The 70,705-nt window shown below is 39.4% G+C and overlaps 5 protein-coding genes across 7 annotated transcripts in view; 1 reads left to right on the top strand and 4 right to left on the bottom strand.

Annotated features, from left to right (window-relative positions):
- The window catches only part of LOC100702265 (alcohol dehydrogenase 1), a 3,632-nt gene extending 262 nt beyond the window's left edge, over positions 1 to 3,370 (bottom strand). Inside the window, exons 1-8 of the mRNA XM_013271507.3 lie at positions 3,224 to 3,370; positions 2,117 to 2,218; positions 1,860 to 2,001; positions 1,325 to 1,412; positions 851 to 1,064; positions 483 to 743; positions 188 to 320; positions 1 to 102 (exon numbers count right to left, since the gene is read on the bottom strand). The exon at positions 1 to 102 is cut by the window's left edge and continues 37 nt beyond it. Of these exons, the coding sequence (XP_013126961.1) occupies positions 1 to 102; positions 188 to 320; positions 483 to 743; positions 851 to 1,064; positions 1,325 to 1,412; positions 1,860 to 2,001; positions 2,117 to 2,218; positions 3,224 to 3,310 (1,129 nt within the window). The 5' untranslated portion in view covers positions 3,311 to 3,370. The remainder of the gene's footprint in view (positions 103 to 187; positions 321 to 482; positions 744 to 850; positions 1,065 to 1,324; positions 1,413 to 1,859; positions 2,002 to 2,116; positions 2,219 to 3,223) is intronic.
- Positions 3,371 to 4,561: 1,191 nt separating this feature from the next.
- On the bottom strand, positions 4,562 to 9,073 carry LOC100702534 (alcohol dehydrogenase 1). The gene is made up of 11 exons (XM_003445482.3): positions 8,959 to 9,073; positions 7,534 to 7,553; positions 7,283 to 7,384; positions 6,987 to 7,128; positions 6,637 to 6,724; positions 6,325 to 6,544; positions 5,970 to 6,230; positions 5,679 to 5,811; positions 4,950 to 5,088; positions 4,836 to 4,870; positions 4,562 to 4,752 (listed from the first exon to the last, which is right to left on the bottom strand). The coding sequence occupies exons 1-10, from the start codon at positions 9,056 to 9,058 to the stop codon at positions 4,837 to 4,839; spliced, it is 1,239 nt and encodes a 412-aa protein (XP_003445530.2). The 5' UTR covers positions 9,059 to 9,073; the 3' UTR covers positions 4,562 to 4,752; position 4,836.
- A 486-nt stretch (positions 9,074 to 9,559) lies between these two features.
- LOC100702802 (alcohol dehydrogenase 1) lies at positions 9,560 to 14,033 on the bottom strand. Its single transcript, XM_003445483.4, has 9 exons — positions 13,878 to 14,033; positions 12,841 to 12,942; positions 11,405 to 11,546; positions 11,226 to 11,313; positions 10,904 to 11,123; positions 10,539 to 10,799; positions 10,300 to 10,432; positions 9,831 to 9,969; positions 9,560 to 9,737 (listed from the first exon to the last, which is right to left on the bottom strand). The coding sequence occupies exons 1-9, from the start codon at positions 13,893 to 13,895 to the stop codon at positions 9,704 to 9,706; spliced, it is 1,137 nt and encodes a 378-aa protein (XP_003445531.1). The 5' UTR covers positions 13,896 to 14,033; the 3' UTR covers positions 9,560 to 9,703.
- A 4,299-nt stretch (positions 14,034 to 18,332) lies between these two features.
- Positions 18,333 to 39,182, bottom strand: LOC100703068 (serine palmitoyltransferase 2). Of its 3 annotated transcripts, XR_270161.4 has the most exons (13): positions 38,775 to 39,182; positions 34,955 to 35,149; positions 33,815 to 33,969; positions 31,557 to 31,705; positions 30,370 to 30,494; positions 29,732 to 29,825; positions 29,355 to 29,460; positions 28,433 to 28,652; positions 27,653 to 27,779; positions 25,919 to 26,054; positions 25,246 to 25,375; positions 22,184 to 22,261; positions 21,869 to 22,003 (listed from the first exon to the last, which is right to left on the bottom strand). XR_270161.4 is itself a non-coding variant. In XM_003445484.5 (12 exons), the coding sequence occupies exons 1-12, from the start codon at positions 38,931 to 38,933 to the stop codon at positions 21,884 to 21,886; spliced, it is 1,716 nt and encodes a 571-aa protein (XP_003445532.1). In that variant the 5' UTR covers positions 38,934 to 39,182; the 3' UTR covers positions 18,333 to 21,883. The 3 variants fall into 3 exon arrangements, 2 of the variants coding, with proteins under 2 accessions (XP_003445532.1, XP_025756793.1); XM_003445484.5 differs by lacking the exon at positions 22,184 to 22,261 and having other exon boundaries at positions 18,333 to 22,003; XM_025901008.1 differs by lacking the exons at positions 21,869 to 22,003; positions 22,184 to 22,261 and adding an exon at positions 22,268 to 24,245.
- On the top strand, positions 35,897 to 50,930 carry LOC100703339 (semaphorin-4E). Its single transcript, XM_005477572.3, has 15 exons — positions 35,897 to 36,002; positions 41,780 to 41,879; positions 43,910 to 44,055; positions 44,226 to 44,288; positions 44,400 to 44,495; positions 47,177 to 47,276; positions 47,374 to 47,484; positions 47,622 to 47,770; positions 47,883 to 48,058; positions 49,028 to 49,178; positions 49,271 to 49,493; positions 49,591 to 49,709; positions 49,874 to 50,040; positions 50,118 to 50,167; positions 50,302 to 50,930. Exons 1-15 carry the CDS (start codon positions 35,961 to 35,963, stop codon positions 50,802 to 50,804), a joined length of 2,196 nt encoding a protein of 731 aa, XP_005477629.1. The 5' UTR covers positions 35,897 to 35,960; the 3' UTR covers positions 50,805 to 50,930.
- The last annotated feature ends 19,775 nt before the right edge of the window (positions 50,931 to 70,705 follow it).

The following is a 70,705-nucleotide window of genomic DNA, read 5'->3' as shown; positions in this document are numbered from 1 at the left end:
CCTGGTCCAGAGTCATGTTGTGAGTAATGAACTCGTCCAGCTTCACCTTCTTGTCCAGATATGCTTTAACCATCCCAGGAATGCCATCCTTACCCTTAAATCCTGATCCCCAAAAGACAAAACAAGCTGTAAAGAAGCTCAACATAAGCTTAATAAAGACACCATAAGCTCCTCAAATTTATCTCACCTCCAAACAAGCACCCAGTCCATGTACGTCCTAACATGAGGTTAATAGGTCGGGTGGCTACGTCATGCAAGTCTGTCCATCCAACAATCACACTAACGCCCCAGCCTGGCACACAAGACTCCAAAGCACTGCGCTAGATGGAGAAACAGCAGAGCAGCAGAATTGTATGCAGAAGGATACAAGGATATGTTAATGAAGGACTTAATTAACCACTGCTGGAAAAGAGCAAGAAGGTTTAGTTGACTTTTACTAAACTAGGCATTCAATACTAATGAGTAGATTAAATCTTCCTCACCATGCATTCCACATTCCCAATACATTCCAGGGAGTAGTCAACACCTCCACCAGTCATCTCCATCAGCACTTGGCTGATGGGTTTATTGTGATCCTTGGGATTGACAAAGTCAGTAGCACCAAACACCTTGGCTTTCTCAAACTTGTCTGGATTTATGTCAACGGCAATAATCCTTTTGGCTCCTGCAGCCTTGCAGCCCATGACTGCAGCCAAACCCACAGCTCCCAGACCAAACACGGCACAGGTGGAGCCCGGCTCAACCTGGGGTGGGGGGACGGGGGGAGGTCAATTTGGATACTCTGGACTTGTTAAGGCTTCATACAGTAACAAACATCAATCTTCACCTGCTGTCAAACCTACATACACACCTTAGCGGTATTAACAGCTGCCCCATACCCAGTGCAGACCCCACACCCAAGGAGGCAGACTTTATCCAGAGGTGCAGCAGGGTCGATTTTAGCCACAGCCATCTGGTTCATCACAATGTACTCAGAAAAGGTGCCAGTTTCCATGAACTGCTGCAGCTTCTTGCCCTTACAGGTAAGTCTGCAATGTTCTGTGCTTTTCTGACCGTGCCTTTTCCTAAACAAGACATATATTTGATGTGTATAAAAAAAAAAAAAGAAAATCCAAAACAACTTTTTTTTAAAGTATTCCTCTTGTTCCTTTTAGACAGTGCAGTGAATAATATAGAAGGAATGAAATTAAAAGTTAATACCTAGTTGATAAAAAGAGCAGTAGTCAGAATACTTTCATAACATTTATATCTAGCCTGTTAAAATGTGTAATGTGTGTAAAAGCACATGAAAACTGAATGAAGATGGCATGAAATCAGCACTCACATTGCTACTTCACACCGGTTGGTCTTAGGACTCTTACAGAAGCGACATTCTCCACACTGGGGTAGGAAAAGAGGAACTACCTTGTCTCCTGGAAGACAAAGCATTGAGCCTCATTTACAGCATGTATACAAAAATCTGTACGTAAACTGTGTCAAACATTTGACATCCACAGAGGATGACAAACATTTCACGTAGAGCACCTAACTTTGTTTATGCTCCATGAACAAATTAAGAAGTGCTTCTGACCTTGCCTACGAACAAATTATGAAAGTCTGAACATTTTTAAACTCCATCCATTTCAGCATTAATTAGTTTTCAAAACACTACAAGCCAAAAATATCCTCAGAATTCTAAATAGATACATTTCTTGTACAGAAAAGAATACTAAAAAAAACGTTGTTACCTTTTTGTTTTATAATTGCTTGAATTTTTGTTGCAAATTTGTTACAAACTATAGACACAAGGTTGAGATGAGTCTTCTTATTTCTCTCTTGCACAAAATGCAAATAAGTATATATTTGGATGTTAAACAAACCTGGCTGAAATTCTGTGACTCCCGGCCCAACACTCTCTACAATGCCGGCTGCCTCATGACCGAAGACGGTTGGGAAGAGCGATTTGTCCAGACTCTCATAAAGGAAGTACAGGTCTGAATGGCACAGAGATGTTGCCACAATCTACAGCAAATATGATGATAAAAGAAACTCTGAATGAGATTATAGGAGTTGCAGAAAAGTGTAAAGAACATACATGCACATGCATACAAGAGCATCAAAGCTGGCTGCTTCTTACCTTAATGCGGACCTCATTGGCCTGGGGTGGGGCTACCTCTACTTCTTCAATCACCAGAGGCTTGCTGGATTCCCAGGCCACTGCTGCCTTGCACTTGATGACCTTAAAAGGGCAGAGTTACAATATTAAAATTATTCACCAAGGTCATTTCTGTAAACCAACTTAACAGAGCAGATGGAGAGATTTAAATAAAAATCTAAATATGCAATAAAGGAAATTATTAATAAGTGGCTGACCCCCTTAACACTACTGCCATTTCAAAAGTTTTCTAACTCTTATTATAACCACTTACAGCAGGGGTGTCCAACTCCAGGCCTCAAGGGCCGGTGTCCTGCAGGCTTTTGATATCACCCTGGGTCAACACACCTGAATCAAATGATTAGTTCATTACCAAACTTCTTGAGAACTTCAAGACATGTTGAGGAGGTAATTTAGCCATTTAAATCAGCTGTGTTGGATCAAGGACACATCTAAAACCTGCAGGACACCGACCCTTGAGGCCTGGAGTTGGAGACCCCTGATCTACTCAGCACCACCGAGGTGGTCATTTTCATCCCATAGAAATTAATATACAACCACATGCTGGTTGGCCTGGCAACACAATTGTTAAGACACATTTTGGCAGGTAGGCTGAAGGTTTGGTGATCGGAGGCAGATGTAGATGAGATGATAAACTTTGTTCTGTGTAATTATTTTACAATATTAGTTTGTGTTTTTGTAGTTGGCTTTCAGGTCAATTTTAAATGGTAGATAATCTGTTTCTGATGTCTGCATAGTTGCAATGCAGACTTTATTTCAGTGCAGCTAATACCACACATGACTCAAAGTGACCCCTCCTGGTGGTTCTATTCTTAATAAGTTAAGTAGTAAAAACAGTTCAATACTAATCTCTAAACAGGAAAATATGATTTCACTAAAATATATCAATGTGCAAAGCAAACTGCAAAGCCCAGCACATGTAAACAATTCAGAAGACTATATTCATTGGAAATAAGTGCTGAGTGTTATATTTTCTTTCCTTTAAAAAAAAAAAAAAAACAAACAAACAAAAAAAAAAAAAAATCAATCTGCAAAAGTAATTGAAACAAATTTAAATGATTTACTTACCTTACCAGCTGTGGCCATTTCTGCAACCAAATGAGAAAAACAGGACAGAAGAATGGACTTTAAATTCTGCTGCCAGAGATGACGCATAAACTTTTCGGTAGGCGGGGACTTAAGAGGTCAGTTGAACCCAGCACTAAGATCCTGCAGGGTTATGCAAGTAATTTACAGTCTAGTGAGACCATTTACAATCTGGAAATTACATGTACTTCCATAAAAAAAAAAAAAAAAAAGAAAAAAGAAAAGGAAGCCCTTTAGATGTCCAAGAAAATTATGCAAGATGTAGCTTTTTTTTAAAAAAATAAATAAAAATAAAATAAAATTTATAGGTAGCAATTATTAAGCTCGTCACAAGTAATCTCTTACTGCATCTCTAAGTGATCACACCTCCAACTGCAACTTCCTTTCTGTTCCAAGGAAGAGATCATGTTCATATTGCCTCAGGGAATACTGCTCACCTGTGGCGGTATTGTGAAATCAGCACTTCGTACATGTAATTGCAGAAAATAAAAAATACCCTAATGCCAAAACTGCACTATATTTTTAATTTTCAACGTGCCTCGGAATATCCAGAATACATAACATCCTATTTTTACAAAAAACAACCCACACACAGACCACTTCCAAATGCAGTATGCGGTCCTGTTATCACACTTCATTTTGCATGCAAGCCAGTGTGCGTTTCAGGACATTCCTAATAGTCGTGTAGTTGAAGGGGGTCAAAGGGCAATTTTACTGCAACATGTGACAACATCAGTAACCAATTTAGAATATTGGAACTTGAGCTGAATTTTCAGCTCTTCCTGTTTGGATGACAAACTGAACCCTGGCTGAAGAACACAGAAGCCAAGAGCCCAGATCTGCTCCTGATCAGCAGAAACCAAGTCTTCATACAGGAATCTAGAACCATTAGTGTAAGTGTAAAGTTGATACTGAATGGTCATGGCAGAAGATTGAATCAAGTGCATGTGAACCCAGGATCAAAAGGACAGAGCCGCTATTTGTATTCCTGTTTGGAATTCTGAAGTTGTGTTCACTGCCATAGGCAATTACATTAAAGTAGAAGTTAACAAGGGATAACTGACAAAACTAGCAGGATGACGACAGCACTCCCTGCTATGTTAAGCACATATTTATATTGGGCTGTGTGTAAATGTGAGCAGCAGTTAAATAGTCAAACTCTGCAATGCCTGAACTAATTGTTTTGTAAGTGTGTTAAACAAAAATAAGCTTTAAAAGGCAATATTTGCACGAGTCTTAATGAAATGCAAGTCACTACATCTGCCACTATTCAGTGCATTGCTTAATATATTGTACAACAAAAAACCAAAAACACACAGATTGGTTTAGACCATTTATTTTGCTCTTTAAACAGTGTTTAGTTTCTCTTATCAATAGAGATTTCAACCATCCATGAATGTCTGATTCCCTTTACGCACAGTGTACCGTTTGAAATCCAGTGCAGTGATGGGTTAATTTAGGGTTGTTGAAATCAGGACAGCAGTTTTGTTCGTGGAGAGACTCATGACCACCTGGATACAGAAAGAAAAAGAATGATTAATGTGTGTCATTTAGTCAGCCAGTGAGTGTAAGTCTACCATTTGCTGTGCTTTACCTCATTCTGGACAAACACTCATGACTGTCCGGATGCTTTGAAATAAACAACACAAATTAGGGCCTCGTTTTGGGCATCTAGTAATTAAGTTATATCAGCAGAGGACATACGTACCACTTGCCTTGCTTCATTAGGTCAATGGCATCATTGATTTCATCCATAGTCATAGTGTGACTGATAAATTCATCCAGCTTCAGTTTCTTTTCCAGGTAGTCTTTCACCATCTTAGGAACAGCATCCTTACCTTTAAATCCTGACCCCACCCATAGAAGAGTTAAATACACAAGTTAGAACTGCACTAACCAGTTTCTTACAACAGAAGACGCAAGAAATTACGCAAATCTCAGTCTCATTAATGACATGGCTCGCTGAAGTACCATGTAGTCTTAAGAATATCACATTTGAGTGTGATATAATGGCCAGCTGACTGGGACCTCTCCAGGGAGTGACCCGCTTCTTGCATTATAACAGGCGGGCTGCGTCTCAAGCCTACTTGAATCCTAATTTGGAGAAGCATGCCAGCTTAGACCACAAACAATGGCTAAAATTTTACCCCCCCCCAAAAAAAAAAAAAACCCAAAATCACTGCCATGTGTTTCATGTCGCTGCTGCTACCCAGGACTGAACCTTGAGCAACCATGGATATCTGCCCTGCACCGATGCAACATAGCTTGATGTAAATCTCACCACAATAAAATAATATTTAGTCTACCAAATTACCCAGCATGCTCAGAGATCAGCGTTTTGTTCAGAGCTGCTCATCAGATTTAATTACTCATGTGAAAAATGTTGTACGCTGGTCCAGCCCACTAGAACCACTGGTTATGGTCACATCTGTCTCACCTCCAAACAGGCAGCCAGTCCATGTACGTCCTGAGGTAAGCTGAAGAGGTCGGGTGGCTACGTCTTGCATGTCTGTCAATCCCACGATCACACTGACACCCCAGCCTTTTACACAGGACTCCAAAGCACTGCGCTAGATGGAGAAATGGTACCAAGTCAGCACAAGGATAGAAGTCACTGAAAAGACTAAACTGACTCAAGGTCTTTTTTTGAGTTTTAAAAATACACATCTAAAAATGGTTTCATTCAGTTCTCTCTATTGAGAACCTAAATTTGATAAGATTCCCCTACCATGCATTCCACATCACCAACACATTCCAAGGAGTAGTCCACACCTCCACCAGTCATCTCCATCAGCACTTGGCTGATGGGTTTATTGTGATCATTGGGATTGACGAAGTCAGTAGCGCCAAACTCCTTGGCTTTCTCAAACTTGTCTGGGTTGATGTCAACAACAATAATCCTTTTGGCTCCTGCAGCCTCGCAGCCCATGACTGCAGCCAAACCCACAGCTCCCAGACCAAACACGGCACAGGTGGAGCCCGGCTCAACCTGCAGGAGATGATTTCAGTAAATGGGACATATCTGAAGAGCGTTTACAGCTCTTTACAAAAAACCAAACTTGCAGTTCTAGCAGCATACACACCTTAGCAGTATTAACAGCTGCCCCATATCCTGTGCAGACCCCACACCCAAGGAGGCAGACTTTGTCCAGAGGAGCATCAGAGTCGATCTTAGCCACAGCCATTTGATGAGTCACAGTATACTCAGAGAAGGTGCTGATTCCCATAAACTGCCGCAGCTTCTGCCCATTACAGGTAAACCTGGACTTTGCAAGTGCCATCTCTTTTGAACCCAATCTAGTCCTGAACAAGATAGAGGGAAAACATGAACCTCCCCAAGAGTACGCATCAGCACATTGTGATGAGAGGTCAGAATAAAGCAACATTGCACTCACCAAATTATGTCACACTGGTTTGTTTTAGGGCTCTTACAGAAGCGACATTCTCCACACTGAGGAAGGTAGAGAGGAATCACCTTGTCTCCTGAGGAAAAATAAATGGTCACACATTCTGCTTTGGTGTATTGACCGAGTGCCCACTGATGGACCCCCATTTACTTGTACTTGCATTGAGAATCTTAAAATTTTAACACCACAATTTGCAGTTAAAACCACCCTTTGGACAAGGCAGTCAAGTCTCTTCCTAAAACCAAGCTGAACACCATGGGAACAGCTGTGGCTGATTTCAGGGTCAATCTACTCTGAACAAGTTAAACTTCTCTCTGTGAACAAAGTTAAAAACTGACCTGGCTGAAATTCTGTGACTCCAGGCCCAACACTCTCAACAATGCCGGCCGCCTCATGGCCGAGGACGACTGGGAAAAACTCCTTATCCACAACTTTGGACAGGCAGTACAGGTCTGAATGGCACAGCGATGTTGAAACAATCTGTAACCAAGGAAATAATCATCGAATCCAACAAAGTCAGGGTTGTTTCTGGTGCATCTTCTGGTAAAAACAGTCACTTTATAAGATGTTACATTGCTTAAGGATAATTTCAGAGGATGAGAGGGCCTGCAAGTCTTGAAAGTGGATGTCTCACCTTGATGCGGACCTCATTGGCCTGGGGTGGGTCTACCTCTATCTCCTCAATCACCACAGGCTGCTGGGGCTCCCAGGCTACTACTGCCTTGCACTTGATGACCTAAAGGGGAAGTTGGAGGAAGAAGAAAATTCCAAGTCCAATGCACATGATTAAATTACTACAATTTCCTTTCTGCACCATTAGCCTTAGGTGCCCTTCATTAAAAAACAAAAACATATCGATGGAAATAAAGGAAATGTTACACTTACATTACCAGCAGTGGTCATTTCTGCAACAAAAAGGTGGAGAGATGGACTTGAGCTTTAGTAGTTACAAGTAGTGTGACAGCAGTTCATGGGGACAAACTTAGTTTTCCTCTGTAGTAGCAAGTGTTAGTTCACAATTTAAGCGATCAATAACCCAGCAGGGTTCTCATATCACAGTGCTTGTGATGCTTTCAAATGTCGTGAAGGGTGTCATTTTGAATGAAACTAGAAACTGCAGGGGTGGGGCTTCTTTATAGATAGACTTTAACTCATTTACCCAACTACTACTATTAAGTATTACTATTAACCAGAGAACCATAGTTAGGATTGTGGTTAAACAGATGTGGCTTCAAGTACAAATATGTTCCCCATTTACCACACATGACATCCAAGCTTTAAAATTAACCTGCATGTTATTTTGTGTTTTGTAAAATAAACCATGCTGAAGTCGATAATTTGGTTCCAAACTTCAAAATGTTGATTGAAAAAAAAAAAAACAACCCCCCCCCCACACACACACACACACACACACCCCTCTTCAAACCATGGTTGCAACATTTGCAAACCAGTTGCATCTAAAAAGGTAATATATGGATGTTACACCTAAAAGCTGAATTTTAAATTTAAATCTAAACTCACTGGTCACAACATCTTTTCTGATAACGTGAATATTTGAGGGCCAGTCTGTAAATGAATTGCTTAATTTTAATCTTAAATTAAGTTCAAAGATGTTTTGAATCCAGGGTGCAGACAGGTTGATTTGGAGAGGTACAATAGTTTGTTATCAAATTAGTGTAAAGCTTTGGATTTTTCACTGAGGGGTTGGAGGAGGCCTGACTGGGTCTAAACACTACAGACGCATAAGTAAACTGTAGCTTTGACTCAACCTACAGTTGCTTTCATCCCAGTTAAGTTAAAGCTGATTACATTTAATTTGATTCAATTTCTTTAAACTCAAATGTAATCACCAATCATATGGTTCTTTTACTTGTTAAAGAATAACAAGAAGTTTTCCTTTGTCACCTCCTGTCCTTTAAGTTAAAATGCTACAGGGTTCACATTAAAAGGATACCATTTCACTTATGATGGATTTGTTTCACTTAACTCAGGAGGAACACAGAGGTGTTGAAACTCACTCTGATCAGCCTTTCTAAAACAAAGTTACTTATTTCAGAGTTACTCAACTCCTCTTACTAGTTTATAATGAAACATGAACTGGCGTGGGCTACCATGCTGAAACAATGATTCCGAGTTCCCACTGCTCAGAAAACCTCCAACCTTACTGGCAGCATTTCAGAAATGCACAACAACACAGCAATGAAGGAGAGATCAGTTAAACGAGTTCAGCCAGGTGAGTTTTGCTTTTTCAGGGCAGAAGCGCAGAACAAGACCGTAAACATAATCACAAGGAAAGCAACTTGCACATACCTGGAGGAAACAGCGGATCTGCAACAGGTGGGAAACAGCTGATGCTCCAAGCTGCAGGGTGGTAATTAAGGGCTGGCCAATATTCGCTTTGCAGCTGCATTTTCCTTATAAGGAAAGTGGCTAATGAGGCATGCCTAAATGAGCTGACCTGGAATGTTAAAATGGCTCAAAGTCCGACCGCAAATAATTTATAATAATAACAATAATAATAATCACCATCATCATCATTGATGGGAGTCTAGTCTAAGCTAAGCTATCTATCAAGTAAAAAAAACAAACAAACATTTTAATATGAATCTACAGTGTAAGCCAGTTTTGTTTGTTTTGTTTTTTCATCCAACAACCCCAGAAAAATGACTCAGGACAGTATTTCTGAATGCACAGTACGATGGTGGCTCAGTGATTAACTCAATCGCCCTACAAGAGGTTGGTTGGTTTGCCAACTTAAGTACATATAGTTGATTAGACAGGTCTGTAAATCTGAACTGACTAGAAACATTTTGCCACAATAAAAACTGTGTAATAGTGAACTGAATACCAGCATCTGTACTGACTTACAAAACAACACAACCAAATATGATCAGAAGTGAGGAAGCCAGTCATCTGTTAAAACCATTTATTTTGCTGCACAAACACTCCTCAGATTCTGATCATGTGAACACTGATGATAATGATAATCTGCACATAATCTGCTGAATGGTGTTCACTGTAGAGCATGGCTTCATTACTGAGGAATGAAATGGTTTTATTGTGGGGAAACACTCAGAACTGTCCGGATGCTGGGAAACAAATACAAAGCACAAATTAGAAGACTTGCACCTATTAGTTCTTCATTTTTGCATCTAGTTAGTAATAATTGTGAAAATATTTACCATTTGCCGTGCTTCATCAGTTCAATGGCATCGTTGACCTGGCCCAAAGTCATTTTATGAGTGATGAACTCATCCAGCTTCACCTTCTTGTTCAGGTAGGCTTTAACCATCTCAGGGACGCCATCCTTACTCTTAAATCCTGAGCCCCAGATATAAAAAGCATATTATAACATCAATTAGTCTTTTCTCACTTGAAGCCTTCTGGTCACTGTCACAGCACAGGTGGTACTGTTCTTGGTAATTTGGTGTGTGAAACCAATTATGGAAAATGTGCAGATGTTTTAATGTGCTGAATACAACCTGGTGCTTTTCAAAGTTCTGCACTGAATGTGCTGATGTAAAGCTGAAGAAAGTTAGCTGCATATGGATGCAGAAATACCCCCCAAAACTGGAAGCTGTGCTCAGTAATGCTGCAGTGGTGGTTAAATTACATTGCATTAGTTAGTGTGGATGATCACAAGTGCCTCACCTCCAAACAAAGAGCCCTTCCATGTACGTCCAGCAATGAGCTGAATGGGTCGGGCTGCAAAGTCATGGAGATCAGTCCAGCCAACCAGCACGCTGACACCCCAGCCTTTGATACAAGACTCCAAGGCACTGCGCTAAGTAATAAAACCAGCCAAAAGTCAGTTGACTTGTAAACATAGGGTTCTTGATCATATTTAAAAATGCCTCCAGTCTTTATTCGAATTTGTCAGTATGCCTCACCATGACTGCCACGTTCCCGACACATTCCAGGGAGTAGTCCACTCCTCCGTTTGTCATCTCAGCCAAAACTTCATTGATGGGTTTGTTATGATCCTTTGGGTTCACAAACTCCGTGGCTCCAAAGACTTTGGCCTTCTCAAACTTGTCTGGATTGATGTCAACAGCGATAATCCTTTTGGCTCCTGCAGCCTTGCAGCCCATGACTGCAGCCAAACCCACAGCTCCCAGACCAAACACAGCACAGGTGGAGCCTGGCTCAACCTGCAGGGAAAAAACAATTGGTCACTTTGGATACTCTGGACTTGTTAAGGCTTCATACAGTAACAAACATCAGTCTTCACCTGCTGTCAAACCTACATACACACCTTAGCAGTATTAACAGCTGCCCCATACCCAGTGCAGACCCCACACCCAAGGAGGCAGACTTTATCCAAAGGAGCAGCAGGGTCGATCTTAGCCACAGCCATCTGGTTCATCACAGTGTACTCAGAGAAGGTGCTGGTCCCCATAAACTGCAGCACCTTCCTCCCCTTACAGGTGAACCTGGATTCTGCTAAAGCCATCACATCATGACTATCAGCAGCCCTGTACAGAAAACATTGGTTAAAAAGTATAGTACTTTGTGGCAGAGGGTACATATAAAACAAATTCTACAATTAAGTGAAATTAAGAAAAATATTAACTCACCACCCATTTTCACACTGATTGGTCTTAGGATTCTTACAGAAGCGACATTCCCGACACTGGGAGATGAACAGAGGGATCACCTTGTCTCCTAAAATTCAAAAACAAGGCTGAAAATGCTGCATCTTACAGAGACCACCTGGTGAACATGACAAGACAGACAAATGAAAGCTTTAACTGACCTGGCTGAAATTCTGTAACGCCTGGGCCAACGCTCTCTACTATGCCGGCTCCCTCGTGTCCAAGCACTGCTGGGAAGCCATCTTTGTGCATACCCTCAAAAAGGTGGTACAGGTCAGTGTGGCACACTCCAGTTGCAACGATCTGCATGAGAACACAGATGCTTGTTTCTTTTGGACACTTGAAGAGTTTGGCTTGTGGTTTTATCGGTGCAGTTTGCCAAGCTTTTTACCTGACATAGCAAGAGTGTGAAAAAAATGGAAACGCAAAGGAATGGATAAAACTCTGTCTTTTGCTATACACATACCAGAAATACACCCAAAGTGAGGAAGCATTTTGTTAAAGAAGAACATTTCTGGGATTAAAATTTCCCCCGGATGTTATTAGGTCTGTATCTGAGTCCAGTGGCTGACATCTCGGTCCTGATTTTTCATGGACTTTTAGGGATTAAATACAGTGGCTACACCACATCAAACCTGGTCACACATGGTTAGTCTTTGTGGTAAAAGGTGTCCAATCCCACAGTTTCTTTTGTCATACTGTGTGGATAGTGTACTGCAATTCCATAATGACTAGTTAAAAAAGAAACAGCTCACTATCTCCTACAGCTTTTAGCCTTAGAATCATTTTGAACAGTATTAGATGGTATAGAACCAAGAAATACTACTGAAAGACAATAATTTTCATATCTGCTCCCATCAGAGATTCAGTTTTTAGATAACTAATGGAAATAATGATAGCCTCATTTGCTAGCTAATTATAGCTGATAAAAAGCGGCGTTAGTATACTTTATTAGAGTTAAAGGCAAGATATACTGTGTGACATGTAGGTCTCATCTCTGTAACTCTGTGCCTCTTGTCAGTCAACTGGACATGAAATCTGGGAGAAGATGAGCCTGTAATTACTTTAAGACCCGAAAAAGGAGCTAAGAGTTACTTTTTCAAACAGTCTGCAGAGCATCTGATTGTATTCTCACTGCATTTCACATTGAAATGTGCTGAAATGTCACTAAACAATGTTGAGCAACATTTTGAAAGGAACATAGTTTCACTGGGTCTGACTGATATCATACGTCCGTAAGTAAACACTGTCTTATTTGTTTGATCTATAGTTTTTTATGTCTGTTTTTTGTCACCTGCACTTTGTCCTTGTCAGGTTACAGCTGAAGAATTAGATTTAAATATCAAATTGAATATTAGCTAAAAAGTGGAGATTCTGCTCTTTAGTCATCCGAGTTTTTATCTTTCAGATTTTTCACTTTTGCCTTATTACCCATTTTTTGTGTGTCATCATCACCTTCACCCCACTCCATGACAAACAGTTTCCTCCAACTTTTGCTTAGATTAGAATCCACTATTATGATTGCTTTTATTCACCAACACAAGTGCACTAAGCCATCTCCGTGAATGTGTGTGTGTCAATTGTGGATGTTTCTCACCTTGATCCGGACCTCATTGGCCTGAGGTGGGGCTACCTCAATCTCCTCAATCACCACAGGCTTGTTTGGCTCCCAGGCCACTGCTGCCTTGCACTTGATGACCTAAAGTGTCAGCGTGAAATGTCACATTTTTGGGGTGCTGCTGAACTATACCAAGATGGGTTTTTGGAGAGATGTGCTACAAGCACCTACTCATGTAGCATTTGTCATTTGAAGTGCATTAACGCCTGTCTGGCACAACTCGAGAAATTTCAAACATCTTAAAATTATACTATTCAACTGCTGCAAGCAAGAGTTTGTGCAAAAGAGCCACTGATTAACAGCAGAGTGGTTTTAATAGTTCAGATAAGGCTTTTCCTGCAGAAGGGCAAACATCATATGACAAGGAAAAGTCTAAAGTCCGTGTCTCATTTATCAAATGTAGTAATGTAGACTCTGGAAATTGAATAACACAAAATAAACCATTCAGTAAATCACATATTTTTACATTGCATAAATAAAGGGGCTTTTTGGTCATTATTTTTGAATTCCCTGCACTAAATTCTTGGGCATGTGCCATACTTTTCTTTTGGCCTCCCACAGCAGCATCCTTGCCAAAATTTGCAGTTGCACAAAACTGTCTCGATGGCTTCAAAGTGCATTCCAAGTCAAAATAGGAAACACAATATTTCACAGATGTATTTCATCACAGTTTTATTGCAGTCAAGTAGTAACTCCAGGCTGAACTTAGTGGAATAAACATGCATGTGTAAAAGGATATAGGTTAACAACTGCTCAACTGCCCTGAAACCCTTATCTGTAACACTTTCGACTATTACAGTATTCATGACACACCCACCCACACTTAGACACAGAGGTACAGCAAAATACATTTCAACCAAGTACAATATTTTAATGTGAGGTTTGCAACAAAATGTTTTGAAACAACAAAACAAAAACAAACACACACACAAACAAGCAAAAAAAAAAAAAAAAAAAACCCACATTAAAACATTAAAGCTGTAAATGAGGCCTCCCATGTGGAATTATGTACCTACCTTACCAGCGGTGGACATTTCTGCAACTATGACAGAGTCACAAAAAAGTTGAAAGCAACAGGAGCTGCAGGACTGGAGTCAGAGAAACTGGCTTGGACTTGCTGCTAAAATACTACAGCTGGAGAGGGAGTTATGCAACCACCAGATGGGCAGGGACTTTTCAATGATCGCAAACTAAAAAACTGTTTTTCTTTTTCCCTTGCTTAAACTCATATGGGGAATAGATATGGAGGTTGCTGTGTTTGCACAAACAACCCACAGTCAACACAGATGATAATAAATCATGGAAAAACTCAATTTTGTGCTGCGCTTATCAAAAACTACGACAACTTACAGAGCTACCTGAAGCTGTATTTCTATGTTATTTTGTTTGAGTGGCCATCGTGAGTCACTTGTGCTGAATGACATAAAAATTTACATTTCTTTCTTTATAATTACGCAATTTATGACACTCAACAACAGTCATCACAATGACAAATTCACTGCAATTTCACTGAATTGTTCTATAATTTTAAAAACTTTATATAGTATGTCAAGGAGGTGACAAACATTTAGGTGGCACTCAGGCCCCACATTCACAGTTTGGAAATTTGACAGATAAACTCTTAGTGAACTGTTCAATCACAGACGCACAACAGAAAGTTGGCACATTGGAAATGTCAACTTTTGGATTTGTGTACAATGTAAACTGGACTTTAGTTAGAGTTCTATTTATTATTATAGACATTGCACCAGCCCTTTAGTCTTATGTAGATAAAGGTCAACATCCAAGTCTTTGAGAGAACTCCCATCATAAACTTTATAATGATCAACTATCCTTCTCAAGACCTTGAAATAAAAGTCTCAAGTTAATATGATCAAAGATTAAGAGTACAAAGAGGCCACGCCATGTTGATTCATCTCAGGGTTGGTTTGCAGCTTACAGAGGTAACTGTGTGTTATGAAGAGTTCAAGAGTCTGATGGCGTGGGGAGTAAAACTGTTGCAGATTTCAGCTGTACCGGACCTGATGCTGCAAAACCTCTTTCAGAGTGGAGCAGGGAGAACAGGTTGGGTGGAGTCTTTGATGATTTGGGCTCTGCTTAGACAGTGTCTGTGTGTGACATCCTGGGTAGATGGATAGCTGATGGGTAGTCCCAAAGATCTTCTCAGCAGTCCTCACACTCTCTGCAGCGACTTCTTCTCTGAGGTCCTGGAGCTGCCAGACCAGATGTAGATGGAGCTGGTCAGCACGCTCTCAACGGTACAAAGTGGAGAGGATGTGAGGGGGAAGGTGTGTTCTCCTCATCCAGCAGAGAAAGTGTAGACACTGCTGAGCCTGTTTAGCAAATGATGCCCAATAAGTGACCAGTCCAGGCTGTCAGTTATCTGTACCCCCAGAAAATCCCTGCTGACTACCTCCACAGCACTGTTGTCATTGATGAGTGTTTTGTCCTGAATTCGATGATCATCTCCTTGGTCTTCTTGATGTTCCGGAAGAGATTGTTTGCACTGCACAGGTCCACCAATTGCTTCACATCGTCTCTAAAGGACAGGTCGCTGTTGTCCCTAATGAGACCCACCACTGTTGTGTCGTCTGCATACTTGATGATGTGATTAGAAGCAGATGCAGCGCTGGAGTCATGTCACAGCGTGAACAGCAATGGGCTCAAGACACAGACCTGAGTGGAGCCGATGGAGAGGGAGATGGAGATGCTGTTTCCCACTCGCTGACTGAGGTCTGTTGGTGAGGAAGTCCAAATATGTGATACTAATTATGAGATACTAGCTTTAATGAAAAAAACAAATTCCAGCAGTACCCATCCTGCAATGGTTTCCGTACATTCACTTTCCCCAGTGTTTTCCAGGTATCAGCTGCATTGAGATTCAGCGCTTTCTCATCTGTCTGAAGACTGGTCTTTATTGCAGGGGTGTTGTCTGTTGCAAATCTACAGAAAGATTTGTTGAGGTTGTTGAAGAGGTGTGGGTTGTTGTCATACAGTGTAGGAGTAGCCTTATAAGCTATTATTGCTTGAATCCCCTGCCACATGCACCTGGTGTTAGGGTCACAGAAGAAACTGAATCTTTCCAGCATGAATGCACGGTTCAGGCTGGCTCTAACTGACTTGAACACAGCTTCATCACTAGACTTAAAAGCAGTATTCCGTACTTTTAGCTTTTTGCGTACCTCCCGTGTCATCCATGACATCATCCAAAAAAACCCAAACAAACCCTAAATTGGACATTCTGTCTAGAAAAGTTCAGGACTGTCGTTCCCTGTTAAAATGTCCCCCAACTATGTCAGAGTATTCCAATGGTTGTGAAACAATCACCTCACAAACAGCTGGCAAGTTTAACTGCAAGCAAATGCATTATTCAAAGGCCATTTCACCCAACAGCATACTGTGGGTTTGGCACAAAGTTTTCCAAATAGTTTCTTTTTTCACCTGAACAGGATCTTTTGTAAATATGGGCTCTAACTGTTCACCTGGGGGAATGAAGAAACAAACAGCAGCTGGTCATTAGGAATCAAACAACAAGTACAGTACGGTTAGCTACCTGTCATTTCTTTATTTCTAATGTAGAGTGACTTGTGATGATTTTCCCACTGTCAAGAAAGTCCTGACCTGCTGTTATTGTTGATTGGCCGGCTTGAGAGGATAGTCAGCTAATGCAGCTCACATGGGTCTTCCAGGCTATAAAAGCTGGTTTAGATGTACTATCCAGTCTCTGCTCTACCCTACCTGGAAACACCCAAATTGCCGCTTGGTTATATTATGATAGGCTTTTATTTGAACTAATGGAAGTTGCCCTTTGTCACCCACTTTGAGTGGAGTTGTGACAAACGGGAGATGTTTAGTGCATTGGTAAGGTTAATGTTAAGTCAGTGCTAACTTGCTTGCTAACATAGCTTAAAGTTGTACTGCTTTTTGAGTACAGTCTGAAGTAGGTATGGTATTCAGCACTGTGACCAATATCTTAGGAAGTTCCGCATAAGATTACATTAAGGTTGAGCTGTTCTGTGGTTTATGCTGGAGGAGAACAACAATAGTCTCCATTTTGCCTGGCCATTAAACACCTGTATTTTGGGACGAGTCTAGCTTTATGAACCATGCATCCCCTTTAATAGGGTTAAGTGGCTGACCTTAATAGAGGAGCATCCATGCCTTCTCTTCAGTCTGGCAGAAAATGTGGTTGACGTCATTTTCTTGTGTTTTGTGGCCTTGTGAAACACATGGCTTGAGTTTTCACAATTGGTTGTGGCATAACTGTGCCACAAGTGTAACTGGTATGACTTGAATAGTATTATGTTTTAAATTTGGTAGTTTGGTCTGGCAGCTTTGGTGTAGACAACATTGACTGAGCTTTGAATTGGCGTGAATTTGGTTGTAGCTTGGTTCCCTCTTTGTTGGCAGCTTGGATGTTTTGGTTGGTATGCTACTATGGCTGATTCTCATACTTTAATTAGAGTTTTGATTGTTGACTACTAGAGTTTTCGCAAAGCGGGGTGGTGTGTTTGTAGCTGCAGGCCATGTGATGAGGTCAGGTGTACATTTAAGTAACAACACTTTGATTTTTACTTGCTGTTGTAAGGTTAAATGATTTCCTGTTGACCCCATTTGCAAGAATGGATTTGCTATTTGTCGCAGATACTACTTGTGTGCTCTGCTTTCTTAGTTGTGGCCTACTGTTATTGATTTGCTGACAAAGGAAGATTGGCACTTGATGCAGCTTACCTCTTACTTCTAGGCAATAAAGGCTGCCCCAGATTAACTGCTCCATCTGTGTTTCACTTCACTGGCCACCAACTCATCAGTGATGTTTGTCTCCTGATGGGGTACTTTTAATAAACTATCTTTTAAGAAAACTTGTTTCCCTTCCTAAAGACTAACTTCTTGACAGCCATCCTTCCACTGAGACTATTTCTAATAAGGCTTCAGTCAATAGTAGATTGATCAACTGAAGGAGCAGATGCATCAGCTCCTGTATCCAGTCTTTGCTTTCAGACTTCCAGATTTATTTTAACCCAGTAATTTTTAACCCTGCCACTACCAATTTCCTTAAATTTGCTCTGCAAATCATGCTGAAATACACCAGGATTTGGACTAAAAACACATTGGCAATCACTTTGTTACTGCAAAAAATACTAATGTTATGCCTGTCAAACGGTTGTCTTTGGCATTGTTTTTTGCTGATCTGACAAAAAGAAAAGAAAAACTGGAATGGGTTAAGTGGCTTAAACAAAATGCTTTTCTGAAAATGGTCAAGCACCAGGACTGAGAATGAGTGAAAAATCCACCAGTGTCCAAAAGAACAACTTAAAAGGGTTTTCAGGAAACCTGCAGAACTATTGACAAAAACACTTTTAAAGAAAATTACAAGAAAGTCTGCCCCCAAATTAATCAAGACAAATTAACACACAATCATGACACACTACATTAGGGCAGTAATAAAAAAAACTGAAGAAAAATCCAGATATTTTAAACTCTTTTATTTATCTACTCGTGTAACTGACAAGGGTGAGAAACTTTACGTTTTAATATTTTACCGATATGTTGAAATAGTGCATTTTCTATGATGAAATGCAGGGAAATTAGTTAACATGGATATCACACAGTGCTAATTATACAGTTGAGTACTGCTGAAGACTAAGTAGTTGAAGAGACCAATTAAGATGTTCAAAGATGAACAATTGAAGTTATGACACGAGAACCAGAATTCTTAGAAAATAATCTGCTTCAAAGGCACTACTTTATATCAGAGAACACCATCTCTGATGTGTGGTAACTTGCACACACACACCTTCCTGCTTGCTCCATAATAAACAAAATCTTCCAAACAGCTCATATTTAATGAAACAATATAAACTTTGTAGAGAAAAAAAAAAAAACAAAAAACAAAAAACCCCCACAAAACAGGCCATCATCCATAACAGCATTTCATGCTGTTTTACCAAAACAAACAATAAAAAAAAGAGGTTATTTTGCTTTTATGTAGTATTTTCTAAATAAAGTGGATTTTATGGTTGAAACCATAAGCCGTCTTCATAGAGGACTACTGAGAACTACCAATGAACTGAAGGGAAACTGATCTAATTAATGTTCAGAAACTCATTAAAATGTCAGGACATAAAATCTTTACATAACGTGAACATATGTGTAAATATTTGCTTTGAGTATAACAGTACAGCTTCTCTCTGTTCATAATTAAAAATACATAGATACATTCTGTATTTGTATAAACAACATTGCAACCAAACTTTCAGCTCATGAACGATCATCTGTGATCCATTTTCTGCAGAAAGGAAGCCAGATGGATTACATAAGACGTGTTACACAAGTATCTCACACTACACATCAGAAGATCAGCAAAGATGGACGAAAAAAAACAAAACAGCAACCCCAGACAGACATGAAGACAGAACGTAGTAGGTTTAAAGAACAAACAGTGTTTCACTTTGAGCATCACCAGCTCTGGTGCAGAGCAGCTTCTGGGATGAATTCTTCCTCTGCGTGCGTTAGTATGAAGGACGAGCGCTTGAACAGCAGTCGTCAGTGTGCACACATGCAAGCGGTGGCATATACACGTGGGACATGAGCTGCCTTCACTAAGGAGTGCTGCTGTCCCAAAGCTCAGTAGTACAATGTAAACGCCCACATTTCCAAAGACAGCAGCTGTTTATGTGGAAGAACACAAAACACACTCACCTGTCCTAAGAAGACTGTTAACATCATTATTGACTCATTAGTGCCAGCACAAAGAAAGCATTTTGTTTTTCAAGGCAATAAAACAATTATCAGACACAAAGCAGTAAAACCAAGTTGCAAAGAGCTGGATCCTGTCCACACTAGTTTACCCGCGCTAATAGATATTCTTCAGTTTGAACCTCCTCACGTGACTTAAGATTAAAAAAAAATCCTGTAACAAACAGGAACACAAAAACAGTCCCAGCAATTCTGGCCCTGGTGTGGGGGGTGTGGGGAAAAGACGCTGACCTTGTAACAGTATAATGTGTATTATGTTTTAGGGTTAAAATTCTCCATTCAATTTTTGGCTTCCATTTTTTTCTTTTTTTCAGTAGCAGCACTCGACCGTGTGTTTAAATCTCAACATGGCTTTCTTAAATGCTTCTTTCTGAAATGGAAAGTTTTGTCAATGAAAGAAATCGTATTTATAGTTTTGCAACAGAAACCAGATTATTGTGAAAGTGTTATTGACTTAAAGCGGACTTTTCAAACTTTTCCTTTTTCTTGTATATATAAAATAGTTACAGCGGTGGATATTCAGAATAATGAGGTCAGTGAATGTAAATGTAATCTCTGTGAGCCAAAACCTCAGCGTTAGACTGCTCTGAATGTTCAGTTATCAACAGGATTTTCTGCTTCTGGGGCTCGTCTCATTTATAGACGATGTCTTTGCTATAACCACCACGAGTGTGGCTCTGAGTGAAGAAACCACGCCCACTTGTTATAAGCAAACACTTAGGGAGGTGTGACCAACCAGAAGTCAGTTTCAATGAAAGATGCTAAAATGGGTCATTTTCTAACAAAGGATGAACTGAGAGGCGACTCCAAGGCTCAGTAGCACATAAGTAAAGATGACTTTGAACTGTGAATAACGCAAAGCTACTCTATAAGAGTTTAACAGTAACAACACAGAGAGCAGGTCCTCCATAAGGAAAATGAAAAACAACATGTAATATCACTGGAATCGTTTCATTACTGAACAAAAGATAAAATCAAATGTTTGGAAGAGTAATTAGTTGTTGATTTCTATTTTGACTTGTGAGTTTTACCGATGCAATGAACAGGATATTAAACATTTATTCTTTTGAGCCATGCAGCCCGTTCAGGAACATTTCCTCACACATACCAACATCACAGATGATCAGTTCTATTCACTTTGGCACTGTTCTCCTGACCCAGAGCTGATCTCAGTGGAGGCAAATAAAATTCTCAAATATGATTTTTTTTTTTTTTTAAACGTGAAATATGGCAATACCTTCAGCTTACTACTGCAGGCAGATTTTGGGAAATGTGCTCATCTGCTTTGTTGCTTAAATTCAGATAAGAAGATCCATGCTATGCAGCAGGAAAAATATGAAGTGAAAGTTAGCAAACTGTGAGCTTAGCTTTAAGACTCGAGGCCGACTTTGTCCATCTAATCTTCTAAATAATATCAATAAAGTGATCAGACCATTCCTTTTTTAAATGGAATGCTGTCAGGTAATTAGCTCGAAACTGACAGATTTTTAATTTCCTGTGTAGAGCCGAGAATGACAAAAAAATAAATAAATAAAAAATCTAATTTTGTCTGAAGTGTTTGGTCAAGTCAGGATTAAATGCAGTATGACATCTCGCTGTAATAAGTGAGGTGTTTTACAATATTCACGTTGCTCGAAAAGACCGATGGGAACTGACTTTAAAAGATAAAAGTCATGTTTGCACGCTAACAGGCTCCTGATGGTGACGAATTAGGTCTTGTGGAAATACATGCAGTGAGTTCTACTTGTGACAATAACCGCTGGACTAAAGGACCGTTCTTTGATAGATGGTAATGATGTTGTCCTTATTAGTCTCCTTACATTTGTGATTTATGTTAGATTCATGTCATAAAACAAGAAAAAAACAAATAGATGACGTGCACACTGGATCTGCAATTACAAGCGTAACAAAGGCCAAAACCACAAAAACTAAAGACACAAACAAACAAACAAACAAACAAACAAACAAACAAACAATCTTTTTTTAAAAAAAAAAGTGAAAAAAGACACAGGAAGAAGCAGAGGTGCCATTTTCACTGCTTACAATCTCTGCATGTGTAGTAAGGCAAAGTAAAATCTGAGGGTATTTTTAAGCGTTTTGCTTTCGTCGGGGGACGGGGAGGTTACGTGTTGGCAACATGATGGCAGGGGGCACGTACGCACATGTCGCTCCTTAAGGAAGACTTGTGCTCCATCTTGACCGACCCGCTCTGTATTTTCCGGGGTTGTTCTGGTTCACGCCACTTAAGCAGCAGAGTGATTCATCAGTCGTCAATGTCCTCATACACATCATCATCAAAAGGCCGCGCAGAAGACGGCTGCAGTCTGTGACGGGAGTACTTGAGCTGAAGGAGGTCTCCAACCTCGCTGATGACGTTCAGCGCCTGTGGAGACATTTATACAATGAAGAAGAAAAAAAAAAATGCTGTCAGTCTGAAGGCCAACATGAAGAGCGAGGACATTTACAGGTGCAGAGACACCAGCCTCATAAAACCAAATTGCAAAGTGGGGCCGAAGCAGCAAAGATCTCTGGTTTGAACTTTTACATTTTTCACTTCTATTACCTGGGTGTTAGAGCAAAGTGATGACTTCATACAGACACGTCCTCCAAACAGCAGCAAATCTTCATTCTATCTAAAGCTCTTCAACCAAGGGGGACATATTCAGCCTCTGAGTGCATGAGCTCTGGTTAATGCAGCCGAAGTGCTCTACAGTTCAAGCTGTTATAGCGTAAGGTCGACAATAATTACACAATGTAGGGATGAGTATATATTGCTGAAATGAGTCTTTAAATTTTAATGTGGTTTTGCTTTGTTGCATCATGCATGTTTGTTTCATCAGTTCAAACTTTAAGCTTCATCAGTAGATTTCTGCTCACTTGAGGTCAGAGCAACAAGCTGCAGAATAAACAACATTTTAAAAAGTTTTAAGATTCAATATTGTCAGCGCAACAGCACGTTAATGGATTCATTGGCATAAATCTGGACTCCCGTTTTTATGAATCTACAGTTTCCTTTTTAAAATTAATATTTCTGTCTCAAGATTGCAAATGCTACATTTTGCTCACCAGCTATTTGTTAAATCCCTCAGTCCCGCAGCACACAGCTGCTTCCCTGAAACAGGAAACGAGATTTATCGTCTCACATCTCACACTGGTGACGTTAACCGGGAATAATAAAGTAACTGGTTGGAAAAGAAATACAAGAGAGAGAAAAAAGCGGAGAATTTCCAAAAATTCAGAGTAAAGTGAGGTTTCTCCCAGTGTGTGAAAACCTTATACAACGTGCTTTTGTTCTGAAATTAGAGCTCTGGCGTAACATACATGCGTGGAGTACATTGTTCCCGTTATACCATATGTTTATTCACCAATTCCTGGACTTGTGATGATTTATGTCTCATAGCTATGGGGCTTGAGGACTTTTTCAATATGTTTCCTATGTGTGTAGGTTGCCAGTAAAGCAATATATACCTTCTGTTTATGGTAAAGCTTTGTGAGGATAACAGATGGGCTTTGTATCACATCTTAAAGTCTAAAGGAACTGAAGTGCTTTATTGCCAGCCTGTCCAGAAATACTTTACTGCAGTCAAATCATTAGTATCTTTCTGTGTCGTTTCGGCCAAATATTAAGTTTGTTCATCTCTTTAATCAAGTAAGGCTTTTCAGGTAGACTAAAAAAATAAAATGAAATAAAAAAAAAATTTATATTTCATGGAAGAATCAATCACTATTCTACCCTTGATGCTTTTAACATTTTGAGCCATCAGACGCCTGAAGTAGCTCCTCCAACTCAACACTAGGTGGACAATTCTGTAACCGTCTCCACATTTTCAGATACATTAGTTATAACCTGACATTTGTTTAAGGTTGATATTGCGGTCAGTAGAATGAAATAACGATGGCAATAAAAGGATTTAGGTCGAGATGTACGTGTGGGTGTGAGAGAGTGAAAAGATAACACTCTGAAAGCTCGCCAGCGGATAAAAGAAACACACAAACCAAGATGACACTTCAAAGTGCATGAGAATAATACAGAGAGGAAGGCTAACGGAGACAGATTTAACACCATGACAGATAAAAGCACTACGGTACAGTACTCCCACTCCTTGTCTTCAGCTTATTTTGCTCAATTTTTTGAAGTGCACCGAGAATAATAGGAACAGATAACATAACCCTGGATATACAGGACTTCCTGGAGACACAGTTTGGTATCTGCGCCAACTGAGCCACATAAATTAGACAGGAAGCACAGGAGAAAGCTCAACCTCTGTGTTAGATGATTTACATTAGTGTAAAATAAGAAAAGAACCGTGGAGGATCTAAGACGGTGGCCCGTAGTGAAGAGCAAGCAGGTCTGCAGTGAGCTCATTTCAGCGACGCAGAAGAGCCCTCGCTGTGAAGAGTGGGCGGTTTTAGATGTGTTGTAATCAAAGCTGAACTGTCTGCACTTACACAGGCCAACACAAAGAGCAATGTTGAGGTCTACACTCAAAACACAGGGAACAAACAGTACGTTAACCTGCACAGTGATACGGCTGACACTTTATTTTTATACGGAGCCTCTTCTGTGAGACTTTTCCTGGCACTCTCTAAATCCCAGTGAGGCATTCTTGTCCTTTGATGGATTTCTGGCAAAGGGATGTCAGACATTAAGCTGCAAGGGACTCAGCATGCTCTAAGTTACTCAAGGGATCCTGTAAAGGTAGACATTTGAGGTCAAAAGAGATCATATCAGCGTCCCTCAAATTGCAGACAGTGTTTGCCCCTGTTGGACTGCTCCACTTTATTTAATGTCAACTTGATCTCTCCACTTAGTTTCAAACAGCTCAAAGGTCATTACACCGCTGTGAAACAGGAATGAACAAACTTTAGAGAGTATAACTAAACAAATCAGGCTTGGCTAGTAGCAGCCAGCACCACTCAGATAAGCCTGCCACTGGTAGACTATTAGTAATTGCACCCTTTTCGTCCTTGTGAACTCCTGCCGGCAAATCTAGCTAACAAGCTACATGCTGGAAAAACTTTGACAAAAACTTGATCTGTGCGCAGGCCCAGTAATTAGCCATAACCCCTGTGGAAGTACACTTAGCAAAAGCACCAGTGAGCTTAGTTCAGAGAGGCTCGGGTCTAACAATTCTCAGTAATTAGAGGAATTCGGGGAATGTTTTTCACTGAAATGTAATGGCTTCACCCTGACCGTTCGCCTATGTAGACAGGGAGAAGTGGATACGCAAGACTAGTCAACATCAATACATCTGCAGCTGTAGGTGCTACAGTCTATCCTTTAAAGAAAAAAAACCTGACAGCTTTTGCATACTAAGTACAAGCTGCAGAATATTACATCCAATTAACTGCCATGTTTGAGACATCAGGACAGAGCAGAACAGTATTTTTAGTGGTCATTATTTAGCAGGATTTAATGACACTCATTGGTGTGTAACAGCTTCTTCTTCTTGGTCTTAAAGACCCCCCCCCCAAAAAAAAAGAAAGAAATTGTCCCATTTTGAGAAATCATTGTCGACTTTTACCTATCAGTATTACCATAAAAGAAAATCGTATCTAGAATGTGCCAAATTAGACATGCTGAATACTAAAGATATGTTAAGATATTTTTAAGTGTGTGTTTACCTGGTCGAGCATGTTTTTCGAGTGGCCGGCAGAGATGCAGAAGCGCGCTCGCGACTCAATGATGGGTGTAGCAGGGAAGCCCACGACCACCACGCCAATGTTCCTCTTCAGCATCTCCCTGGCAAACGCTCTGGTGGGAGAGGCAAATCTGGCTGGATCAGGTGACCCTGAATCCTGCCTTAGTTATGCTGCAATAGGTGTAGGCTGCTGGGGGATTCCCATGATGCACTCAGTGTTTCTTCTTCAGTCACCTTTCTCACTCCCTATGTCCTAAAAGACCTCTCTGAGCTGAATCATACTTGTTATTAATCTCTGGCTCTCTTCCACAGCATGTGTGTTATCCTGTCTTCCTTCTCTCTCCCCAACTAGCATCGGCAGATGGCCCCGCCCCTCCCTGAGCCTGGTTCTGCCGGAGGTTTCTTCCTGTTAAAAGGGAGTTTTTCCTTCCCACTATCGCCAAAGTGCTTGGTCATAGGGGGTCATATGATTGTTGGGTTTTTCTCTGTATGTATTATTGTAGGGTCTACCTTGCAACATAAAGCGCCTTGAGGTGACTGTTGTTGTGATTTGCCGCCATCTACATCCATCCATATATATAAAATACATAACACTATATTGCTCTAAAGGCTCCAAGCAATCAGACTAGTAGTAGACAGCAAAGACGGAGGCTCACGCTATCTTGGCGGGCATGTAGAGCATCATGGGTACGACGGGAGAGTCGTTGTTGCCATAGATGATGAAGCCCATTTCTCGAAGCCTCTTGCGGAAATAGACCGTGTTCTCTGCCAGCTGCTGCACACGCTCACTGCCTAAGGATGATGAAGAAATTTGGAGACATGAGAGTTGATAGGAAGCATGATGGAAGTTAATCACACGGATGTTCCGCGTTCTAAAATCATCTATATTTAATCCTCTAGGTTTTGTTTTTTGCAGTGTGATGACAGCCGTTTGCTTTGCCACTTTAACGTGTTAGACACACAAGTCATCACATGCTGATGTGTTAATGGACAATATGCGAATATTCACAGAGCGCTGTCATACCCACTCATCTCTGCTTAGTGTAATTTGTTACTCACACTCACTGGATACAGCAAACTCATTAATGAAGCCTGGCTTCATGTACTGCTTTATCAGTTAAATGTTTTTGTTTTTATTGTTGTTCTGGGTTTGTAACCAAACAAGTTTTTTATTATTTGTTTATAATAACTGGTTTGTTTGGTTTAAATCTGCATTTGCATTATTTAAATTATATTTGTGTCATGCTTGTATCATTCATCTTTTAACTACCCATATTTATTTTCATCTGGATTGATTCTGTAGTTTTTCTTGTGGGTTTTTAATAATTTTTCTTTACATCCACATTTTGTCAGTTACTGGTTGCAATTGATTGCAACTCAATTTTAGAGCTACACAAAGGCGATTCTCTTACCGAGGCCTGTTTATTCTTTACTAAATCCGACTTTCCTGAAGTGCAAAAAATAAAATGAGCACTTAGTGATGCTTTCCAAAGATGAAAATGAAACATTCTGCACGTCTACATTTGAATCCAACACAGTACTGTGGACTTTTTGATTTGATACATGGACAAGTACATTTTACTGCCCAAAGTGCTTTTGTGCTACAAATAATGAGCTTCAAGTAATTTCTTGGTTTAGATTTGGCTTAGTGACATCTTGAACTGTTCTTGCAAAATGGTTGAGGTTAGATTAAACAATCCATGTAGAGGAGATGGAATTGCCTCTTGTCTATAAACACAGACCATCATAAAATATTCCTTAACCTCTTTAAATCAAGTAACCATTCTAAACAAAAAATACATACATAGTTATAACTCTTTTTTCCCCTTTCTACTCCTTTACTTTATATAACATCTGATGAAAAAGACCAGACGCTGGATCCAGTCCTACAATTCTTAACTGTGCAGTGACACCTGGTGGCCCATCATAACAATTACAACCACTATTTCTGACATAAAATCATCAGAAGTGGAGACGTCACCAAATTATAAATGCAATGCAAGAAAACAAATAACCAAGAACCTGCACCATTATGCACTATAGTTAATATGCAAGAACAGCCTGAAGTTTGCTGAAACTGGCCGTTTAACTCTGCATGATTTACAATTTTAATCCGAAAATGTTTTGTAGTTTGATGTTGCTGCAGAATTTAGTTGTTTATCACTCTTTAATCTATCTATCTATAGAGGAAATCTTCTGACCTCAACATAACATCTTTGTGTGCCTATATACCAATCAGATTCAGATGTGGTCATGGACTGCAGTGCATGTGGAGTGCACTATAAGTAAGTGGAAAGTGAGATTTGGCTCAACATCCAACAATAATGACTCTTTAAAAGCAAAATTTTTTTACACTTTATATTGAAAGAAAAATCTGGACTGAGGCTTACCTATTGTTGTGCCATCCTCTCCCATAATGCACTTCATAGAAGTGATGATTTGCTCCACCACAGGAGGAGACATGGAGGTGGCGTAGACCGCACTGTGGGAATGTGAGCGCAGGTATTCGATGAGCTCCTAAACCCAGGAGACACACAGAAGACATAAGCAGATACGCATGAACAGCTGCAGTCTCTCAGTCTCTCGACACGTTGCTTGTTGCTTCCCTCTTTCATGAATGTGTGAAAATGTTGTTTTTATTTTTAGAAGCACCAGATTTACATTAAAAACCTCAACAGTCTGATAAGCACAACGTGAGAACTGAATTTCGCTTTGCGCTTTCAAACCTGTCAATCTTCCCGTTACATTTTTAGAAGAAAATGAAAGTCATTAAGAGCATAATGTGAGGTACATCCTGTAACCTGTTAACACATTCCTAAGTGATTCATGACCAATTTTCTCCGACTCCTTTGTTCTGCTTGAGAGCTTTGGCAGTTCTAAGACGCCACTACATGATGATTTAGATAAAGTGTCTTATCTCGATAACCATCTTGATAAGCAAGCTTTGCTATGCTAAGTTTTGATGGGTGTCGTGCTGAAATGTCAAGAATGCAACACGTACTGTTGCAATGACTAGCACTCGTTTCTGCAACGCTTAGAGAGTCCATGCATCAGTGCACTCTTGAAAAACTATGAGTGAGTTTAAACTGATGTTATGCTGGAAAATGCACTCTTTTTCCCCTTTTTTCTTCCTTCAAAAAATAAAAAATAAACACAGAGATAAAGCTCACCCTTTTCCCTGCGATGTATCCACCTGCAGCACCAAAGCTTTTGGTAAAAGTGCCCATCATGACGTCCACGTCACATGGGTCGAGGCCAAAGTAATCCACCACACCTCTTCCTCTTGGACCCAGGGCCCCTATACTGTGGGCTTCATCCAAGTAAAGGTAGGCCCGGTAGCGCTTCTTTAAGGCAATCACTTCTGGCAGGCGGACTATGCTGCCCTCCATGCTGCAGGGAGGAAAGAGGCAGAGTGGAAGGTGCATTACATCTCCTGAAGTGTTACAGCTTTGTTTTTCCCAACAAATTCAGCTTTTGCACCAGAGACTATCAAGCAGCTGTCAACATAGAATAAACAGCTGAAATGACTTTTGACTCAAATAAAAAAGATAAACCTATTAAAAAACAAAAAAGACAGAAAATGTCTTGCATGTTTCAAATGCTTTTTGTAGCACCCTGTCAGACAGAATCAGGTTAGCTAACTAAGCACTGACACATTCTCAGTACAGCTTAAAGTACTGAACCTGACTGAACCATCAGAGAAAGCTGAACCTGTTCTTGTATGTGCTTAATGGCATGTATGTCTTTGCACCAGAAATACATCAAAGATCCGTCTTAATAATCCAGCTAGGGGCACTGGCCACAGATGGAATTGCTGCTTATGCAATAAAGTTTTTAGGTCTTGCTCAACCTGAAACTAGGAAGGAAAATAAATTAAAAATGGGCAACTCCCTTTTTTTCTACTGCATAAGGCCAAAGACAATTTCAGTACAGTTGCAAAAGTTGTATACAGTCAGCGCTGAGACTTTCTCCTACCAAAGACAAGATTTAAATAGATAGATTAAATACGCACATCTAACAGAATCAAAAGTTCTAAATATTTATTTTCTCCATTAAGTCATGTATGACATCTACAGGAATTCAAAGCAGTACCTGTAAATGCCTTCAACCACTATTAGGATCTTCTTCCATGGTCTGTGAGTCCTGGGTTGGCCATGAACGACGGCTTCTCTCAACAGTTTTTCAAGGCTCTGCATATCTGACAGGAAAAAACAAAAATCTGAAGTGTTAACATTCAAAATGATAGCTGTGGTTTTAGCATCAGTCTTCCTTTGTATGCGATTTCAAAATGCTTTCTCTTTTGTATTGATGTTGTTTTAAAGCTGGCAAACATTAGATCAGACAATAAAACTAATAAAAAGCACTATAATTACAGACCTTAAGAAGCAGTGGAAGTTTTACAACATGGCTAATGCATGGGAATAAATGCAGATAGGAGGCAGATGGATAGGAACCAATATGAGACTCACTGTTGTGTTTAAAGACTCTGATGGTGGACCCAGATAGTCTGGCTCCCAGGACCAGAGAGGCATGGTTCAGCTCATCACTCAGGATTAGACAACCCTGCAGAAGATTAATTAGCATTAATATTTCATACATATAGGATTTCTGCTATTGTGTTCCGCACAATAGCAGATGACTGCTATGTTTTTTTAGCCAACATTGTTTTTATTGGCTGGTGAGTTTTGTAAGAGGGTGGAGAATCATTTTTTACAATTATACAGAACGATCTCTGCTGAGAGAATTACACTGAGAATGCAGCTTGCTTTGTAGGACTGCATTGTTTCATACCACGCTGCTCTGAGTCTAACCCTACGCATTCATACCAGCAGGTCTGAATCATTTCATTAGAGCAGAAGTCTTTAGCAGTCTCATCACTGTTGGCTTTCACTTCCTTAGTTTGTTCCTTTCTCACTTTAACACAGACAACCAGCCAGTCACCAGCAAGTGTTTCTTCCTGATATAAGATAAGGTGCTTGGTGTAACTGGTGACCTACAATAGTGTACTATTAAGTAAACATACTTAGCAAAGACCCATGAACATCCATCCAGGATATCTTGCTGGAAATAAGCTCATCCTTGTCCCATGTATCACTTGTGGTCTTACCTTGCCAACGAGTGCTGGTATGTTCATTGAGTTAGTTGCAAATCCCATGCCGAACGCCATGGCTGATTCCACACCCAGGAACCGAGCCACCTGTTTCTCCATCTCCTCGTGTCTGTCCAGGTTACCTGAGAAACAAAAAATAAATAAATACATGAATTAAAAGAAAAAAAAAAACCCCACAAAAAACACGGGAGCTTAAAATAAACGGATACCACTGAACACCTTGAAGTTCTAAAACTGACATAGATTTTTTTAGTATTAAAATGTACTTGCTTCTCCTGGGAGATGATACCACAGAAGATCAATAAATAAGCATAAAGACCGGAAATGGAGGGAAACAGCTAGCCCGGCTTTGTTCAAGTTAAATAAAACAAGAGGAGAAGTCAAGGATCCCCGCCAAAGCCAATCCCCCATTTCACGGTTAAGATTGTGAGATAGATACTCGCCAAGTATAAGAGCTTCCTCCTTTGCCCATGCTTCTCCTCTCCACCCAGTTTAATCATTTTCACCTTGAGATTTTTTGCATAATCGTGCTGACTGACAAACTGCACTGATCGCATTCTGCTCCAATCAATTTGGCTTCTGTCCGGGGAGTTAAAAAAGGGAACAAATACTTAAAGTTCACATGATATATCTTGTTTGTCCAGTTCATATATCATCCAAGTGTAAAGACATCAAATTGTGGATTTTATTATGATACATACAGACTTCTTCACATCCTGTGAGGTTACCGAAACTTTAAATATCGTATCGCTTCAAGCTGATAAGAAGGCAACAGTAACCCAAATAACTACTCCTTACAACCAAGAGAGAGATTTGCATCATAGATGTGTTTGGATGTTTCCAGCATGTTGCTGAATCTATGCCAAGAAAAATTAAAACCTTTCTGAAGGTTAAAGGAGCTCCAACACCAGACTAATGCCTAAAATGTACTTTAAAAAGTGGTCAGTCAGACTTTAACTTATTTGAAAGCATTTCTAAAGACAGAAAAGTGACGGTAATTTGCAATTGGCTCAAACACCGCGCACAGATGATCATCATATTAGTTCCCACGGCTTCACTAAACTAACTGGTTTATGACACTTTGTTTACCGAGGTGAATTCAGCTGTGCACATTCTTGCCGTTAAAGACCCAGCAGTGATAGCAAAGCTAGCGGGTGTGTCTGTGTTTTGCCATGTGTTTGTACCAATCTCCTGCCTCGTGCTCGCAACTCCAACACCGTACTTCATGGTGACTTCAGCTGCGGAGTCAGCACATGGACCTGTATTCTCAGCGAAGCCGAGGTAATTATACGAGCCCAAGTTAATCACATCCTGCACTACCCAACCTGTGTATCTGCAAGAGAGGGCGAGAGGAGAAGATAAACAGACACAGGAAACAATCAATGAGAAGAAACTAATGATTTGGGAAACAGATTGGTATAATTAATAGTAATGATTGGTAGAAGTAATTAAAAACTAGACTGAAAGGTTGGATCGCATCAGTGTGCTCTTTGTTTTTCCAGTCTTTCTGATCTCTGTCTCTCCCACATCCTACCCCATCTTCTCACTTGTGTGTTTTGTCTGACTTACAAACATTATTGATCCAAAGTTGGGCAAATTTTAATATGAGATGAACTCCTTCATGACTGGTCATTCCGGGGTTATCACCTTCATAATATAAAGTGTATAATACAGAAAGAAAAGAACAAAAACTGTTCGTACCATCAGTCACACGAATCACATAAAAAGGAAACTAGATTTGAGTCCACTGGGTTTATCAGAGGTTAAATATTAGCCCGATTTGCATTTCAAACCTCGATAAATTTAAACCTACACCTCTGAGACTACATTTACATCAGAAAATATTCTATTGTAGATCTGAATTAGCTTGCAGGATGACTGAAACACGGCATCATTGAAATGCATGAGCAAGATTAAAGAAAAAGACAAAACTGCTACATATACAATTCTGTACTTAAGGCTTAAAACAATTCAACATGTTTTAATATTTTGCAGCCAAGACCAGAATGACGTGCAATTTTTAAAGTTGTCTTGAGCAACAGTTCTCCAGGCTTCCTGAAAGTCTTTCAGTGGTTTTTATTTTCAGTCCAGTGTTTGTACCTGAACATTTTCAGACAAATGCCTTCTTTGTTAAGCCACTTAACACTGAAATATAAAACACTCAAGCATAAAAAAGGCACCTAACTCGGTGGACGAGCCAGTGTTGTGTCTACACAAACAGACACCTTGGCAAAGAGCCAACTCTTAACTATTAAACTGTAGCTTTGTTATTAGCACCGTGCTGCAAAACCACAGAATTTGTTCACATTTCTTTAGTTAAATCTACAAAGAGGCCAAAGGTAACACAGTCTGACAGGCAGAAAAAAGCATTTTTTTTCCCTCTTTTGCATCAACAGGATGATTTGCAAAGAATACCACGAGACAAATTAAAAATGCAATCCAACCTTCCCTGTCCACCTTAACTGTTCATGTGCATGCAACCAAACCCTACTTAAGGATTAGTGGTCAATTGACTCTAAACAACAAGCTTCTGTTATCAAGGTCTTGCGTCATGTTTACATAGTCTGAGTACTCATGGAGTTGTCTGTTCATAGAATTAACATAATAAACACAGAGGTAAACAAGGTGAGAATCGCACCTGCTCTATGCAATATAATGCTGTAATAAATGTCTCCAAGAGGTGTCCAAGATTTCTCTAGTTTTATTAGGATCTAGAGAAATGAACTTTATTAGGAACAACTCTACACCTTCTGAGTCACTTATCCAATCAGCTAAAACAGGATTTTCACCACAACAGCCTTCAGTGTAAAACAGAAGTAACAAACCTCCAGTGAGCAGCGTCTTTTATTACTTGGTGCTGATAAAAAGAGAAATTCAACAGAAACCTAAGGCTGGAGTGGGCACAGACTCTGTCCAAAGAGAATAGTTCAAAGGGAAAAGCAACCTGGTCTTATAAATCTTGAATTCTGTTTCAAATTAATGCACCAAGTCACAAACCAAAAGTCCAAAAGTCTGATGTGTATTAATGTCCAGTTGAAAAATTTCTATGAAAACCACGTCAACACCAGTCAGGAATCTCAAAGGCAGGTTTCCAGCATCTTTTGAATTCCACAACTCAGTTAAGGTAGTTTTGTGTCTATTATGCAAATACATTAAGCAAATGTAGCCTGATATAAGCTTGGCTGTTTTATCAGTCTAGTGCTATTGTACTGTACATTAGTTTTCGTGTTTTATTTAATCACGGGTAATGGAAAGGCCTGCGGGAGCTTTTAAAAAGATATGTCCAGTGAGAGACGTCTAAAACCTGACCAACTGTGTGTGATGTTGGTAACACAGTAGTTATAAAGCATACTTCCCTTTGCTATTGTGTGCATGAAAACCTCAAGGTTAGCTTAATGATAACAATATTTGCGCTCATGAATGAAAGCTACATTAATCTCACTCAAAAGTCCAGTTGTAGTCGTAGGTGGCTCGTTCCATCAGATCCATCTTGGCTCCCGGGACGCTGCATATAGGCCTGTTCCAGTTGTCTCTTATCCGCATATAAATGTTTCTGGTGTAAAAGTTCTCAAAATCCTGGTAGAGCGGTACAAAATCCTACACATGGATAAAAAGGTACATAATAAAGGGAAGTAAAAAGCAGCACAACATGTAGGAATTTTCTCCTACATCACTGGTATTTCCTGTTACGATATCTAGATCTTCACAGTTTCAAGTCTCTTCAAAAACTCACAAGGAAAGAATTTAATCTCATCCAGTTTAAGCATTACAACAATATTTAAAAGAACACACATGATCACGAGGGCTGATATTCCTTGTTTCATGGAGGAAAACATCCGTCTGATATCCTCGGGCCCATTTAATGATTTCCCCACGAAAAGCTTCCTTTCCTTGACATAACTAAATTCTGAGAACAATGGGCTTTACTTTCACACATTACATAACATGCTGGAAACAATGTGAGTGACACAGAAGACATTCTAAACATGCTCCACCTCTAACAAAAATGCAATCTTAAGCATGCACACTGGACTATTTTGGATTAAAGGCAAAGAATATTTCTATGTAAAGTTCCCCATAGCTGGACATAATTACAGCTGACAGGTTCATTTCAAACAACTGATGCTTGCTTTCTTTAAAAACACCAAGATTCAAGCAATCGTGATTAAAATGTTTGCAATATGACAACCTACGTTGCAGATTCTAGTGATTGAAATGGATGCTTCGTAGTGTGCAAATATCACATTGGCTTACTTTGATTAATGAAACTACAAAAGGCTATTTTTCCTTTTGTTATCACTACTGTTCCCGCACAAACACGGCAACCATTTGGTCACCAGGCAACATGTAATTAGAGCTCAGTCTCCCAGATAAGAACCATTCAACACCTGAAATGCAAGATAAATCCCTGCCAAAAGCAATCATAACGCTACAGCTACTGTGTCTAGGTGAAGGGCAACCAAGTTTTTCAACTGCTGCCTTTATCTGGAATTTCTTGGTATGAGCCATCACTTTGATTACCACCGTTTAGATCAATTGATTTTGTGTTACTGCAAATTTACTGTTGTGTTTTTCATCTTACCTTTTGCTCCTCTTTCTCACTGGCGATGTGGCACCTTTCAATCTTCCAGTGACGGAGGAAGTCACGGACGTAGCCAAAGATGGTCAGGATGCCATAGCTCATGTATGTGAGCACTGCCACCATCATGGGGGTCTCTTCAAAGTACTCGATGAAGGGCCGGCTGTACAGCCTGCCGTCGTATGACGCTGCATAGACCTATGTAAATCAGAAAATGTACAGAATTGAAGCACGTGGTTTACTTATTTCAATGAAAGACATGAAATACTATCTGCTATGCAAACTAGGAATCACAAAGTAACTTAATACAATCCCAACAATTTTCCAACATTAAATTAACTTCAAGACTCCTGAAACATTATTATCTGCATTGCTGAACAGAGAAAATGGTACAGAAGTATTAAAAAAAATGCTGAAATGTTGGTAGAATTATTCCCCTTTTAAATAAAATATATACAAGTTTGGCATACTGATGATTGTGTTGCAAGTGGCAGCAATGTGACCTATCAATATTTAGTACTAGCATGTTTCACATCATGCTACTACTTGTGCATAACAGGAGCCAATGCAAAAAAAAAAAAAAAAAAAAAGAATCAGGTTTAAATTTCTTCACTAAAGTAGTTTTTTGTCTGTAGATGCAACAGGACGTTGTGTAAGAAAAGGAAATGAGCAAGTCATTCTGAGTAATCAGTATTTTTTTTGTAAGTACAAGCTAAAGAACAAGGCTCACACTGCAGCCCACGGTGCATCCATTTGGTCATACAAGTTATGCAATGTAATGTGACAACTGATTCAAAACTTTGCCGAATAAAAATAACCAATTTAATCTTTTATAATCATCTTGTGGCAAAAAGCATCTTTCAATGTGCATGCGTGCGTAAGAAGCTGTGAAAAATTGTGTTTACACTTGAATCTGTCACATTCAAACAGCATATTTAAAAAATAACAACTTTAAATGTAAGTGGGAGCATGTGCTCAGAGGTGAGTCAAGCAGGAGAAAGAACCTAAAATGCTTCAGTTTTCAAGAGGAGTTCATACGAGCAAAGCGCAGGTACCGTATACACTCCACTTTGTAATTATAGTACAAAGAAAGGTCGCTTCACTTTTAACACTCCATAATGTTGAATGCAGCCATTTCTGTCACTGACGTAGCAGGTTGCTCTCATTGCATGTTTAAAATGTGTTCCACATTGAGATAACATCTCTTTTTCTTCACTGTGATCTGAGCTTGAAGCCTCCGCTCTGTGTTTCAAAGTCGTAAAATCAAACAAATTCTGAGCAGCTCTGACAGCAGCGAGTCCTGTTTCAGTTTGATCGGTTATTTCTGCAATAAGCTCTGCTTCTCTTAGCTACCATTATGGAACATCTTCCTCGCTAATAAGATATCAGTCTGCATTAATACGGTGAATTACCACTGAATTATTCCAGAATTAGTTTTGCCTGTCATATTGGCTCATCTTTCCCTGCCATGTCACTGTAATTTTATCTGAAATTTGAAAGTCTTTTTAACTCAGCTCTGCACAGTGATGTTCACTGTGAATGATGTTTTTTATCATCAGCTTGTATGGATGCTGGTAAACAGACTTACAGTTTTGACAGTTAGTATACGAGACCAGCGTTGCTAGCTTGCAGGGTGTCTACCTGATGATACTCTGAAAGCCAAAGCGTCAGTAACAAACAAAGTGAAAAGAAATGAGGAAATCAAACTGCAACAATATGTTTGACAAATCTGCTGATCTAGCTGGAATTAACCTGGGAGTGCTCTGATAATTGAAACATATTATGAGTAGAGATGCACTGATTTATCCACCTTCTTGACTGAAATTAGCTCGCTAGTATCTTAATAATGGCAGTGGCTGATATTTTGGGCCGTATTATGTTGTGTAACATCAGAGAGCTGAAAATTAAAATAAATAAATAAATAAATAAATCCACAAACTTGATTTGCTGGTCTTCAAATATAGTTGTCTTTTTCTTATCTGGTGCTAAACTACATTTTATTCATTTTCTTCACCATTTTCCAATTTATATGAAAACCTCTGAGTGAAAAATATCCTTTGATTACTTAAAATTTTAAAAAAAGTGAGTAGCTGGAGCCATACTACGCAGGATTATGTTACAGTGATACCAAACCGCTGCCATCTGTGTTTATGCAAACCTAGCCTAAAAAGAGATTTGCAACATTTCCTAGCTAAGACTTTAAAAGGAATAAACTTCCATGTCATTGTACATAAAATATACTTCGCCTCTTCCGTTGTCTTATTTAGGAAAAAGTGGTTTAACTTTTGTTTTTATTGGCTGACATTTATGCAGTTCCCTTAGAGGTGACTTATTTACAGCCAGACTGTATGAAAAAGGGAGATAAGACCAAACTATTAAGTTCTGGTTCAGCTCTGTACTCAGGAAAGTAAACAGGGAGAGCGATGATTTGACTGCCAAATAAGGGAGGATAAGGTTGTGTTGATACACTTCCGCAGATAGAATTTGCTTTCTAATGTTTTTTCTTCTACATCTTGATAAGTAATCTGATAGACAACGAAACCTAACGGGCACTGTGCACTTTACTTCCCTGTCGCGCTCATGGCTATTGCACGTGACCGGTCATGCCTTTCCCTCAAATTCCTTACAGAATAGCAACGCTGACATCTGCATGAACCCTAATCAGCTGAGGTTTAGTCAGCAGGCACTCAGTTTCTTAGCCTGAAAAGCAAGTGTGGCAGAAATCCTCTGTGCAATTTGCACCAAATTGTTTAGTGACTAGAATAATGAGATAATAAACAGCAACGTGCTTCACGTTATTTTACTTAAGAACCACACGCTGGAGATAACTGGGATTACTTTCCTCTTAAGAAATATTCATCTGACTCAAACAACAGGGGGAAAAAAATCTCAGTATTTTCAATGCCGATGTGTGTAGCAGCACCTAATCAGTCAGAGGAGGCCCATTAATTGGGCCAGCTACAGAAGATGCACCCAAGGGTGAAAATTTCATTAGCCTATTTGGGAAGAGCTGTTTTGCAGCATGCACTCAAGTCTCAGTGGACAGCTTGAAGTGAACAGGTGCACTGGTTCAGTGTCTCCCTAATCACTAACTTATCACAGTTTCAGTGTGGATTGCAAATGGAAGCCAACCACTTCATGAAAGAGAAATGTTTCCAGACTTTTACTGCCAAACATTTGCAAGTGAGAGAAAAGTGCAGCCAAGATGAACAGAGCCAAAGAAAGAGATTAAAAACTAAAACTAGTTGACATATTGCACAAAATAAATACAACAATCTCCCTAAAGAACAATCGACTGAGTGGATGAGTTTTAGATTTGTTTCAGTTGTCTGGAGTTATTCCATTCCCAGTTTGTGCCCTGATCAAAGTCACAAACCTGGACTCCTCTTAAAATGGGTTGCAGAGCATCAATGAACCATTCACAAAGTTTAAACTTTGATTTAAAAAATAAAAAAGTCTGCTTGGCTCAAATATTATAATGGGGAATAAAAAAAGCTGCTGTAAGTCATTGAGAAAAAATAGCATTCACATTCCAACGAGGTATCTAACCTGACAAATAAGCTGAAACTTTTTAAAGTGGACTTTTTAAAAATGGAGTTCGGCGTTTACTTTGTACAGGAGCCGGGAAACATCAGAGCTCGATGACAGCATGCTATGAGACTGCTGTCAGCAGCAGCACTCGGTCAGCTGTCATACCCGAACACCACAGGACTTTATCATAATAACAGGAATTTAACGGCATCTTTCAGTGTCCCGAGTCCACAGAGTGGATGCTTCCCCCGGCTTCACCAACCCATCCGCCCCGTCCCATCCCGGGCCTCACCTCCTCCTCGGCGGTGTGGCAGCGGTTCTTGGACGGCCGCTCATGGCAGGGGCGGGGGTAGAGGCTCTTCGCCAAACCGTTTCTCTCCGGCTTCAGCCCGTTCTTCACCCGCCGACACACTTCGTCGTCGGCTGCTTTGGTGTCGCGGCTTTCGGTCATTGCTGGGCAGGAATAGTGGAGCCGTCACAGTAACTTGCATGTAGGAACACGGAGCCTGCCCGCGGTGCAAAGCGGTGACAGTATCCGAGCAGTGAACGTTTACAAACACACGCACACGCACTACAAACTCCCTGACACGCTCACATCCACGTACACCAATCACACGCACAGTCCACTCCCTGTGTAACCTGAAAATCTAGATACTCAATACCGGAAAACAACGCCCCGTAAACCAACGTAAACCGAAGCCTGTCGGTGGGGGCGGGGCCATAATGTCTACAGAGAGGCGTGGCTTAAATTATGTACATTTGATTACAACTCATTACAGTTTTTATTAATGGCATTTAGAAAAATAAATAAAACATTACAAATTAGTCATGAGTACATGAGGTTCGAGAGGATTAACGGAAATTATATACAATTAAAAATTAAACTTAAAGTGTTAATATTTCAAAGCAAATTTAAAATGATTAGACTCCCCGCAAAAAACACGAGGGGGTCAGATCGCCATAGTTTGATCACGTGTTTTCAGTACTTCCAAACAGGGAAACAAAAACTGAAAACTTCAAAGCAGTTTTAAAACATTAACAGAAATTAAGAAGCTAATCAAGGGTGACCATAACCCCCTACCCCTAAAACTTATTATTTTCAATATTTTAATTTAAAGTCCACATGTGTGAAGGCACCTCACTTTCTGGAAATACTACTGCACTTTGAATATACACATGTAGATAATAGGTACTGATTTTAAAATAACTCAAAATGAATAACTTGAGTTTATGATATAATATTATTTTATAGTGTATTTTTGACCAGTAGGAAGGTCATTCTTTTTCTCATGACAATACTAATGTGTTGTCTTTACACATTAGGACCTGGCATGAGATGATATTTAAAGGCAGTAGAATTTTGAGCATAATTTTAAAGATAAAAAGACATTTTATGAAAGCTTCACTTTATTTGATGTTGAAAAGAGGTCAGCGGTCCAAAGTAATGTGAGACTAAGAATCCCCACAGATTATTCGCTGTATGCCTATATGCAAGAAAGATAGTTTTAAATAGTTGTATATATATGTTTAATATCACTTTTACATTAAAATCAATCTATTGACCATGAAGGAGAGGTCAGAGGTCAAATGTGACTTGATACTTTAAACCTTTATATGGTGCACAGTTTCTAGTTATAAGGCTTTCTGGATGAATTTTCTTCCAATAAATCATAGATTTGACCTTAAAGACCCTGGTGGATGTCAGCCAAATTTCTGTGGTTTGTTAACATGACCCCACTTTACACTCCTACCAAGTTTCATCAGAATTCATTCAAAACCTCTCACGCTGTTGTATTTACAGACAGAATGACACCCTGCACCCATGCACGTACACAAAGGCTACCAGAAAAAACACATCCCCTCCTTAGTGGAGGTACTCACTATGGCGTCACAAGCGCAAGATGGTTTGATATCAAATGGCACCACATTCTTTAAACAATAAAAAACTCTCAGTGTTTGATGGAAAAAAGAAAGAAGCCCTACACTTTAATTTGAGTCTTGGCCGTGTTCATCCTTCCTTCACATGTCACATCTATCTGTAGTCCGTCACACACAGTGACAAACAGAAAAATCTGAAACACTTCCCAGTCGTCTGAGTTCAGGTTTAACAGCATATCTTCAGGCATGTATTCTGTTTGTTGGCACAGGAGCAAAAATTCCCATTAAGTAAGCTGCTTATTATTCCACTGCAGCCCCACATTTAATAAACACAATTACAAACTGCAGAGAAATCTTTAATGAGCTTGATAAATGATATGCAACAATCTTCTTATGTGTCGTATCAGATTTTTAACTAATTATGGAACTGTAGCTTGTGTCATATGAACATGCTTACAAGTCTTAAAAAATCATCCACTTAATATGAAATAAAAGGTGGTGCAAGTTTTTGGAGTCTCTCAGATTTCTTTGTGGACTCACATCTTTGCGCTGCCTGGTTAAAGGCTTTTAGAACACATTCTACAAGATCATGAGTTAAACATCAAACTACCTTTCTGACTCACTGTCCTTGTGACTGCGATCATTTCTGCTGAAAATACAGTCTAGCTACCCCCTCTTGTGGCGCAAGGTTGGAATGGCAACAAATGAAAATTGCTGTGTAAAAATAAAGACTGAAGACCTGAGACTGATGGCCTCAGGAACACATAGTAAAGGGTCAGGAAAACAAATGTCAGTAAAAATGTTGATAGAGTTTGGGCGCTGCTAATTGAAGACCCAGAAAATATAATGATATTAATAACAATAATAATAATAATAATATGACATGTTTCATTTACTTCGAAATCTGCCCAGTCTCTAATTATAAGTGTTTGTACTGTGCATTGCACCTGAGTGATGGCTACAAGGAAACGACACATGGCTTTAATTAAATGCCCATTATTGCCACTAATTACCTAATGTTCTCTGTCAGTCATTTGTCTCTCTCCAATCGTTTCAGTTAGACAAACATGGTACCAAGACCCTGGCACTGGTATACCATTTAGACTATCACTCTGCATTGCACTATTGATGTCAGTAACTGCATGTACCCGAAAAAATAATCAAAATAAGTTCCAAATATGTGATTACAATGTTTCCTCTATGGTATTGGAGCATTTGTGATTCCTCTGGTTCGGCTGCCACACACCTGCAACTGCAGTGAGCCTGTGATGACTATGTATTACAACAGAAACTGTGATTTCCTCACTATTTTCTTTCCCGTGCCAGTGGGAAATAAACAGCATGCATTACACTAAACGTTTGACCTAATCTGTGTCATTTCAACTTGATGGCCATTTCGCTATTCTCCCTGTCTGATAGGTTACGATGACACATCCTATCACATTCTTTTACTGCTTCCTCGTCATGAGTGAAGGGCTTGCATCAAGCAACACACCCCGCAGGAGCGTTTCCTTCCAAGGTAAGGCATCTTATTTACATGATAGTTTGAAAGAGAGCCAGCAGGGTACAGCAGTACACGCTGACTAAATGAAGAGCAAAGTATTTTATATACTATGCAGTAATATGCATTATATACATATACCATTTTATATATTGTGATCCCCCCCAAAGCATTTGGACTCTGAAGCTACAGCTAAGCTGAGTATAAAATATTTTAAATAAATTCTACATTTTCTTATTTTTTAGCTATCCTGATCCTAAACCTTTGGTACTTCAACACTAAAGGAGCTCTGATGGAGAGATGGAATACTATCTTTATAGAAGATATTAACATATTTAACATATTTGGTGTTTTAATGTTGGTGCCAGAGATCACCGCCTAACATTTCAGTTCAGGTTTAGATTTGGTGATCGGATAAGTAGGTATGACAAAGTGTTATCCCCGTTCCTGATTTCCTTTTTTTTGTATGTTTGTCACACAGACAAATTTAAATATTAGACAAAGATAACACAAATAAACACAAAATGTAGTTTCAAAATGAAGGTGTTTATTATTAAGGAGAAAAAAATCAAACCTACATAACCCTGTTTGAAAAAGTGATTGCCCCCGAAACCTTAAAACTAACTGAGCCACCCTTAGCAGCAACAACTTCAATCATGCGTTTGTGATAACTGGCCATGAGTCTTACAGCACTGTGGAGGAATTTTGGCCCACTTATCTAACTGTTATAATTCAGCCACACTGGAGGGCTTTTGATCATTAACCACCTTTTTAAGGTCATGTCACAGCATCTCGATCGGATTCAGGTCAGGACCTTGACTGGGCCACTCCGAAGTCTTCATTTTGTTTTTCTTAAGCCATTCAGAGGTAGATGTACTGGTTTGTTTTGGACCATTGTCCTGCTGCAGAACCCAAGTACGCTTCAGCTTGAGGTCAGACGGCCGGACATTCTCCTGCAGGATGTTTTGGTACACACCAGAATTCATGGTTCCATTTACCACAGCAAGTCTTCCAAGTCCTGATGCAACATAACAGCCCATATATTACTGTTCCTTTGATGATGTTCCTTTTCTAAAACGCCGTGTTACTTCTACTCCAGATGTAATGGGACACACACCTTTTAAAAGTTCAACTTTTCTCTGGTCAGTCCACAGAGTATCTTCCCAAGTCTTGGGGATCATCAAGATGTTTTCTGGCAAAACTGAGATAAACTTTTACCCGTATGTTCCTTTTGCTTAGCAGTGGTTTTTGTCTTGACTGACTTTAAATGAGGCAAGTGGGACCTGCAGTTCTTTGGATGTTGCTATAAACACCTTCATTAAAAAAAAAACTTGCTTGTGTTACCTTTGTCAAATATTTACATTTGTTTGATGATCTAAAACATTTAAGTGTGACAAACATACAAAAAAATAGGAAATCAGGAAGGGGGTGAACACTTTTCCACAGCACTTTATAATCTGAAGCCCCGTGTCTATAGACTGGCTGTCATCTTGGTAGACACCAGTTCTATCACAATTTTAATATTTCAACATATGATGAAAGGTTATCACAGAATAATCCTGTATTGTTATGCAGTGACCTTTTATTTTTGGTAACAGTGCACTCACATCATGCCAGAGCATATCAGAGCCACTGGATCCCCTCACTTTAGGTGTCAAGGGTTCTTGTTTCTCCTTCAAATCTATTGCACACACCATCATGCTTTAACAGTCATGCTAATTGGTTTCTGGAGCAATGTCACTATTGTTATTATTATAATCATTATTATGCAGCCAAATTTCAGCTTTTTGGCATAACCTAAGCAAATATTTGTGGGTCACCTTTGACAAAACATTGATATACATATATATTACAATACAGAAAAATTAGTTAATTGAATATGATTAAGAATATTCTAAATCAAAGCACACAGTTATAATAAAGCAGGAATTTATGCATTTAAAAAAAAACTTGATAAACTATTCAGTATAGCACATCAAAGTGGACATTATTAAAATGCATGGGTTTGAATGATAACCTCAAGCTCCTTGTCCACTTGTCTGCCCTAGACATAAACTTGAAACAGTTCAAAGAGTCTGGCTTTGACAGTTTGAGCTCTTTGATGGTAAGAGAAGACATTGGTCAGCTTGTCCTTGGTGCCAGAGGGAAAGTGCTCACCCTCAGCTTGGATGACATCACCAAACAGACCAGTGAGGTATGACCTTTGTTTGTCTGAGTAGACCGCTGTGCTCTATTTCAGAATGGCGAACCCTATTTAATATGAAAGAATGAATCTGCATGTTTCGAAATACTCAAACAGAGCACCCTGAGAAGCTTGTCAAACATAAAAGAGTCTTGGTCATTACCAATAGTTTTTTCTTCCAGAATGACTGGGCTGTGAGCTCTGCAGATAAAGACCTCTGTCAGATGAAGGGCAAGAGTGCTGAGGTATAGTAAAAAGTTAGCGAATATCATCAGTGCTAAGTGCAGGTTTTCACTCCCAAACACAACTTACAGTTTGGGACTTCATTCCTTTATTTGTGTATGGTCTTCCAACAGGAATGTGATAACTTTATCAGGACCCTGTACACAATGGAGGACAGTAAAATGCTTGTGTGTGGGACAAACGCTTTCAACCCTGTGTGTGACTATATGGTAAGTATCTTTGTAAAAGCAAACTTAGAAAACAAAGGAACAAACGTAAAGACATGGATATGCCACTAAATCAGGAAAATAAAATATCCTAAATGGAAAAAGACATATAATAATATAATATATTTCCAAAGACAAGCATTGGCTTGTGTTTCAATTTGTAGCTGGAGCAAAAGAGCAAAATATATAAAATTAACAATTTAGTAAAAATAATACATAATATTCAAACAGACACTGTTTTATATAGTGTGGGATTTATTTTATTTCTGTACATCTTCAGCAGTAAAATGTTAAACTTCAGGGACTGAATTTTAATCTGTGTTTGTTAAATAGCAAATATAGATAATCTTAGCTTAACTGTTGGTAGCATCAGTTTGCATTCAAAATATACAGTTAAGCCCATAATTATTCATACCCCTGCCAAATATTGACTTAAAGTTACTTTTGTTCAATATGCAAGTTCTTTTTTGAGCAGAAATGACACAGGTGTCTCCCCAAAGATAATAAGACGATGTACAAGAGGCATCATTGTGGAAAAAAATATTTCTCAGGTTTTATTTATATTTTAGCAAAAAATATCATGTCCAGAATTATTCATACCCTTCTCAATAATCAATAGAAAAAAGCCTTTATTGGCTATTACAGCAATCAAACGCTTCCTATAATTGCAGACCAGCTTTCTGCATGTCTCCACAGGCATTTTTGCCCATTCATCTTTAGCAACGAGCTCCAAATCTTTCAGGTTGGAGGGTCTTCTTGCCATCACCCTGATCTTTAGCTCCCTCCACAGATTCTCAATTGGATTCAAGTCAGGACTCTGGCTAGGCCACTGCAAAATGTTACTGGTGTTGTCTGCTAACCATTTCTTCACCACGTTTGCTGTATGTTTTGGGTTATTGTCGTGCTAAAATGTCCACTGGTTCCCAAGGCCAAGTTTTTCTGCAGACTGCCTGATGTTGTTGTTGAGAATCTTCATGTATTGCTCTTTTTTCATGGTGCTGTTTACTGTGATTAGGTTCCATGGTCCATTGGCTAAAAAACACCCCCAAAGCATTAGGTTCCCACCACCATGTTTGACAGTGGGGATGGTGTTCTTTGGGTTGAAGGCTTCTCCATTTTTATGCCAAATGATCACAATGATGCCAACATCATTGTGACCAAATAATTCAATTTTTGTTTCATCTGACCATAACACTGAAGACCAGAAACCTTCTTCTTTGTCCAGATGAGCATTTGCAAAGGCCAAATGAGCTTTTGCATGCCTTAGAAGTGCCTGGAGATGTGGCGTTTTCCTTGGTCTGCATCCGTGGAACCCAACAGTGTCCGTTGGACTGTCTGGCTTGAGACATTGCCACCAGCAGAGCCCAGATTCACCAGAATGGCCTTGGTGGTGATCCTTGGATTCTTTTTCACCTCTCTCACTATTCTCCTGGCCAGCACAGGTGTCACTTTTGGCTTCCGACAACGTCCTCTGAGATTTTCCACAGTGCAGAACATCTTGTATTTTTTAATAATACTTTGCACTGTGGCCACTGGAACTTGAAAACATTTGGATATGGCCTTGTAGCCCATTCCTCACTTGTGAGCAGCCACAATGCGCAGCTGCAGGTCCTCACTGAGTTCCTTTGTCTTAGCCATGACTGTCCACAAACCACCTGCAGAGAGCTGCTGTTTTTCACCTGTTGAGTTGATCAAAACAGCTATTTCTAATTAATCAGGGTAATTAGGATGCTTTAGAACAGCTTTGACTATTTGGAATGGTATGGAACTTTGGATTTTCCCAGAGACTGTGACAGTTTGTAAAGGGTATGAATAATTCTGGACATGATACTTTTTGCTCAAATGTAAATAAAAGCTGAGAAATATTTTTTTTCCACAATGATGCGTCTTGTACATCATCTTATTATCTTTTGTGAGATGCCTGTGTCATTTCCAGTCAAAAAATAACTTGCTAGTTGAATAAAAGTAACTTTAAGTCAAAATTTGCCAGGGGTATGAATAATTTTGGGCTTAACTGTATATATATATACATACATACATACATATATACATATACACATACATATATATACATATACACGTATACATACATACATATATATACATACACACACACACACACACACATATATATATATATATATATGTAGACATATTTATTTATTAAGGAAACATAAAATAAAGTGCTAGTTGGTGATCTTTAGATGAAACCGGAGGCTATTTAAAAAAAAGTTTGGTTATTTAACCTTGTTACAGTTCATAATGACGTATTTTAGTAATAGAGAGTAAGAGATATTGTTTTGATTTTTTTATTTACCTTTTGGTGAATGAAAAAGGCATGCCAGTTCACTATTTTGGCATGAAATTAATGACTTTTGTTACTTACAATCACCCACAGAGAAAGTGCAGGACACATGAGGAAACCAGCAGGACAAATACTAAACACAGGGGAGACTAGAGCAAATGTGTACACCTGACAACAACTCAAAAACCCAGCTTGAAAAAATAAAAATGAAAACAGGAAACAAAAGTTAAAAATATGATGAGAAAATTCAATACTACACCAAACCCTGCCGTTACTGTAACAGCTCATAGTGTTTTGTAAAGTTTAGTATGTAGTGAAAACACGGTCCGCACTGATTAATAAAGTGAGCCCCTTAAACTTTTGATTTAATCTTTAACAGACTTTAACAAACGGAACTCTCTCCTTGGAAAGAAAACCACAAACAGGTAGGGGGAAAATTCCTTTTGACCCCTACCAACGCTTTGCTACCTTCATGGATGGTGAGTAGCTGTATGTGTTCTTCTTCCTTTGATGAATATCAGTCTGGCATAAGATGAGATTCCAAAAAGCTAAAGCTGTTTCCTCTCCACTCAAAAGGTGATACTTTGTACTCTGCCGCTTCGACAAACTTTCTGGGTACAGAATCGGTGTTCCAGAGATTCGGACTAAACCCTGTCAAGACTGAATTAAAACTCTCCTGGTTAAACGGTAATTTCAGCTTTCTGGACATGTAACCCAATTATGCACCTCATCATAAGGTGTCAGATACCTGAGACAGATCTTAATAGCTCAACCTTGTAAAACTCTTAACTCTTTGATCTCATATTGTAAATGGTTTGACCCAGATCCCACCATGATTTCCATAAGCCTCACTGAAGCAAGCAAAAATAGCAGCAAGGGTGAAGATGGCAACGTGTTTCTGTTCTTCTATGAAAATGCTGTGGAGCAACTTCACGGCAGCATCCCGGTGTCCAGGATTGCTCGTGTGTGTAAGGTAGCTCCTGTAAACTCATCTGATAAAGAAAATATCAGGGCCAGGTTCTTGTGCAGTAAATGTTGTTGTAACATGGCACAAATGTTACAGTTGTTTATGTGTTTGGTTTTAGAGTGACTTGGGGGGCAAAAGGACACTACAGCAAAAGTGGACTTCTTTCCTGAAAGCCAGACTGGACTGTCCATTTGGAGATGTTGGCTCACCATCTTTGGTCCAGGATGTTTTTCTCCTCTCGGACGAGAATGACTGGAGGAACAGCGTCTTCTATGCCACATTCATCTCCAACTCGTAAGCTGTGTTAATTTGTATTATAGCATCATTATTTTGCATGTACAGTACTGATAAAACCAAAGTGACAGGACTGTAATGACTTAATGAGCCTTTGTTCATTGTTCCAGTGAAGTTTGATTAAATGATTTTGGCAACTGGGTGATGGATGTCTAGGTAAATATATAAATGGTGCCATTTTTAGGTCAAACTAAACTAATTTAGTCAAAATCTTGCCACTGAACGTGCATGACAGCTCAGGTCATCTCATCATAGCTTGCAGCAATTGTTCACTGCTAGAAATATGGTGGTGCATCATGTTTCTCTTAGAACTTTCTTTAGTTTGTCACAAAGCCACCAGTAAATAATCTCAGGATTAAATCACAAGGCAGAGTAAAAGTGAACAAACACAAGAGACAAGAAACAACAACAGATACCACAAGCTGGCTGATAATTATCTCAGAGGTCTAGTATCTCTAAACTAGCTAGCAGAAAAGGAAACAAGTCCAGTGGGCGAAAGCGTATCTGCAGTCACAGTGGATCATAGAAAACCCCTACTTACTGATGAATCAGGGTTAGAGATTTAAGAAAAGGGTGCATGCAAAGAGATGAAGAAGAGAGAGAATGACACCGCAGTGGAACTACTGAAAAGGGATAATTGGCCCAACCACACCTCACAGCTTCAAAGAACATTTCTGTAGCACTAAATTAAGGTGGTCAAACATTCCTGACATTACAAGAGTCTGTTTGGAACATTTTCCAATTCCGCAGGGAAAATGTGGTTAATATGGGCTAAAACAGCTCAAGTACATGCTGTCATTACATTACAAAATACCAAAATAAATTTAATTCAGCTTTTTCAAATGAAATATTAGAATTATTTTCTGAGATAAAACATTTTGTGTCAAGTTGCAAACAAATACCAAGTACAGGTATAAGCAGTGTATCAGCAGTCATATATACTGTAGGGATTTTTTGTATCTGTGGCAGGGAGCCCTCCTGTGATTGCACTCACTCTGCTGTCTGTGCATACAAGCTGTCAGACATCAGCCAGGTGTTTAGTGGGAGGTTTCTGACTGAATTGGATACTGGGAACTGGGACATATACACAGGACAGGAGCCATCCCCCTACCCTGGTTCAGTGAGTATTAAGCCAAGACTTTATATATTAACAGATTTTTCCTTTTAAATAAAGAACAACATAGTATGACTTGCTTTCTGTCATATACTCAGTGCATTGATGACGAAATGCGTGCCAGCGGCCTGACGAGCTCTCTGAACCTCTCAGACCCAACGCTGTTGTTTGTAAAGAACCACCCTCTGATGGAGGGGGTGGTTACACCGATCACTGGCAAGCCTCTGCTTTTCAAGCCAATGACCCATTTTTCAAAAATTGTTGTGGATCAAGTCACGTCACTGAATGGACAACAGCACCTGATTATGTTCGTCGGCACAGGTACACATTCATCCATGCCAGTAACACAATCACACAAGACAGATGAATCACACTGACAGATGAAGCTCCATGATGGATTTATTCCTCTTTCCCACAGATACTGGTTGGCTGCAGAAAGCGGTGAAGTTTGAAGGTGAGGACGGGCGTATCATTGAGGAGCTGCAGCTGTTTAAAGAGCCTCAGCCTGTGGATTTCCTGCAGCTTTCCTCCAAGACTGTGAGGTTCACTAATTTTGTCCAAATGCAAAACTAAGCTGGGAAATCTTTAACTTGAGTTTAATGGCTCTTTTACTCAGCTCTGAGCAGTAGTAATTTAAATATGCTTGTAGAGAGATGGCTGTAAACTATTTTTTGTTGTTGTTTTTTTCTCCCGCCCTGTAGGGCCATCTGTACAGTGGCACCAGTAATGCAGCTGTTCAGATTAATGTTAGAGACTGTAGCCGCTACACATCATGTGATGACTGCCTTCTTGCCAGAGATCCATACTGTGGCTGGGACCAGATCAGAAGCCAGTGTGCATCGGTTTTTGGTGCATCAAACTCATCTATGTAAGCCAAATGACTGACCATGCTGAAAAGGGAGAGTGCTAAGCTTTGGCCTAAATGAAGTTTTGCCCTTCTTCTAGGATTCAGAGTCTCAGTGATGGAGACATCACGATGTGCCCACCCTCTGAGTGTAAGTACAACATTCATGGAATTCTCTTGCAGTTCAAACACGTGCAGGCTGACAAAAACTCATCACGCATTTTTACCATTTACAACAACATGGAGATATAAAATGCTTTTGGTTTTGTTTGATCTGTCCCTCAGCAAAAAAGAAACCTGTCACTGTCTACTTCAACGTCAACATATCTCAGCTCCTCCCATGTTCCCCTGACACCAACCTACCGATCATCTGGAACTTTTCTCACAATGTCCTTCATTTTGGTCCACAATTCACTGTATTGAGTCTGGGTCTCATCATCAGACCTTCCTATTCTGATGCTGGACTGTACAGCTGTGAGACAGTAGAAGCAGTGAAGGGCAGAGTCCACAGAAAAACCATTGCTCAGTACCTTGTTAAGGTTCACGACACTGATGCCATTATCACGAACCTGAAGGCTGCTGTTTCCATATTGGCTCTTGTTGTTTCCTTGGTCACATTTTCCAAAGCTGTGTTTATGGTGATTGGATACCTAAAGTCAAAAAAAGGAAACACTCGACGTGGCAACGAGAACTGCACCAACCATCAAGTGGGGCCTTTTAATTATAAGGAACCAAGCACATTAAAGATGCATGGAGGAAGGCCGGCTTCAAAGCGGGTAGGATGCTAGCACAAAAGGACACAGGCAATAGCATCAGTGTTAGTGAGATCTCACACCGGTGCTTATCTTCTACTCCTCTACCTTTGTTACATTTAATGCAAAAAAAGGAAATAAAAAACAGACCATATGAAAACAGTCATGACTTGAACATCTCCAATATTACATAGATAAAATATAAATGAGCTACAACAGCAGAAGACCACTCCCGTTCATGTAATAGCATCCCTTTCTGTTTCAAAGTTCAGTTTTATGTTCAGAGATGCTCTTCTTCATACCTTTGTTGTAACGAATAATTTTTAAATTACTGTTGCTCTCCTATCAGCTTTAAGCAGTCTGGTCTTTCTCCTCTGACCTCTGGCATCAACAACCCATTTTTGCCCAGAGAACTGCGGTTCACCGGGTGTTTTCTCTTTTTCCAACTGTTCTCTGGAAGCCCTTCAGATGGTTGTGCAGGAAAATCCCAGTAGTTTACTCAGACCTTGGTCCTTGGTCTGGCACCAACAACCATGCTACAAGTAATTTAAGTCACGTTTCTTCCCCATTTCGTCGCTTGGCTTCAGCAGGTCATCTTCAATATTTAGATTCTGTCATTTGATTGGCTGATTAGCAGTTGATATTTGCATAAATGAGCAGCTGTACACAACGAAGTGGGGGGTGAGTGTAGCTGAATAACAAAGATGATACTACTGTGGTTTCCGATCCATTATGAAGTTAGTTCATTGATTTAAAAGTTGTCTCACTCACTTCAGACCAACAACAGTTAGAGAGGATAAGATAAAGCGCAACGCAGCATATTTTAAATGTCTAAATATTGCTATCTGGTATTTTCCCCCCGTCACATAGGCACTAGCTCTGTGTTTTGGTTTTTGTGCTGGGCTTTGTTTTGCAGGTGTAATTAGCTACACAAGCTGCATCTGGGGCGACGGAGCTGGGCTATAAAAGCTCCCTCCTTCCTGCAGGCTCTCGCTCTCGGACTCCCACATCAGCTCCCAGATTTGACTAACTCAGCTTCAGCCTGCTTTCTTAGGTTTCCCTTAGAGTATGCGAAAAAGGTATTTGCACACATCCCTGTGTCCAACACTGATCTGATGAGAAACCCAAGTTCTCTTCAAGGTTCTCTTCCAAGCCACCACCTCATCTTGTCTCCTGTTCCTTATCACAGTCTGTGCCAGGCCGAGATACATTTAACATTTAAAAATACTAGGTAGTGGTCTGACAGATTGATACAAATGGCTTCGTTCCATTTCCATTTGAACTTAAGTCATTTAATGAACCCACTGAATTTGTTATCTCTTCCAAAATACAGTGATTCAGTAAAATTATTGGACATTATATTTTGTTGTCATATTTGTGAGCAAAACAGTGCCAGTGTCGACCTATGGACTTTGGAGTTTGTGTATTTTATCTATTAGGCACAATATTATGTAATGTGTTTGATCTGACCATTGTATTTTCTGTATTATCTCAAATTTCACAGCTTTTGCTACATTTATACTAAACTAAAGTAATTAAATAATAGAAAAACAATTAAATGACAGAATAGTGACGCATAATGACCTACGTGAAAATTTTCTTGCAATTTCACACATTTGTTTATCACAGTTTAAGCCCAAAGAGTCATGCCGACATATTTTTTTTCATTTAATACAGCAGCATTTGTTTATAATGTAGAAAAACTAAGACCTGTGGCTGAAAGTTCACTTCTCTTTCTTATTTGAAGATATGTCGGAATTAAATGTGTACTTAAGCTTTACACTGACAGAAAGGGGAGTTTCACTGGTTGAGCATTGATGTAACAGCTGTGATATGATGCTATATAAATAAAATTGAATCTAATTGGTCCAACTTGACATCAAGGTGGGTCTTATGTGGCCCACAATGTCAAATGAGTTTGACATCCCTGCCTTAGGATATTTAAGGACTGCACTGTAGATAAGAGACATTAAAAATGTTTTTTCAATTAAAAACATTAAAAAATAAAAATAAAGCACATGTTTCTATGATTTGGTGTCTTTGAATATTTGACTTTAACCAGCGTGCAGGCCTCTTATACCACCACGAAGTCCATTCTAATCATGTATGTTGGAGGCTGCTACCATGTTGCATTTCTTTTTAAAGACTCAATTAAGGACGATGAGGAAAGCTTAAGTACATTTTTCCTCTCACCTGCAACGATTGGCTGAGTAAAGTAAGTAAGTAAGTAAAATTTTATTTATATAGCACATTTCTAGATAGAAATCACAAAGTGCTTTACAAGATATAACAGATTAAAAAGACATAATACAAACAAAGTTAGCAAAAAGCAATTTTAAAAAGGTGTGTTTTTAACTGTTTTTTAAAAGTAATCAATGAATCAGCAGATCGTAAGTCCAGAGGAAGGGAATTCCACAGTCTGGCGGCCACAGTAGCAAAAGCTCTATCACCCCTAGTTTTCAGTCTCGTATTCTGGATGACAAGTAGGCCCTGACTACTCGACCTCAGAGACCTACTAGGGGCATAGGGCTGTAAGAGTTCAATAATATATGGTGGTGCCTGTTGTTGAAGAGCCTTAAAAGTTAGAACCAGAATCTTAAAATGGACTCTAAATTCGACGGGAAGCCAATGTAACTGCATAAGCAACGGTGTTATATGTGAATATTTAGAAGCTTTCGTCAAAAGTCTTGCTGCAGCATTCTGAACGATCTGCAGACGCTCCAAAGAACCTTTGTTTAGACAAGTAAACAGGGAATTGCAATAGTCCAATCGTGAAGAGATAAAAGCATGAATAACAATCTCCAGTTCGGTATAGGATATTATAGAGCTCAATTTAGAAATATTTCTTAGATGATAAAAGCAAGACCGAACAAGAGATTTAACATGACTATCTAACGTAAGAGCAGGATCAAGGATAATCCCTAAGTTCCTGACAGATGGTTTTACAAACGTTGAAAGAGGACCAAGAGCATTCATTATACTGGGTATATGTCTATCTGGGGCACATAAGAGAACTTAGGTTTTATTTTCGTTTAGTTGGAGGAAGTTTTCAGCCAACCAGCCTTTAATGGCTTCCAAGCACACATTTAAGAGCTGCAGCTTAGAAGCCTCTTCAGGTTTAAAAGATATATAGAGTTGGATATCGTCCGCATAACAATGGTAACAAATATCCTCAAAAGGGCTCAAAATGTGCTGGAGAGGGAGTAGGTAAACTAGGAACAGTAGTGGCCCTAGCACAGAGCCTTGTGGCACACCGAAAGACAGGGACGCAGGAGATGATCTATACTTAGAAACTGCTACAGAAGAAAATCGTTCAGAGAGATACGAGGAGAACCATTTCAATGCAGTCCCAGAGACACCGACCCAGTATTTCAGCCTGTTAAGTAAAATATAGTGGTCAACAGTATCAAAGGCCGACGTAAGATCCAACATTAAGAGAACAGAACATTTACCTGCATCACTTTGTAACAAAATGTCATTAGAAACTCTAAGAAGGGCTGTTTCAGTGGAATGAACTTTGCGAAAGCCAGATTGAAATTTGTCGAAAATACTGTATTTATCCAAAACTGCTGTAAGCTGCTTAGCCACAATCTTCTCTAGAATCTTCGCAATTAACGGGATTTTTGAAATCGGTCTATAATTGCTAGTAAGAGATGGGTCCAGCATAGGCTGCTGTTTGATGACATCATGTATAAAGGAGTAGGCTGCACTGGTTGCTAGCACAGCATAATTCAGGGCACCCTCAGCTTTGTGTGCTCAGTCTGTAGCACAGCATTCAGAAATAATGGCAGCTAGTCCATCCAGCTTCTCACTGTCTCCAGTGATTATTACTGCAGCTATTGGATGACATATAGCTGTCACTGTGATTATGGCTCCAGTCATTGCTGTGCTTTGGCTGTTACAATTTTGGCTGTGACACAGGAGTTAATGGGTGTGTGCATATGCAGTGATGGTTGGGTTGGGTGAGTGTTTGATTGAAACTGCTGTGTGCGCGCTCTTCTGCTGTGTATTGCTAACACGCCTGTCACAGAAGCGCTGTAGGTTCAGATAGCAGTACAGGTAGGCATGCATACAACAGCATAGATTACACCATAGAACTACAAGAAACAACAGCCAGGAAGAACTGCTGTGCTCTCATGCAGCAGCTTTTACAATGAGAAATAAATGCCACATCATCTCACCACATAACTTGTAATGCATAAGCTGTTCATGTGGAACAGAAGCACAGTAAAAGTCTATTGCCAGTCATGATTCCTAAAGGTCAACTATTCATTTTTTCCCCCACTTTCTGCCATGTATGTATATGGTTATAATAGTAGCAGTTCATATGAAACGTGGCTAAAGTTTCAAATAATGAGCTCAGCCTTTGTACATGAGCCAAAAAGCTCAGGCTTCACACTGCTTTAAACACTTTTTTTTAAATCCTGGATTTTTATCTTGTATAATCATCATGTTAGCTCATTGATCTGCCAAGGGCGCCTAACATTAGATGTGCTAGTAGCAGCAGAATTATTTATTTCCTTGCATGTTGGCACCACACGCCTGTCTGGAATGGGGTTAAGCATCACTCCATCAGTGACTGGATTGGACTACAACCACTATACGGGTATTCATTTTCTACATCAGTGTAGTGCAGCACCACCAGCAATGCTGATCCACATGGCTGCCCTCTATGTTGCTTGTTTATGTCTTCCTGTCACAAGTAGAGAGGAAGTGAGATGTTGGAGCTGGGAAAAGGCACTATAGGTCCCCTTTAAGTGGCTTTGTAATTACAGGGATTGGCTTCCAAAATATTTGTCCTTGCATCATCAGTATCCTCTAAAATGAGTGTAAAGGTGAATCCACCCACCCCAGTAGAGTAGATCAATGTGAAAACAACTTTCTAGGTTTAGATAACAGGAAGCACTTGAGAACATGTACCAGACTCACTTTGCTTCATTAATCCTTCTGTAAGCTGTTCAAATCCGTGCTTCTCACTAGATGGCAGCATGGGATGTATTTGGGGAACCGTGTGTTTTTTATCTGCAGTCGCTGAGGAAAAAGGGGGAGGAAAAAAGAAACAACATTAGTTTTTTAAAGTGGCCTTGAACTGAGCTCTGTGGTGATGGTGTAATTAGTTCTCAGGGGAATGAAAACTGCTCTCTAAATGTCGGCTGGTTCTCCCTTTTCTGTCTGTCTTTTTACTCTCTTTCCCATGTGCCTCTGTCATTCTTTCCTCCATGTCTATACCCAGTACTTTTTCTGTTCCTTCATCATCGCTTTTCCCGTGCCTCTTGTAGACTTTCTCCCCTCAACTCGAAGGCAGAAATGTGACCGGAATAGTTACATTTTCCTTTGGGAGTATTTTGTGAAAAGTTAACTCACATATCTGAATAAGTAAATGGAAATATGTTGAAATTTGGAGATGAAAGGAAACTTGAACGGGAAAACATTGATTGTTGTCTGTAATTAGACTGAAGTGACTAAACCGGATTTATAAAAGGAAAGATAATTAAATGCCATTGCAAGCACATACATGAAAGACACATTTAGGGACTGCATCTGGGAGTCTGGGAATCAGGATTCAGTTATACAGGTGTTGTAATCAGATAACTTCACAACAATTTTAGGAGAGAACCTGCTGCTAATACTCATCTGTATAACTGTATCTGTAAGTGTTTCCAGTGTTTATGCCTTTAAAAACATCACTGAAGATTAGAGGTTTCCTGTTGGCCACCAGCCTAGCATTGATTATTCACAAGTGAAAGCAGATAAGCACTCCATAGATCAGCAGAAGTTCAGACAATACCATTTCCACAGTCAAAAAGATTGGTCTGTAAACCACAGTCCCACTCTGATTTCCTCAAATACTTATTTCAACACACAAGATGAAGAAATGATAACCCCACTTAACATTCTTGGTATACTGCTCATATCACTATCATGTGGTAGTATCATTTGCTGCCACAAGATGGCAGTCATGGATAACTATGATGTCCAGTTAAGGAGGGTTTGGAAATAATTATCTGGAAACTATTTGAAATCTGCCAACTACTTTTTTTTTAAAGGTGTGTAGTTGGTCAACTCCAGACTATGTTATCTAAGAGGTTCACTTGTCAGCCAAGGAAATATGGGATTCTTCTTGTTTATTGAGTGCGTGATCGTTTGAATAGTTTTGAAAACTGCTCTGAGATCACAGCTACTGCCTTAAAAATAAAAGAGTTAGAATGACGTCATGTACAGTATAAAAAACCACTATGAACAGCTCTCTGTTCTCTGTGTGACATCTTGTTATACTTCTTTTTCACCCAGTAGAAAGATCTGCACCTCTGTTAGTCGAGTAACACACCTCCTTGATCTTGGTTTCCAACCTTCTTCTCCATGGGGGGGGGGCTCTCTCTGCATGTAGCATTCTTGATCTTGAGGATTGCTGTTGCAGTGGCACATGCCATTTCACTGGTTTCTGTGATGCTGGTCGTGGGGATGGTGTGTAGGGCTGTGATAATGTCTGTAAGCATTGTGTTGGAACTTTGTCACTGAGCTGGGGAGGTGTTTGCGTGTTTAGTCTAGCTGCAGTCTTCATCCTCAGCTCACTTGCATTCCCATTTTTGTTTGAGCCTCTCAGTCTTCAGCTTTGATGGTAGATCCCTTTTTTTGATGCCCGACCGCTGAGGTCCCAGCTGCTTCTTGGTCAGATTGGATGTTGTTCTTTAGCCCATCCACAGATTTGCTGTTTAAAAGGTGCATCCAAATCCAGCTGCTGTGGATGTAGCAAACAAAGGGGTTACTTTGTTAGGGAATGGCTGCACTACTTGAAGCTGATAGGAAGGCAAACATAACCTGAATAACCACTTGTAACCGAGCTCCACAGAAGAGCATCTCTGAACACACAACATGGTGAACCCTGATACAGACGAGCAGCAGAAGACCACACAGTGTGCCACTTCTTTCAGGTAAGAACAGGAAACTGAGCCTACAGTTAGGATGGGCTCACCTAAACTGGACAATAGACGATTGTAAAAACATTTCCTGGACTGTTCTGATTAGTCTTGATTTCTGGTACAGCATTCGGTACATTGGTAATGTCACAGCTTGGTGTAAACAATCTCCTACTTTTTATCAATGGTTCACACTGGTGGTGGTGGTTTAAGGGGGTGGGGTATGTTTATCTGGCACATTTTAGGTACCTTAGTGGTCACTGATCACCGTTTAAATGCTTTTAGTATTCTTGCTGATCATTTCCCTCCATTCCTTTATGACCACAGAGAACCCATCTTCTGATGGTTGCTTCCAGAAGCATAATGTGCCATGTCACAAAGCTCAAATGATCTCAAATAGTTTTTTTTGGTTTGCCGTCTCTATCCAAAAGAATAAATTTAATGGTCTAAAGAGTTAAACTAAAATAGAAAGGCCCCCAAACCTTCATCCTCTGTGATGGTCAGGAGGAGGTATGTCCAATGCTTTTCTCTGCTCTTCTCTATGAGAAATTTACCCTCGTCACTAAAGGGTTTTTGGAAACCTGAAGATGTGCAACGAAGAGCTGGTATTAAGTTAGAGGAATGAATTATCAAAATTTGCTTAGAGACCCTACGATTTCATTCATGCACCTTTTGTTTCTGGCTCAGTACAAAAATGAAGTTAGTACTTAAAACTAGCTGTCACATTTAAGTAACAGTTAACTAGCTGTCACATTTAAGTAAGCTTGTTCTCCTTTTACTTGTTGGTGGTGTCGAGAGAATTCCTGCTAACAGACTTTGGCAAAAAAATTCACATTTGGTCACAAATATTGAAATATTTTGACTCAGATTTGCCTCTATTTGCAGCACTGGTCAAGTTTACAGTTTGTAGGGACTTTGCATGTTTGCTTGTGATCATGCTATGCAAAAACTTTATTCGGGTTTGATGTGAACACATTGTATAGCCTAAGAAATCATGACTAAAATAGGGTAGGTTTCGGGGCGTGACAAGGCACTACCACATGATCATGCACACTCTCCTTCATCACATCAGGTTTCAAAAGTCCGAGATGGAGGCAAGTGTTGGGTGTAATGTATTCCACAATAACACGTTACTATTATCACAGTACATTTTATGAGTATTGAGAATATAAGTTACTGAACTAAATTCAGTAATCATATTGCAGTTACAATTATGTCATTACTTGGATTCCAAAGATTCTTTAGTTGTCTGCATGCAGGTGGACAGAAAAAACATTTATTTTTTCTTCCATCTAATTTCACTTTGTATGGAGGAAGTTGGAAAATGGTTGAGAGGTCTAAAAGTTATAAGGGGTGGACATATGGACATTACTTCACTTTTATTGTATGACAGGATGAGAGTGTGATGGTAAAATGCAATCTGGGTCCAGGACAGAAACAAAAATGTCTATTACGACTCAACACCGATGGCTGTGGTCAGAATGGTCAAGCTGAGGATTCAGAAGGGTAATCCACAAACCAGTGGGTGACATACTATATTCACTGATAACATAATGACGTGATAGCCCATTCTTTGCATTTCCTGTAGTTTAAAATCACCCTGGTGTTGAAGATGAATGGAGAGGGATAGGCTACTATGTGAGAAACAATATATTCTATTTAAGGACAACTGCTTTATGTCACTCACTGCCTTTGTTGGAACTTGAAACAGTGATTCTACTGCTTTTATCTTTAGCCGTTAACTATAATTCATTAAAAGCAATCATGTATCCTCATATTCTTGCTTATTTTTCTTATTATTTGAAATGTCTTCTAGTAAAGTCTTGAATAATAAAAAAAACACCCACAATTTTAGCAGAATAAGTGAGACTGACCTAATCTCTGTCTGTATTCAGTTTGTGTTTTCCTCACAACTCGGGACCTTTTATTTCCTGTAACCTTAAAGATGACAGTAAGTGAGCAAACACATGAAACAACCCGTTCTGATACGTTGTTCACTCCAGCAGTTCACACTGCTGCCGTTGGCTTTCTTCCAAACATTTTTAAAACTGAAGCAGATGACTAAATCCATGTATTTCCACATGTCAGTGAGATTTTCCAGTTACTGTTATTTTAAAATTTTCAGTTGTTTCTGGTTTCTGTGTAGGGGCAGGAATCAAGAGCTTGCAGAGAACCGTTTCCAAGTGGTCCAATTCCTTGGACTTTTCTGTGTCCAATTCTGTGTATTGGTCCCAATTTGTGGAGCAGTGCAGTCTACAGCGTGGATACGGAGATTACTTTTATTTTTATTGCACAAAAGAATGGGAAACTGCATAAAGGAAAGTAAAGTGGAAACAGCTGCATTACTCTGCTAACACAACTTCGCCTATTTGCAAGCACCTGCACAAACAGCATGCTAATGCTCAGCTAGCCAAAAATCCAGACTGAAAGCAAAGTGAATGCCAACCCAGCAGTCAGAGCCTGAACTTCAACAGGTAACAAACTGATGCTTTGTGTTTTTGGCTTTGTGATCATACCTAAATACAAAGAGAAAGATCATGCTTGTCCTGATCAGGATAGGGATTTGTGCTGGTGTGTAGAGCTGCAACTTCAGGTTTGTATTGTTAAATGGTAGTTATGAGACAGTGTGTTTCGGCTATTTTACAGAGTAACATGAAAGTAATGTAATGAGTAGTACAGTGAATTACTTGGAGTAATTAAGTAACATACAACATTTTTTTTAGAAAAGTGTTCTGTGTAATATGTTAAATTATTACTTTTTTGAGGAACAACCCCAATACTTATCCCAACAAAGAGGGGAAATCCCTCCAACATGCAAAAACAATTGACCACACAGCATGCAATAAATTTGTCAAAGACATTACGTACATGCAAAGTGGAGACAATGAACCCAATGAGAATGGATAAGAGAACTGATAGGGAGTTGAATCCCCCCCCCCCCTTTCCTTCTTTTACTCTCATATCCTGCATGTCCCTCTGAAGACCCTTAACTTCCCAATTAAGGTGGGTCCATAATGTCTGTTTTCCATCAATGATAGATTACAGTGATAACTTCAAATTAATTTTAATAGTCAGCACCCCCGAGACCACCCATTCAGCTCCAGGAATGGAGAAAAATGAAGAGATACAAGTATAAAGACTTTTACTATGCCTAGTTGTCTCTTTCTTTTTCCGGTTCATTTTTAGCCCACAGTGGGCCTTGTATGAAATATGTTATATTAATTAGAATCTGGTGGGCCCCATAGGCAGTTCAACACATTCTCTGGATAGTAAAATCTCTAGAATGGCTCTTCCTATAGGTATTACCCTAGGCATGTCCCTGGATGATAAACCCAGGCTTCCCTCAAAATGACCCCGTTGGACATTAAATCAGTTTTATCCAGCAGTGCTGTAGGTGGCCTCTGTATGACCCCTTAGAAACTGTGCCCAGGACATCCCTTGTCTGATTACAGACCATAGCATTAATAGTTTGTGTGTTCTGGGACCCTGGGATGATCACTATAGATGTTAAATAAACTGACATCGTGTGTCTAATTCCAGCGTTTCTTTGCTTATACTAAAGGTAAAAGGCCTTGAATTTGATTTCAATTTGCCCTAAATGACCAGGTTTTAATCTGAATGCTACCCTCAGGATGGCACACTAATCAAATGCAAAACATGTCCCATGGTTATATAAAGTACTTATTAATTCCTTAGAATGTAATTTGTTACATAGATTACTCCTTACATTACTTTTGCATTAGTCCTGAGATGCTTTGTCAAATAATTACCAACTAACACTTTTGACCTTAGGCCACATACCCACAGACTGACACGAATCCCTATCCTAATGAGGACATGCACACAGAAGATTTCTTCTAGTGTTTTAACAAAGCCAAGAGCAAAAGTGGTGAAAATCAGCCAATTACAGAGCACAGAAATGTGATTCTGCTGTAAAAAACTGCTATGGAGGCTTATTTGGAACAGGCCGGGCTGCTCAGCCCTGCTTTTACTGAATATTGAAAATTAAACTTTGGCAGCTTGACTGGGATCAAAATACACTTAGTGTGACATCATTCTGCATTTCTTGTTCTTTGCTTTATATTCTGCAGGTGCTTTGAAAGATTTGATGTGGTGTTAGGATCTCTGGCGTGGGCGAGGTTGAACTTTACTGTCACTTTGTGTTCATATTATGGCTGTCACAACACTAGGATATCAAACCAGACACCAATAGCCAGGAAAATATTTGATACATAATGCCTTTTTGATTCCAAGGAGGGGGGAATTACAAAATTAAGGGGCATATATTTTAAAAAATAGAGATTCAAACAATACTTATGCAAATGTATTCAGCTACAGGCTGCCATTGTTTCTGTTTAGTTGCTTTTTCTCAGCTCGTTTCCGGGATTTTAAGAGAAACATAACACCTTTTAATCACAAATAATTGTGCTATCCTGTTACATTAACACTTTCTAATAACATAAGAGAGGTATGAATGACAACACTTAACAAAAAATCTAAAACTAAAATGATACTATTATCATTTTATAAGCCATAGCTGTTAAAAACCTAAATAAACAAAAACAAAGATGGGAAAACATTGATACATTATTTTTAATGCCAAAACTGAAAGATGAAAACTGCACCCGGGCTTTAAACATGTTTCTGCCGTTGGCATTTAAACATGAGAGGCTATGGATACAAGATATCACCCTGGTCTGGAGCTACATTTGCATTTTAAGGATAAATGTTCTTACACACAGTCCCAATCAGGCCACCATCAGCTTGTAATTTTCAAGAGTGCCCCTTTGGGAATGTCATCCTAGCAGAGGTGCCTTTCTTCACTTTGCCAAGTGAGGGACAGGAAATATGAGGGAAGTGGCAGTGACGGTAATAGAGAGAAAAATAGAAGAGCAGGGGGTCTGAAACCTAGAAGAAATGTGACTGAAAGGCAGATAAAAATAAGGGAGAGGAAGGCATGGTATCAAACATCTACCTGTTCTTTAGGGAACTGTTTGTCTCCTTGAAATGAGAAAAACTGAAAAGTAGTTTTAAAAATAGTTTTAAAAATAGGATGGCCATGTGCAGCAGTATTGACCATGAGCATATGAAGCAGTGTTGTGTCTAACAGACAACTTAGCAAAGCCGCAAAAAAGGCTGGAGATAACACAGTTTGACAGGAATGAAATAGCATTTTCCCAAAGAGCTATTAGATGAAAACTTGGCATATCGTAGTGTGGTGTCCACTGTGTCCTCAAAAAATACACTAAATAAACTGGACAAGTGAAGGACAAATGAAGAAGTGTCAGGCCTAAAGAACTATCTACAGTAGATGAACAATATCTGAAAGGAATGTCCTTCAGAAATAGCTGAGCATCACAGTGACAATGATCTCAAACTCACTGACAGTGTAATAAAAACATACAATAGAACACTATCATAGATTAGTAACCCCAGAGCCCAGACCTCAATATTACTGAATCAGTGTGGGACCATTAGCAGTGTAGGAAATGAAAAAGTTTCCAGACGAGAGTTCAGGCTGTGTTGGAGAATAAAGGTGGCCAAAACAAATATTGACTTTCAAGCTCGCTGATTTAAAAAAAGCTCTGTTTTTGTCTTATATGCTGCATTTACATTTACATTTACTTTATTTCTCTAGTTTTCTTTGTGGGCCACATGTTGTGCTGATGCTGCTCCTGTTTGAAGCATGAGCGCTGTCCAAGGTGCTGAACTTAGTTTGGCGAACCTGAAATTATTTGGCAGTAGAATTAGCTTCCCAGTAAATGACAATGACAGTTTAAAAAACACATTTTGTTGTAGTTATTCACTTCCTTTCTTCCCTTTGCACTACAGGCTTCATTCGTGGTCTTCTGGAGCCATGCTTCCATGGTTCGAGGCTGTTGTGGTAGCACAAGGTGAGGTTTCTTGTACTTCGGGGTGCTTAGTTGCAATTAAAGGAAACCCCTTAGAAAATAACCAGAACCAAGTCTGAAGTGGAGACTAGTACCAGATTGTAGTCTTTGGTTTGAGGATTAGATGTTCTACAATAATTAGTTTGTAGAATGGCCAATTGTCCGCACACTATGACCATCTACTGACCATTTATGAAAGCACTCAACTTACACAAGCGTGACACTCGTTTCTGTTCAGACTACACTGAAACCATTGTTACAATCTCACATATTGTCCTTTTCATTTCATTTCTCATTCTTGCCTCAGTCTTCGTCTTCTTTCTTTGATTACACTGCTCTCTCTAACTGTGCCACATTCTGCCTGTTCATTTCAAAAAGCGACACGTCCATGACTTTGATCCTGCATTTACAGCCTTTATGTTCTTTCACTCTAATCAAGGGCTCTCTCAAACCTGCCTCCTTTTTAAGTGATACTCTTAATTCCCCAAAGAATGTGTGCTCACCTTCTTCCCACAGGAGGCTGTAGGTCAAGAGTTGCAACAAAAACATCCCCCAGAACGGTCAAGGCTAAGTTTTTATGTCAAGAGCATGTCAGGACAGGGAAACCTGGACAAACAATATGGTGTTTGTTTTGATAACTGAAAGTGCTTATTGCAGCCCTTATTAGTAGCTGCACTTTTTTTTATGAGTGAGATGCACTAGTTGATGTATCGTTATAGGGGTAAGTACACCCAAATTACAGCCAATGATATTAAGCCATGCAGATAGTTGTAGTTTATAATATATAGTTGTCTGTCACAAGCATGGGACAAACAGTCCTTACCCATGAACACAACCATCCTCTTCCACTTATCCAATTCTGGGTCTTGGGGGGTGGACCCTATCCCAGCCACCATAGGGTGAGAGTCTGGGTACACCTGGACAGGTCATTAATTTGTCACAAGGCTAACACAGAGACACAGACAGCCAATTAGACCTACATGCACAACTATGGATAATTTAGAATGACCAGTTAACCCAGTAAGTGCATGTCCCAATATTTACTTGGTATCAATCTGCATAACTATGTTTTGTGTCAACCTGGAATGTGCCTGTTTATAAAGGACTTTGAGTCAACTTCTGTTGTTAAAATGTGCTACAGGCTATAAATAAAACAGCTATGACAGTCAATACAAAAAGGCTCAGATAGATAGATAGATTTTGAGGTATAGTTTTTATTTCCCTCAAAAAGACAGTACCACAATTCAGTGGACTGCATATTGAACTTAAGAGGCTAGAAACAAAGTATCAACTCTTAAGCTTGTATCGATCCAATACCAATAAAAGCTATCGATATCTGGATTGATCTGCCCACCTCAAGAATCACAGTAGACCAGAATATCTTGATGGGATGATTGGGATATGTATAAACAAAGTTTTTCTTTGATGAACTAAAACATAATACAGATTTTAGAATTATAATGCATTCTCATAGAAAATGAATACATTTATTCACATTAAAAAAAAAGTTTTACAGTTTGTGCAGCAGGTACAGCCAAAAAGACGTTAACAGCTGGCGCAGCTGAGGAAATACTATGATAAAAAGCATATTGCTTTTTCCCTTAATGATGAACATGAATCCATATAGTGGCCCTGTTGGCTTCGCCAGACTAACAGTAGGTATATGATGATGATGATAATGATGTTGGCAGTATCATAGAATGTGAAAATGTTTCAACTATTTAAGACCTCTAAAAATGCAGGTGGTACAAACAGCTCAATAAAAGAACCCACTTGACATCCTGGAGATTAAACTTTAATAGGTGTGAGTATAGAAAGAGATGTGGTGAGTCTATACTAGCACACACTCATGGCTCTGTGTGTGTCTGTTTGTGAATCCGTTGGACACTGTATGTATTAAACTTTCATGGCCGCTTGGTTTAAGCTGGTTCTTTCTCTTGCAGCATGTAAATTACATGCACCACTGTACGTATGTGTGTGAACGTGTGCGTTGAAGTGCATAAGACAGAGTGGGCGAGGGTGAGCGTGCGTGAAGTTCGTTTGTTAAAAGTCCATATGGAAGCCCGTGTGTGTGTGTGTGTGTGTGTGTGTGTGTGTGTGTGTGTGTGTGTGTGTGTGCGCGCCCCAGTGCGTGGCTGATTGTGTGTTGTGTGCTATGAATATTTGATGTGCTGCTCAGTATTCATGAGGGAGAAAGACAGAGAGAAGCAAAGAAACAGGAGGAGACAGAGGGGTAGGGAAAATGGGGATGAAGGGAGATTTAAATCAAATCACGACAACATATGTTTACTATGACCATAAAACTGTTGTCCTTTAATGTGATTATAGCTGCTTGTGGTTGTTCCAGCACTGTAAAGTACAGTAATGACATGATAAAGAAAGGCAAAAGATGTTCTTCTAAAACAGAGATTTTCTCTGTTTGCTGTATGAATGTATACGTATGTGAAGTTGAACTGATCAGTTTAAAACAGGAATGAAATGGTCACAACTGAGCAGGATATTGTAAATGAAGAACATTGAATGAGTCTTAAACAAATGGTGGCAATCTGCTTAATGAGTCATTCAGTCTCTTTAGATAAAACATAAGTGGTAGCTTGTGATGTTCATTGTATCTAAATCAACTAGACTTTGTACTAGACACTACCAGATGCTCAAAATGGACCTTTGGGGGGCAATTGTGACAGGTTTGCATATTTAAGGCACTTTTACCTTACTAAGCAATAGTATATACTTTTTCTTATGCATTTGTTATGTATACCTACTTGCTTTTTAATATCCCTGAGTAAATAAAACTGGCTTTAAAAAAAAGTTTTGAGGCCTCTCTTTTTTGTATTCAGGAGAAACCTGTGGTAAAATAAACAAACAAAATGAAATGAGCTGAAGCATGATCTCTTAGATCTTAGCTTTTCATTTTTCATTTTTTGCTCCTGAAACTCATTATTAAAGGGTACCTGTTATGCAAACTCCCAAATCTGTATTTTTACAGAGCTACTAGAGTAGCTCTGGATGATTCACAGAATAATATAATCTTTATCTTAGGACTCAGTCACACAGACCCAGAGACTTGTTGCCAGCCCCCTGGCAATCCCCGCTCACTAGGGAAAATGTGCATTCCCTGAATACACGGCGAGTCGATGGTGGAGGCTCCAAAGAGGTTTTTGCACCAAAAGTCTTCTAGTGATTGCTTTGGTTTCACCAGATTGTTGTGCTCACCAGTAGTTTGCGAGGAAGATGTTGACATGTCTGCCAACACTTGTCAACTGCTCATCCTGCAGAGGTGAAAGTACATTGTGCCTGTTGGTTGCTGCAATAAAACCTTTACTTTTGCTTACTTTTACTATATACTGTGTGTGTCATGCATGCAGCGTGACACACTATGGCAGCCAATCTTGGACAACCTATGCTAGGCAAGTTAAACACTTTGTGTTTTCCTGTTAATTCAATTCAATTTTATTTATATAGCGCCAAATCACAACAGCAGTCGCCTCAAGGCGCTTGAAAGACAAACACAAGGTCACCAACATGGAGACACTTGTCAGAACAGGACTAACATCCATGTACTCAGCTGTCGACATGTCGGAAGAAGGGAAAATAAATGGATCCCAAAAGACCTTTACTATTGAGACTGGCAAAGTAGTCATTCCCATTATACTTTGACAGCCACCTAAAGTCTGCTGCCTGGGGAGCTTGCATAGTTGGTGCATTGTAATGGAAATTATCTGTAGTCCACCTGGTCAGAAAAGAAAGGCAGGCCTGTGGACTTCCTCATGGATAACAGTATTTACATCAATGTAAATAGGTAATTTCCTCCCAACAGTAAGTGGGTGTATTAGTGCTCCTTATGTCTCTTTTAAAAACACACTTAAAGCTCAGCTTCGGATGTCCAGTTGGGCGTTTGCCTTTATTCAGTTGTCCATGTCTGTATCTGCAAAGGAGTATAATCTAGGTTTAAGAGTGAGATAGACCAAAAGTTTTACAATAAGATTTCATGCAGTGACACAGAGATTACACAGAGCCAAAAGTAGAAAAAAAACCTGCAGTTTTTTTGACTTGCAGTTATTCTTTATACATAGGCTGACCTCATTATTTGAATCTTTGGGCATAGTTTATATGAGCATCCAGCATTACAAGTATACAAAAAATGAAGAAAAACCCTTTAACGAAACCTCAAAAGCACAATACAGCAAATTAACTTGAGTAGAAATACAATATTTCAAAAATACAACAAAATGTAGAACAGATATGTTTCACCCTTTATTTCCTCTCTCTGCTTGTTTTTTTCTGACCTTTCATTATAGCAAGTCTAGTTTTGTGTGCTATGTGTAAGATAACCAGTAATGACTATTGAATGGGTCGCAGTATCTGTTTACAGAAATAAATACTCGTTTAGTCAAAGGCACCAATTTTGCCCATTTACTCATTTAGTCACAGATTTTCTTGTTGCGCTGACAGCATTTTATCGCACACAGCTTACTCCTGTGGGATAAATACACAGTTTCAGGTCCAACTTATCTTCTCTTGAACCAGTAAATGAGCTCAGCAGCAAAAGAAAACAAAAACAAACAAAACATAGATAAAGAAATCAAACACTTGAATATGTTTTCTATTACTTTCCAGGAGTCCTCTTCATCATTAAAGCAGGTTATTTTTTTAAATGGTAAATAGACTGGCACGTACACAGAGGGCTGTCATGTGAAAACTAAGTTGAACAAGCAAACAGTCGATTCTCTTTGAAGAGCCTATCAATAAAGGTGTTAATCATGCAAAATTAAAATTTGGTAGTCATCTTCATAAGTGAGTACAACCCTAAATCCTTCTTAGGGTGCTATTCTTCGAGCCTGTCATCTTTACCGTCTGGCATCTAGGGTCTGGTGTTTGCTGTTGGAATGTGTTGAAGTGTGTGTGATCATCATGCCAACACCCTCTAAAGAGCCTGCAAGTTTTGCAAGCTTTCTGAAAATGATTTACAGATCATTTTTAAAACATTTTAAACAATTTCACTGCAAAGGGAAAAAAAAACACTTAAACCCAGGTAACATTTAAAACCGCTGGATCTGCATAGCAGGTGTGCTGAAATCAAGCTTTTGCTGTTCACAGAGAAAATTAGAGCTAAACTACAGTCTGCTAATGAAATAGAGCCAAACATTAGCACAATCAAATCAAAGTTAGAGCCGTTTGGCAATAATAGTAGACATCCAGACTAAAGACAGCGAGAGCTTGCAATTCTCAGGGAATCCACAGCCTTCAGTCTTTGATTCATCTACAAATACCGCATAATATCAAAGAGTGCTTGAAGATAATGAGAGGCCATCTGTCTGAAGTTGACCTTTCAACATGGTAATGATCACACGCACTAGTAAATCCATCATGGAATGACTAAAAAAGAATACGTACGAGCTTGTGGAACATTAGAAACAGGCAGTCTTATGCAAGAAAACATCTCGACACTGAAGGAATTTTGCAGGGGAGATTAGTCACAAAAATTACAGCAAATCAGTGCCAGAGACTGATGGACAATTATGCAAAACACCCACAAGAAGTAAGAAGCAACAGTAGTTTCTGAGGCTGTTTCCATGAAAAGACATTGCATCACTTGATAATTTTATTAAATAAATGATAGAAAAAGCAAATTTTCCTTGTGCTGCTGTTGAAGTAAATCTGCAGATTCCTTTTCAGAGAATGTTTTCTTGGTCAACTATGTTGAAATGATTTTCTATAGAAAGGTTTTTTTCCTCCACAACAGTAAAAAAAAAAAATACTTCAGGATGAATAATCATCCTCTTGGAGTCCACAGCCATGCCTGTGGCCCTGCAGGAGGGTACCTGTGCATAATTTCTGTTACAAGAGTTTTTGTTTATATGCCTGCACTGACATTGCCATCATGCTGATTTTAAGTGGGTGTAATGTTTAATATTTTCACAGTCTTTGTTCAGCAAGGTAACATGCAAAAATTAGATAGCAAAAAGAAAGCATAGCTAAGTAGGATAATAATTTAGAATGTAGATTGAATGGATACTGAAAAAAATAAAAATTAATACTTTTTGCATGGTAATCCTTGATAACACTGAAGTATGAATCACTCTAGTACGCATTTCACTCAGTAGCACGAAGTGGATCATGAAGTGCATCTTCCAGGGAACCTGTTACAGGGATATGACAGGGAGCTGGTCTAGCCACTCAACAACCAGCCCATACAATAACAGGACACTTTCTACAAACAATAATAGCACGTTTACATTGAGCATTAGCATATTAATGTTAATACTTTCCATAAAAAAGTTGATGAGCTTTTTGGTGTTATAGATCCTTGTGATTACAACAATATATTGAGACTGATTCAAACTGATGGGCACACACACTGAAATCAGTAGCTGTATTGGATTTTACTCACTCAAACATTTAAGAACCTCTTAGAGCTCTGCTTTAATGTAACTGCAGTAACTGTCGTGCTGCCATTAGTGCTGCTGTCTGGTTTCATTATGCAAACCAGAAAGGAGACTCACGATCACTGCAGCAAGCTGTTCACAAAGTTTCTGAGAGAATAGGGCTCGACTTTGGTCTGCATCCATAGTTGTGCAATCTGGTACTAAAGGTAAAATTACATGAATGTTTGTGCAATGAACAAACTGGCATTTTTTGCCTGAACCTCAGTAATTAAACTGCACTGCCAAACAAAATGAACTCCTTTGTGCTGTGTTCGAGTTCCAGCTGAAATATGTTTTTATCAATGTTGATTGATCTGTTGTTCAAAACTGCTGCCACTCCTGGAAATTTTGTTGTGACATACTTTTATCTGGTATCAACTCTAACCAAAATTTTCTAGCTCCACTTAACTAAAGCTCTGCCAAGATTCAGAAATGGATTTAGTTAACTCTTAAATTCCTACAAAGAAATGACAATCATTTTGCTTCACAAACAAGAAAAACGAGAAGTCCAGATAAATTTTATTTATTTATTATTTATTTACTGTATAAAGTGTCAATTGACAATAAAATATAATATCTTACAATATAAAATGCAAGTTAAAAATATTACAGGAGCAAATCCCAGCATCAGAACAATCTCCTATTAGAAAACACTTTATGATAGAATAGAATAGAATAGAATAGCTTTTTATTGTCACTGTTAC

The sequence above is a fragment of the Oreochromis niloticus genome, linkage group LG19 (assembly GCF_001858045.2).
Source record: "Oreochromis niloticus isolate F11D_XX linkage group LG19, O_niloticus_UMD_NMBU, whole genome shotgun sequence".
NCBI classification, from domain to species: Eukaryota; Metazoa; Chordata; class Actinopteri; order Cichliformes; family Cichlidae; genus Oreochromis; species Oreochromis niloticus.
The sequence above is the reverse complement of the archived record's forward strand: the minus strand, read 5'-3'. Positions and strand labels throughout refer to the sequence as shown.

What these genes read in the sequence shown, in the direction of transcription:
- LOC100703339 (XM_005477572.3), top strand. Translation starts at nt 35,961, where the DNA reads ATGCTTCAGTTTTCAAGAGGAGTTCATACGAGCAAAGCGCAG. An exon ending in TTCATACGAGCAAAGCGCAG is followed by an intron (nt 36,003 to 41,779) that starts GTACCGTATACA and finishes CCTGTCTGATAG; the next exon opens with GTTACGATGACACATCCTAT. An exon ending in TGAAGGGCAAGAGTGCTGAG is followed by an intron (nt 44,289 to 44,399) that starts GTATAGTAAAAA and finishes GTCTTCCAACAG; the next exon opens with GAATGTGATAACTTTATCAG.
- LOC100703068 (XM_003445484.5), bottom strand. Translation starts at nt 38,933, where the DNA reads ATGACCGAAAGCCGCGACACCAAAGCAGCCGACGACGAAGTGTGTCGG. An exon ending in GATACATCGCAGGGAAAAGG is followed by an intron (nt 27,780 to 28,432) that starts GTGAGCTTTATC and finishes TCCTGGGTTTAG; the next exon opens with GAGCTCATCGAATACCTGCG. An exon ending in CGAAAAACATGCTCGACCAG is followed by an intron (nt 22,004 to 25,245) that starts GTAAACACACAC and finishes ATGTCTCCACAG; the next exon opens with GCGCTGAACGTCATCAGCGA.
- LOC100702534 (XM_003445482.3), bottom strand. Translation starts at nt 9,058, where the DNA reads ATGCAGCTGCAAAGCGAATATTGGCCAGCCCTTAATTACCACCCTGCA. An exon ending in AAATGACCACTGCTGGTAAT is followed by an intron (nt 7,385 to 7,533) that starts GTAAGTGTAACA and finishes CTTCCCCTTTAG; the next exon opens with GTCATCAAGTGCAAGGCAGT. An exon ending in CCAATGAGGTCCGCATCAAG is followed by an intron (nt 7,129 to 7,282) that starts GTGAGACATCCA and finishes CCTTGGTTACAG; the next exon opens with ATTGTTTCAACATCGCTGTG.
- LOC100702802 (XM_003445483.4), bottom strand. An exon ending in AATCAGTGTGAAAATGGGTG is followed by an intron (nt 11,124 to 11,225) that starts GTGAGTTAATAT and finishes TTTTCTGTACAG; the next exon opens with GGCTGCTGATAGTCATGATG. An exon ending in GAAGGGCTCTTTGTTTGGAG is followed by an intron (nt 9,970 to 10,299) that starts GTGAGGCACTTG and finishes TCTGGGGCTCAG; the next exon opens with GATTTAAGAGTAAGGATGGC.